Source organism: Jaculus jaculus, chromosome 17 (genome assembly GCF_020740685.1).
Source record: "Jaculus jaculus isolate mJacJac1 chromosome 17, mJacJac1.mat.Y.cur, whole genome shotgun sequence".
Lineage (NCBI taxonomy): Eukaryota > Metazoa > Chordata > Mammalia > Rodentia > Dipodidae > Jaculus > Jaculus jaculus.
Window position 1 is genome coordinate 59,962,797 of NC_059118.1, and position 71,768 is coordinate 60,034,564.

General features: G+C 46.9%; 1 protein-coding gene and 1 pseudogene across 1 annotated transcript; one reads left to right on the plus strand and one right to left on the minus strand.

The window, feature by feature from the left end:
• Positions 1-32,804: 32,804 nt before the first annotated feature.
• LOC123455536 (putative sperm motility kinase W) lies at positions 32,805-54,782 on the minus strand. The gene is made up of 6 exons (XM_045136370.1): positions 53,477-54,782; positions 51,689-51,851; positions 46,059-46,299; positions 42,511-42,610; positions 33,604-33,675; positions 32,805-32,947 (listed from the first exon to the last, which is right to left on the minus strand). Exons 1-6 carry the CDS (start codon positions 54,780-54,782, stop codon positions 32,805-32,807), a joined length of 2,025 nt encoding a protein of 674 aa, XP_044992305.1.
• Positions 54,783-65,215: 10,433 nt separating this feature from the next.
• On the plus strand, positions 65,216-65,773 carry LOC123455612 (annotated as a pseudogene).
• The last annotated feature ends 5,995 nt before the right edge of the window (positions 65,774-71,768 follow it).

A 71,768-nucleotide genomic window follows, 5' to 3' on the forward strand; every position in this document is an offset into this window, starting at 1 on the left:
AAGCTCTCAGACTACCTGGGTGTTGTGTGCACACGGATCAACCTAGCACTAGGGAGGCAGAGGCAAGAGAATTGGAGTTTAAGACCAGCCTGGACTACATAGTACAATTCAGTTTCAAAATAATTAAAAAGGAATCCAAGTGTGATAGCTCACAATTTCATCCCAACACCAGGGAGGCTGGGAAAAAAGGATCACTGTGAGTTAAAAGTTAGTGTGGGGCTACAGAGTGAGTTCCAGGTACTCATGGGCTAGAGTGAAACCATGCCTCCAATCCATATGTGTGTGTGTGTGTGTGTGTGTGTGTGTGTATGTATGTATGTATATATGTGAATAAATGTAATTTTTCAGAGTATATTAAGACAGACTCAAGAGAGTTAATACCCCAGGGAAAACCATGAATTTGTATTGTGATTTATAAACTGAGGGATTTTATTTTATCATGAAGGAGAAAGTTTGTATGGGTACATCATGTGTTAGTATCTGAGGTTCTCAAAGAGAATAATTTTTATAATAAACATGAAAACTCTTCTTATTTCCAAAAACAAACATTTCATTTATTATTTACTTGACAGAGAGAGAGAGGAAGTGGCAGATAGAACTGAAGCTGTGCCTCTAGTCACTTAAAACAAACTCCAGACAAATGTGCCTTCTTGTACATGTGGCTTATGTGAGTCCTGGGGAATTGAGCTGGGTTTCTTAGGCTTCACAGGCAAATGCCTTAACCACTAAGCCATTTCGCCACCCTATTTCTCTCTTTTTATGTGAGGACACTTAAAATGCTTTGGTAAATGTAACCAGTAGTCCTTTGTACTTATATTTCCATTTATTTTTATGCTGATTTTACTCCTAAGCCATAAGGTTTTGTTTTATCAGTTTTTGTTTTTTTCCAGAATATCTTTTTCTTCTTTGTAATATCCTCTTCTGGCTTTGGAACAATCTGCTCTTTTCAGCGAGGACCATGTCAATGTGGCAGGGAGAGCTCGTGTAGGGGCTCAAGGGACCATGAGCTCTTTAAGTTTGGTGGCGCATCTTGAGAGCCCGGTTCACCTCGATCTGCTCAGTGGCCAGTGAATGCACGTCTAAACCCTTCAGTTCAGCATTGCTCTCTGCATTTTAGCGCATGGGCAGCAGAAAGTCAGCACTTCTTGGGGCCACCCACCCTGTGTCCAGCCCCACTGTTTAGCCTGGGCACACCAACCAATTCCACCATTGTATCTGCAAAATGCACACACTGCTTCTTTTAAGTGACATCTTTCAGATAGTGGGTGGCTTTTTGGATATGCATACCCTTGATGGTCTGGGCAGTTTTACAGGTGTTCTTAACAGTGATTGTGAAGACTTGAACTCTGATTTGATGATTTTGTAGGGTTTTCTGGGTCAAGAGAGACGTGAACCATTTTCACTGGTAAGATCAGGCCACTGACAGAAAGAGCTCATTCTCTTTATTTATTTATTGGAGTGGGTCATGGTGGCACATGCCTTTAATCCTAGCACTCGAGAATCAGAGTTAGGAGGACTTCCATGAGTTCAAGGCCTCTCTGAGACTACATAGTTGTAGTAGATGGCTTCAGGTTTACTGAGATGAGCTTCCAGACCAGGCACAGTTATGGAGGTAGGGATGTTAATTGAAGCTTACACACACAGGGGAAGTTCCATAATGGCAGAATAAGGGGCCTGTCTTCACAGGTCCAAGCAGAGAGAAGCCACAAGCCAAAAAGCCACCCAGCACACTTCAGGAACTCCAGGTAGAACTAGGCACTTTGCATATCTTTATACTGGAATTTCACACTCACCACCACAACTTAAGATCCACCCATTGACACCTCCTCCAGCCAGTTGACTGCAGATCCAAACTACCAACTAATAAAACATTGAATGTATTGGGGGCATTCTATTTAAATAACCACATTCAGCCCCTGACCCCCCAATAGATTCATAACCATCATACATTGTAAATTGTATTCAGTCCTGTTTCAAAAGTCCCAGAGTCTTTACCAACTTAAAACAGTTCCAAAGTCCCAAGTCTCCTCTGAGATTTCATATTGTCTCTTGCTATGAGTCTTGTAAAATCAAACCAGTTAAATACTTTCAACATATAAAGTCCCAGAGTAAATATTTCCAACTGGTACATGGCATAGCAAGGAGATGTTAGGCAGGACAAGAGTGCCAAGATGGAGTCGAAATGAAGGAGGGAACAACAGTCATTTGATTGCTGTGACTTCAGATGTTGACATTGCCTAACCCCCACTCCCCTGCTTAACAATGCCCTCGTCCATATGTTTTATATTTTAAAAAATATATTGTTTATTTATTAGACAGAAAGAGGGAGAGAGAGGAGGAAAGGGAGAATGGATATGCTAGGGCCTCTAGCCACTGCAAACAAACTCCAGATACATGCACCACCTTGTGCATCTGGCTAGTGTGGGACTTGGGGAATTAATCCTGGGTCCTTTGGCTTTGCAGGCAAATGCCTTAACTGCTAAGCCTTACATCCAGCCCTCACCCATATTTTTAAATATTTTATTTTGGAGAATGGAATGTCAAAGGGGAAAGTGTGATGGGGGAGGGAGGGTACTAACATGGCATTGTTTTTATAATCATGGAAAATGTTAATAAAAATTTTTTAAAAGTTATGAAAAAAATATTTTATTTATTACTAGACAGGAAGAGGAAGAGCAAGAGAGAGAGAAAGAGGAGAATGGGTTGCCAGGGCCGACAGCCATTGCAAACAAACTCCAGATGCATGCCCCACCATGTGCATCTGGCTATCGTGGCTCTTGGCGAATTGAACCTGGGTCCTGTGCATTGCAGACAAACTCCTTAACCTCTAAGCCATGCCTCCAGCCCCAGCCAATAGTTTATGATGTTATCTCAGACACAATAAATTTCAGGTGTGCAGGATATGGCCATATTCTTTATTAAGGGACAAAATGTATCACAATCTTGAAAAGCAGGTCCCTTCTCCAGTCAACTCTCTTCCAAAAGAATTTTCATTTATATCAGCCTTTCCTTATGCTCCACGTTGTTTAAATGTAAAGCAGTTGGACCATCTTTCTAAACTGCTAATATGATGACAAAACAGTTTCAATAATCTAAAACCAGTATCAGTGCATGTAACATTAACTTGCTTGAGGTTTTACAATATAAAATCTTAGAACTCGCAGTCCAATATCTTTAGACAAGCATGTCACTTCATTACAACTTAAAGTTGATCAATCTCCCTGGGCCTGGGCAGCATAATGCAGGCAGCCCTTATGCCAACAGCCCAGTTCCAACACAATCTTCTGCAGTGATTTCTTCCCCTTAGAAAGTTCATAAGCCAAGTCTCCAAGTCCATAGGCCAATCCTCCAAATACAATTCTCACTGCACTTAGCTTTCTCAAACTCTCATCAGAATAGTCCAAAAAACTTGGCTTAATGCTCTAGAAGGCATCTTCCATTATCCCATTCTCATTCCTCCAAAACACAAGTTCCAAAAGAGCAAAGTCCACATGGTCGGGACCATCTCACCCCACTCTCAGTACTAACTTCAGCAGATAGCTTCAGGTTCACTGAGACGAGCTTCCAGACCAGGCACAGTTATGGAGGAAGGGAGATTTACTGAAGCTTACAGTTCTGAGGGAAGTTCCATAATGGCAGAAGTCTCTGGCCCTGCTTTCACAGATCCAAGCAGAGACAGAGAAGCCACAGGCCCAAAGCTGGCAGACAGATAGCACACTTCAGGATCTGCATGTGGAGCTAGGAACTTTGCATATCTTCACATAGGATTGTCAAACCCACCACCACAACCACCACATCTGCCCAGTGACAGCTGCTCCACCCAGGTGGCTACAGATGTAACTACAAGCTGATAAAACATTGATCATATTCTGGCCATCTATTCAAGATACTACAATAGTGAATTCTAGGTCAGCATGGGCTAGAATGAGACCCTACCTCAGTAAAATTACTTATTGCAGAGAAGGAGAGATGAAGAGGCAGACAGAAAGTGAGAGACAGGAAATGGGTGCATCAGGGTCTCTAGACATAGCAAATGAACTCTAGATACATGTGCCACCCTGTGCATGAGCCTTACAAAGGTATTGGGGAATCAAACCTGGGATATTAGGCTTCACAGGCAAGTGCCTTAAGTGATAAGTCATCTCTCCAGCCCATGAAAACTATTTACTGTCCTCTGTCCCTTCTCCCCTCTCTTCCTTTCTCTGAATCATTGTCTTATGTAGCCCAGACTGGCCTCAAACTTGATATGTAGCCAAGGCTAGACTTGAATGGATCTTCCCCTGTCAACTTTGTGGGTATTAGGGTTACCACTTGTACCACCAGCCTGGTCTCTGGCTTTACATGGGTGCTGGGGAATCAAGACCTGACTCTCAGGCTTTGAAAGCAAGCACATTAACTACTGAGACATCTCTGCTGCCCCACTTCTGGAAGATTCCCCTGTCTCTACTTCCCATGGTTACACAGGTAGCCTGGGATTATAGACACCACCAGAGCATGCGACTTGATGTGAGTGCTGTGGATCTTAACTCAGGTCCTACTCTTTTTTTAAAAAAAAATTATTTATTTATTTATTTGAGAGTGTCAGACACAGAGAGAAAGACAGATAGAGGGAGAGAGAGAGAGAATGGGTGCGCCAGGGCCTCCAGCCTCTGCAAACGAACTCCAGACGCGTGTGCCCCCTTGTGCATCTGGCTAACATGGGACCTGGGAAACCAAGCCTCAAACCAGGGTCCTTAGGCTTCACAGGCAAGTGCTTAACCGCTAAGCCATCTCTCCAGCCCATCAGGTCCTATTCTTATTTGACAACCACTATCCACTGAGTCCTCACCCTATCCCCCGATTTGATCTTTTAAAAGCAGTTATTGCATATTGACAACTATCCTTACATACAGGATATGATCTTTCATTAACTATGTCCGTAACTCTGTGGTTCAGACCTCCTTCCTGCCAGCTTTTCACTGACTGTGCTCACTGCGGGCACGTTCTGCACTTGGCCTCCCCCATGCTAGGGGCCTATGTTCCCTCTCAGTGCCTGTCAGCCCAGCTCTGTGGAGCCTCCCCTACCGTCTGCCCAGCCTGAAGAGGACTGCCGCCTCTGAGACAGCAGCGCAGGGACTTCCTGGCCTTGGAGAGGCAGATCCCGGGAAATGCTTTGCAACATTGTCTTCTGGGCAGTTCCACTGCTGTCATTACTATGGCTCTGTAACATAATTTCAATCAGGTATGAGGATACTTTCAAGTTTATTTTGGTTGTTCAGGGTTGTGTAGGCTATCTGAGAGTTTCTGGTGTTTCCAAATGAATTTAAGGATTGTTTTTTCTATTTCAGTGAAGCATGGTATTAGACATTTGGTGGGGATTACATTAAATCTGTAGATTACTATTGGTAAGATAGGCATTTTTACAATATTGATTTTTCCAATGCACAAACATAGGAAGTCTTTCTAATTCCTACATCTTCTTAATTTCTCTATTGAGTGTTATAAAGGGAGAAAGGAGGGACGTAATAGGATGGTATTGTGTAAATGGATGTAGAAGAACAGGTTAATGGGGGTTAAAAGGCCTATGTGAGGTCAGGGTAAGAGATTGAGTAAGGAAAGGTAGAGGGAGGGTGTGGTGATTTGACTCAGGTGTCCCCCATAAACTTAGGTGTTCTGAATGCTGGGTTCCCAGCTGAAGAAGATTTAGTAATTAATGCCTCCTGGAGGGAGTGAATTGTTGGGGGCTGGCTTATGGGTGTTATAGCCAGTTTTCCCTGCCAGTAATGTGCACACTCTCCTGTTGCTATTGTCCAGCTTATGTTGGTCAGGGGTGATGTCCACCTTCTGCTCATCCTGTCATTTTCCCTGCCATTGTGAAGTTTCCCCTCGAGCCTATAAACCAAAATAAACCTCTTTCCCCCAAGCCGCTCTTGGTCAGGTGATTTCTACCAGCAATGCAAACCTGACTTCAAGAGAGGGCTAATGAAATCTAAGAGGATATAAATAAGTCAATTGGAAACCTCCTTTTTTGACACTGGAACACATAGGAGCCTTAGATTATTACTAGAATATTTTCAGTGCCAGGGATGGGATAACATCCAGTGAGTTGCTGGCCAGGGAGGTCTCTGATGCCCCCCAAATATTACAGGCCATTGCCATTGCCAAGGCCCTTGATTTCCCACCAGAAATAAATAGTAAGACCCTATTCCTAAAGACTCCACATACCTGGGCTACAAGGTCACTGAGAAACCTTGCTGGAGCTGACAGAAAGCTGGAAAAAGTCATGCTGCATGCAGTTCAATGGGAGAGAGGGAAATTACCAGTGAAGATACCCAACAGTGGACCTTTCAAGCCTTATATTTGGCCAGCCAGGATAAATGAGCCAACCGGTGCATTAATGGCATGTCTGTTATGGGGGAAACCAAACACCCTCTAATTTGACTGGAGGCCCACTCCACGGGAGGGAATATATCCCTGATATTGAAAACCTGCAACTGGGGGAGTCATGAGCCCTAGGAATGTAATGTCTATTACTGTCTGGCTAAAGTTATATACTATGCCCACCAAACTGCCCAGTAAGCACTTCTCTTAACATTAATTCCAAGATATTAATTCTACACTCACTTTTAGCTAGAATACCTCAATCACATCATCCATGGCTCAGGGTCCATTGTAGAAGAGGTGGCGGATGGTATGTAAGAGCCAAAGGAAGGGTAAGACTCCTTATAACGTGCTCCTCCAGACATGAAATTGCCTGGATATCCATGACCTCACAGTGCCTGACACTACCTACACAAGACCATCATAAGAGGAAGAAAAGATCATGACATCAAAATAAGAGAGACCGATTGCGAGGGGGAGAGAGGATATGATGAAGAGTGGAGTTTCAAAGGGGAAAGTGGGGGAGCGAGGGAATTACCATGGGATATTGTTTACAATTATGGAAGTTGTCAACCTCAAATTTTTAAAAAAATTCATTATAAACATTCTTTCACCTCTTGTTTAGATTTATTCCAGGGTATTTTATTTATTTGTTTGCTTGTTTGTTTGTTTGTTTGTTTGTTTTTGAGTTAGGGTCTTACTCTAGCGCAGGCAGACCTGGAATTCACTATGTAGTCTCAGAGTGGCCTTGAACTCAAGGCAATCCTCCTATATCCCCTCCCAAATGCTGGCATTAAAGGTGTGTGCCACCATGCCTGGCTGCAAGGTATTTCATTTTTACATTTTCTTAAAGTTTATTTCAGAGAGAGAGAAAGAGAGTGAATTGGGGTGTCAGTGCCTCAGCCGCTGCAATCGAGCTCCAGATGCTGGTGCACCGAGTGGTCATGTGCGACCTTGCAATTGACTCACCTTTGTGTGTCTGGCTAATGTGGGATCTGAAGAGTAGAACACGGATTCTTAGGCTTCACAAGCAAGCGCCTTTAACCGCTAAGCCATCTCTTCACCCCTACTTTATTTTTGTAATATTTTATTTATTTAGTTATTAGAGAGAAAGTGACAGGGAGAGAGATACAGAGAAGGAATGGTCATACTAGGGCCTCTAGCTACTGCAAATGAACTCAAGACACAATTGCCACATTGTGCACATGGCTTTATCTTGATAATAGGGAATTGAACCTGGTTCCTTAGATTTTGTAGGCAAGGGCCTTGACTGATTAGACATCTCTTCAGCCATATTTTTAAAAACAATTTAAGATATTTTACTTATTTATTTGAAAGAGAAAATGAAGTGGGCAGAGAGAGAGAGAGAGAGAGAGAGAGAGAGAGAGAGAGAGAGAGAGAGAGGATGGACATTCCAGGGCCTCTACCCATTGCAAACAAACTCCAGACATGTGCCACCTTGTGCATCTGGCTTAGGTGGGTCCCAGGGAATTAAACCTGGGCCTTTGGCCTGGAGGCCAGTGCTTAAGTGCTAAGTCATATCCCCAGCCCCCTATTTTATTTTTGTAGGCAATAATGAATGGGATTGTTTTCCTGATTTCATCATTAGCACATTTGTCATTAGTATATAGTGCTATTGATATCTCTGTTAATTTTCTATCCTTCTAACTTGCTGAAAGCATTTCTTACCTCTCACCAATTTCAGGATGAGTCTTTAGGGTGTCTGATATATGGAAACATGCCTGCAAATAATGATAACTTGACTTCTTACTTTCCTATTTGTATCCCTTTTATTTGTGTCTCTTGTATTATTATTATATTTATTACCTGTTCAGTACTATATTAAATAACAGTGGGGATAGTGGGCACTCTTGTCTTGTTTCTGACTAGTAGAAATGCGTCAAGTTTCCCCCATTAAGTGTACTGTTGATCATAGGTTTGTTGCATATAGACTTTCTTAAGTTGCACTATGATCCTTCCAGTCCCAGTTTTTTCATGACTTTTGTCATGAGAGGATGCTAGAATCTACTTCATCTAACTGGACCCCACTTCTTAGTTTTATCACTTTCCAATAGCAATATCAGCTGGGTCAAGCCTTCCACACAGCAGCTTTTAGAAGATACTTAAGATCTAATCTGGACCTTTGTATTAAGAGCCATTTTATCCACATACTTACAGTTATGTATCATCCTAAGAAAATATTTCAGAGACTGAAAACAGTGGGAAATTCCTGCAATCAAAATACTATTGGAACATCAGTGGTAGAGATGACAGTATAAAAGCCCATGAAGTAGTCAAAAGAAAGAAAGAAACAAAGAAACAAAGAAAAAGAAATATCTAAGCCATAACATCTATTTACCCCTTCCTTGCATATCCCTATGAAGTCACTTGCCATTGGAATTGGGGACAGATGGATAATCCAAGCTGATCTTATCTCCATGTCCTTAACTTAATTACTTTTCCAAGAGTCTTTCTCTATAGAAGGTCACATTGTCACAATCACAGGTACTCTGAGGATTAGTATATGGAAAGATCTCTTAGGGCACCGTCATTCAGGCCATCCTGGTGGTAAATTTATACAATCTCTAAGGGGCCTGTATCGTTCAGGTAGACTCTACTCTCCCATATCCACACTACGTTTTTTTTTTTTTTTTTTTTTTTTTTGGTTTTTCGATGTAGGGTCTCACTCTAGCCCAGGCTGGCCTGGAATTCACTATGTAGTCTCAGGCTGGCCTCGAACTCACAGCAATCCTCCTACCTCTGCCTTCCGAGTGCTGGGATTAAAGGCGTGTGCCACCATGCCCAGCCACACTATGTTTTGACTCCCTTAAACAAGTAACCTCAGAGTTCAATTTAACACAAACTTTCCTGGCACTTGCTGGCACATGTTGGCTATGCAGTATAACTTCAGGTAGGTTATGGTGCAACTTAACCAATACTTACTGCCCAGGAAGGGAGGTGGGTGAATCTTAATGTGAAAGGAGGGAGGGGAATGTATCTTAATGTGAGGGGAGGGATGTGGGTGATTGTTCAGGTGAAGGAGGGAGGTGGTTGAATCTTAACATGATGGAAGGGAGGTGGGTGTATCTTAAGGAGAGAGGAGAAAGGTGAGTATATCATAAGGTGAGGGAGAGAGGTGGGTGAATCTTCAGGTTGGGGCACAGGATGTCTAGAAGAAAGAGTTGTTGCATTATCTTCGCGCAATAGCCAAGTGAGGATGTGGGCTGAGTCTGGGTGTGGACACAGAGCAGGCTCAGAAGCTACTCAGCAATCTAGAAATTCAAGGCTTGCATTAACTACACCGATGGCTACATCCGCATGTCAGAGTGTGAGGGACTGAACTTGATGCAGCCCATCTGTCTTGTTGGGGAGCATAATGTTATTTGGGTTCAGATAATGAAGTCTTAAGAGTGGTCCTCAGTTTTGTGTGATCTCTGTATGCAGAGGCAACGTCTCTGTGAACTACCCAGGAGATTCTCTAGCCTTCACTCCTGAATTTCAAATGCCTGGTTATTTCTTCCCCCTTCTGCTATTTCCTAGACCAAAGGAAGCGGCACTTACCGCCATTGGCCAGCTGCTCTCAGGGCAAAGGTTGTCAGGTGCTGCCAGCACGGCTAAGCCACACAAAAGTGCTCCTACCTGGTCTCTGAGTCGCATCCTGCATGGTTGGAGGGTTGCCACCAGATGTGATGATTCTTGTGCACTCTGGGCTGTGCTTCCAAGACATCTACAGAATAGGGAAGACAAGAGAGCAAAGAGGTGCATGGTCTAAGCCCGAAGCAAGTAATGGTCGGCTGAAATCAGAAGTAGGTCCAGGGACAGGACGCAGGACACCAGAGCCTTCCACTATGAGGTGCACATTTCTGATGATTTTATAAATGTCAAACTTTTAAATTCTGTGCAGCTCCATATGAACTTTTGGAGAGTTTAAACATTAAATTTGTTGAGTAGATACTTAAAATTCCCTGGCAATGATGTGTGTGATTGGGACCAGCTCAGATACTCATTACAAAAGGTCCCTCAGGGCCTGGAGAGATTGCTTAGTGGTTATGGTAGTTGCGTACAATGCCTTAGGACCCAGATTCAATTCCCCAGTACCTAAAAAATCCAGATGCACAAGGTGGCACATATGTCCAGAGTTCATTTGCAGTGGCTAGAGTCCCTTATGTTCTCATTCTCTCTCTCTCTCTCAAAAGTAAATAAAATACCTTTTACAAAAAAAAAAAAATAGTGTGCCAAGCATGGTGGCGCACACCTTTAATCCCAGCACACATTGAGGCAGAGGTCGGAGGATTGCCATGAGTCTCAAGGCCATCCTGAGACTACAGAGTGAATTACAGGTCATCCTGGCCTGGAGTGAAACCTTGCTTTGAAAAAAAAAGATGAATAAAATGTCCCCCTCATGTTTATGTGTTAGAACACTTGGGGACCAGATGACGTTGCTGTTTGGGAGGTTGTCGAACCTTTAGAAGGTGGATCCTGGCTGGAGGAAGTGGGTGATGGAGGTGGTGTCAGACTCCCTCCTCAGCTCCAGTGTCAACTTCCTGATCTCCAAGGGGATGTGACCACGAGGCCTCCGGGTGCGATCCGCCACCACAGTGGGAAGCTGCTCTCACACCATGCCTTCCCTGCTGCAGACTGCGCCCTCGAACCGTGCGTCCACATCAACCTCTCCTCTCTTGTGTTGCTTCCTGTCAGGGGTCTGGTTACAACATAAAAGTCACTGACAACCTAGTGAAAAAAAAAAAAAGACAAAACAGAAATAATGAAGACAACAAGGAAGAAATAGGGTAGGAAAGAAAGCAAAAAGCAAGAAAGATAAAATGAAGGTAAAATGAAGGGCTGGTGATGTCATTCAGTTGGAAGATTCCCTTGTTCCATGTGAGCCAGGTGCACAAGGTGGTGCATGTGTCTGCACTTCGTTGTCAGCAGTTAGAAGTCCTGGCACGCGCATTCTCTCTCTCTGTCTCTCTCTGTCCCTCTCTCTCAAATATATATATTTTTGGTTTTGGAGGTTTGGTATTACACTAGCTCAGGCTGACCTTGAATTCAGTTTGTAGTCTTAGGGTGGCCTTGAACTCATGGCAACAGTCCCAGTACTGGGACTAAAGACATGTGACATCACGCCTGGCTCAAATATTTTTCTCTCAGTGCTGCAACTCCAAATAATTTCATTGTAATTATATTCACAATTTTACTCTTTCGTATTTCAATTATTCTCATCTATACAACGTATTAATTATCCACTATACGTGAATGGTTCAATTCAATGCCTTTATCCTCACTCCAGGTCCCCTTTTAATATTTATCCCTACAAGCCATAAAAGCATTATTTCTAGTTGATATCTAAGGCACCAGGAGGACTGGATTGGGACTTTGGGGCGCAAGGTGGAATGACAATTTTTTCATGTTTCATTTGGAGAATATTAGTCCACTTCCCCACGGATGTAAACCCCACACTTTGTCAGATTCCCCTCGAGTCTCCTGCAGAGTCTCCAGACCCCAGGGCCGGGCCCGGACACCCAGTCCAGGGGACACAGCTCGCGCTGCGCTGCGCTGCTGCCCCCCAGAGGCAGCGGTCGGTGCTGCGGCCGCGAAGAGGTGGCGGCGCGTTCGCAGCACGGACTCGCCGGCAGGGGGCGCCGTGCACAGCCCGTGCTTAGCTGCCAGGAGCGCCAAGTGGGGCAGGACCAGGTTCCCGCTCCCGCGTCTCCGAGGGTCTGCGGCGCCCCGCTTCTTCTCCAGCCCTGGGCGGCCTCCCCGAGGGCACCGCTCCAGTTCTGTGGTCCTCCAGGAGCCATTCCTGCAACAGACATGACGCCTCTGGCTGTAGGAGCCGCTGCACCCCGCTCTCTCAGCAGCATCGTCTGCAGTGTGGCACGGGGGTGCCCGTTTGGTTGCGGGGGGGTGGGGGTGGCGCTGCTTGGCTCTGTGCGCATGCTCGGCCCCTGGCCATCCCTGGTACCACGTGCCCACTTCCAACCGCCTCCCTGCCAACCCCACTATTCTGCCCAAGCTTCTGAAAGCCTCTCAGGCATATCCTTGGGGTTGACTGGGCAACCAGTCTAACCTGGTGGCAAGCTCCAAGGCCATGAGGACTGTCTCAAAATGGTGACAATCTGCTTAGGTTGGGCGTGGTGGCGCACGCCTTTCATCCCAGCTCTCAGGAGGTACAGATGTGAGGACCACTGTGTGTTGGAGGCCAGCCTGCGACTACATTGTGAATCTCAGGTCAGCCTGGGCTAGATAGAGGAAGATCTTACCTTTAAAATGCTTGCTCTTATCTTGATAAATACATGTATTGCTTTTGCCAAATTGCCCTGAAAGCACTACATTTAATGTTCATACTCACAAAATTAATTCTACTGTCACTTCTGGTTAGAGGAGCTTCTTGTTTTCAGATAGCGATGACCACTGGGATGACCCAAAAGGCAACATAGTGCTGAGAAGAAGGGGCGGAGGAGTGTCCAGCACTGGAAGATCGCACACCCTCCAAGGCTCAGGGTCCATTGCGGAAGAGGTGGCAGAAAGAATGTAAGAGCCAGAGGAAGGGAACCGCTCCTTACACACAACTGTCCAGACAGAATTTGGCCTCGATATCTGAGACCTTGCAGTGCCTAGCAATATTCACTAAAGACCCTCATAATAGGACAAAAAGAGGGTGACATTAAATTAAAAGAGAGTAACAGAGAGAAGGAGGGGATATGAAGAAGAGAAGAATCATGAAGGGGAATGTAGGCGAGGGGAGAAGAGGGAAATACCACGGTTTGTTGTCTATAAGTGTAGAAGTTGTCAATAAAATAATATATGTATTTAAAAAAAACAAAAATCCCCACCAGATTATATGTGAGAAAAAAGAAAAAGAATTACACCTGTGCTGGAGAGATGGTACAATGGTTAAGGCACTTGCCTGCAAAGCCTAAGAACCCAAGTTTAACTCTCCTGTGTACACATAGCCCGATGCACAAGGGGCTCATGAGTTTGGAGTTCGTCTGCACTGGCTGGAGGCCCTGGTGCACCCATTCTCCCTCTGTGTCTCTTTCTCTCCTAAATAAATAACTGCCACCTAAGTTGTCTTTTGTCCTCCACAAGCACTTACTTACAAACACACACACACACACACACACACACACACACACACACACACACACACTGCAGTTTAGAACCTCTGAGAATGCTTTAATCTATGTCTCCTGTCAACATCCTGGGAAGACTTTTCACAGTTTAACACCTGCTCACACATCTAACTCATCTCCCAGTGGATCTCAAGCTCCTTGCAGGGAGAGGACACTTCTTACCCCTCGCCCTCGGCCACAGGAAGCCTAACAGGAGGCAGACACAAGTCCTCCATACTCGCCTGCTTGCAAGTCAGAATGACAGACCCACCTCGGTCAGCACTAGACGACTCTGTGAGAACAAGCGACCACATTGCTTTCTCGTCAGGACTGCCAGGATACACAAAGCCTGTTTTCCATCAGCAGAGCTGATGCATCCTCTCTGAGCAGCTCTCTAAGCTCTCACGGGTCCCTGACACTCAGAGAGGAAGAGACAGCCTATGGCAGTGACTTAAAAACATGTTGCAGCCAGGCTTCCCAGCGTGGACCACCTGCTTCCTGGAGGGTGGTGAATCACCTGGGCCTCTTAGCCCTGAGGCTGCCTAAGATAGGGTGAACTCCAGGAGTTATCAGCTCACATGAACCTCTGAGCTCTGAGTTGGCCAGGAGCAGCCTTCAGCTCAGGGTGTCACAGAACAGCAAGCAGAGTGACAGCTCCTGCTCATTCCCTCTCTGAACCTGTCCAGCTCGTCCTTCAGTGGCTCAGAAGCCAGCAGCCCTGGCGCTATCCACGGTTCTGGGTTTGGACTGCAAACCAGAAAAGTCCTAAACAGCCAAGTGCAGAGAAGGCCCCGGCCAGCAGGTGGGAAAAGGAGCACCCGAGGGCGCTGAGTTCAGGTCGTGCCGCTACCACCACCCTGGGCAGGCCACCATGCCTTCATTCTCATTTTAAGGAACTAATATGCCTGAACTATTTTTTTTTTTTTCCAGGCAGAGTCTCACTCTCGCTCAGGCTGACCTGGAATTCACTATGGAGTCTCAGTGTGGCCTAGAACTCACAGCTATCCTCCTACCTCTGCCTCTCGGGTGCCGGGATTAAAGGCATGCAGCACCACGCCTGGCTGTCCAAACATATTGCAGGGAGGACAGGGAAGTGCTCTGTAGTTACAGCAAGGACAGGTGACTCCAGTTGTCTACTGAGTGACCAGTAGTGGAAGAATTGGCCCTGGGTCCCAGAAGAAGGGCCAACTGAGAAGAAGAAAGGACAAGTCGCAGCAAGGGGAGCCTCACGAAGAGCTTCTTGGAATGAAAACAGCTGTTTCAAATGGATTTACTCCTTGTCACATTCTGAACCCAAACCCATGTGACAAGTCTCATGCAGACTCCACTAATGCCTCTTCTGTGAGGGACATATCTGAAAACCGCACCTCAAATGCTGGGCTTAGGGCTCACTTGTCATCCGGGGCCCGTGAGGGTCATAAATGTGCTGCACTGCCTCCAACACGTGACACAATGGCCTGCCCCCAACAGCACCCCTCCCTCCACCGCGCTCCCACCTCCCAAACTGCCACCAGCTGTGAACCAAGCATTCAACAGACATGAGGTTATAGAGGACACTTAACTCAATCCACCGCACATGCCCTGTGTTATCATCACATAAATTGTAGTAAATCTTAGTATCTCCTATATACTGTTTTCATCTTGCTTTTCTCCGTGTCTTCCTCTTGGTCTTCTGGATTTCATTATATTTAGAATCATCTTATTTTATTACTATAAAAGATAAGAATGAGCATCCAGGCTGTGTTGTATTGACATGTATTGAATTTATTGATTTTCATGATGCCAGTTTCCTTAGCTGCCTGATTGATTCTGGGTTCACCGCATCTTGTGGCACGGTGGTGATTAGCAATGTGCCAGGGGAGTGTGTGCTGCACGACCTGGACCGACCATCCCTGGGCGTAGACTTCTGTTTCCTCACTTGCACGTGAACACCATCGTTAGTGATGCACAACACAGGAAGCCTTCTGGGAGAACATGTTCCCTTCTCCACAGCACCCGCCTGCCCCTTAAAGGAGACCTTGTTGCAGATGGCAGCTTCATGGACTCCTGAGCTGGAGTAGGAAGAGGAGCAGAAGTAGACCCCGCCTCACTGCTCCCCATGACAGCTCTCAGGCCCTCACTTTCTCAAGCTTCTACATACTTTCCCCAGCTCTGCACCCCGTTAGAACTCACTCAGGTCCTCACTCCTTTTCCACGCACCATCCTCTCTGAAGCCAGCTCCATGGCCAGTGTGCTGAGATGCCGTGATAGGAACTAAGCACAGGGCAGGAACTGGTTGCTGCCCCAGGAGTGCAGGAGGGAAGTAAACCCTGCAGGGCCAGGACAATGGTCCTTGTTGGTCAGGGGGTTTGTAGCCCTTGGAGAAGATGCAGAGGAGGAGGAATCCACATCCTCCTGGGAAATGAAGTCAGCCTGCCCCACTCGCCTTGCCAAGAGTCTCTACAAACCATCCAAATTGAGGGCTGGGGTGCCCACGATGCAGAGCACACAGCTCAGTTGTCTGATGTCCTTCTCTACCAGGAAAGGGCAACTGGTCAAAAGAGCTCTGACATGGCCTGGCCACAACCCTGTGCACACAGAGTGGAAGCAGCTGAGGTCTCCCCCATGGGATGTTAGTTGACCCACCTTCCATCTCCACCACCTCAGGTCGAGGCCCAGAGGTTTCACATCCAGACATATGGACTTCCAAACAAAGTCCTTGGCTCTACTTCCTGAGCACCCACGGACAGATCCGCGAATGCAGAGCCTCCTGTCAGACACACAGCTCCTTTTCCATGTTCTTGTAAGAACGGAAAATAGGGCTGGAGAGATGGCTTAGTGGTTAAGCTGCTTGCCTGCAAAGCCAAAGGACCCAGGTTCGACTCCCCGTGACCAACATAAGCCAGATGCAGAAGGGGGTGCGCACGCCTCTGGAGTTCATTTGCAGTGGCTGGAGGCCCTGGCCTGCCCATTCTCTCTCCCTGTACCTGCCTATTTCTGTATCTCTCTCTCCCTCCCTCCCTCTCTTTCTCTTTCCCTCTAAAATAAATACACAAACAAAATATTTTTAAACAAAGAACGGAAAATATCCAAATCTCAGGCCGTTGGACACACAAACCACCTCCCACCTCCCAGAAAAGGTTGAGCCAGCGCATGCCAGCTGGACAGTGTACATGGTGAGCCTCAGATACCTCACCCAAGGCCAGAGGCTCCCCTCTTGGCACAACCCCTTTTCTGACCCTCCCTCACCCACCTCAAAACCATCATGGGAGGAACACCAGCCCCAGCCTGCTCAGCCTGCTCCACCCAGGAGAGACTTCCCAGACCCACCTGTGCTCACCTGCCCTGGGAGTCTCACTCCCCACAGGTAATGTGCTGCTCCTAATGGTGGGCACCTTACAAGACTTGAGCTCCATAATACATGGAGAAAGATGGCTCAAGGTCATGGCTGGGCCACTTGTCTGAACAGAAGCTACTTCAGTTCCCTGAGGCTCACGAGCCATGCTGGACACAGTGACAGAGGTACACTTTGTCATGAAGAGGGCTAGACGAGATACCTGATGGCTTGCTGTTGTCTGTAAGAGGTGACGTTCATCTGGAGAAAAGACCTGGGCCAGACCACAGTCGGCTATATAGAGCTGCCTGTGACACTGCTGGTCAGATTGGCAACCTTGGGCCTTGGGTGTACACAAAGCAGCCCTGGTCCCCGTGTGTCTCCCTGGGCAGGAGAAGGAGACAGCCCGGGCCCCTGTCTCCTCCTCCACACCACTAGCTGCTTTCCCAGAAGGCCCTGACCCACTGTAGGGACCCCGTCAAGAGCTAGCCTGCTGCAGCCCGCAAGAGAACAGACCCATGCATGACTTTGGCATGGCAGAAGTATGCCCCTGAGCAACATCTTCAGGGAGCTCCTGACATCTGCCAGGGCCCACAACCTCTGAACATGTCGTATTTTCTTTGCCAGGTCAGACAACATGAACTTGGAGGTCAGCACAGAACCGATGTCTTGTGGGAAGCAACGTTCAGCTTGACCACCTGAGGGGAGATCTGTCCCCAACTCACCTGGAAAGACCCCCTCTGGTGCCGCTAGGACCCACAGCCAGGACCTGACCAGGGACCAGGGGGGCGAAGGACGCAATGCAGGCTTTGAGTTCAGAGCAGGACCTGCTGCTTGCCAGACACAAGACGGCCCCTCAGACTCTCCACCAACACCCCAACAAGGTCGGAAGAGGGCCGCTGAGTGGCAGCAGCAGCCCAGCCACCTGAAGACCATGTTGAAGACACACCCAAACACTTCCCGTGTCCGCGAAGACTACCAAATCCCTGTGTCTTGTGGAAAGTGCAGGGATCACTTCTCCACCAGGACTGGGACAGGCTGACACACAGAACACTCGGAGCCCAGGCACGTCGGGGCCAGGCTGCACAGGGCAGAGAGCTGGGCCATGTGGACTCACAGGAGATCACTGAGCAGGGGACAAATAGCAAGCAAGTGGACCAAAGGAACAGTTTAGACTTGAAGGCAGAGGAAAAGATGGATGAGGGAAGTGTGGTTTTTAAGAATGGACAAAGGGATGCTTGCTTTATGTAGGATCAGGAAATGTAGGTAGGAAGCAGCTCTAACAGGACAGCATGAAAGGTCATCAGGCGGGCAGGCAGAACCAGAGGAACATGAGATGGGCTGGAATTCTGGGAAGCAGATATAGATGGATAGAAGGAAGGAAAACAAGTGACGGAGAGTGAGAAATTGATGACGCAGACTTCCTTCCAGCTTGCCCACCCTTTCCCAGCCCCGCTCACCACTGAATACCATCGACCTACTGTAGGGCCGTGGTCTCCCCTCGGGCCTGGTCGGAGACATCATCCTTCAGCAGAGTCGGTGCCAATTCTTCCGAAGAGAAATCTGGCCAGTCTGCAGGAGAAAGCTAACACAGGGCTTGCTAACTCTTCTTGGAATATGAAGGTTACTCTGACTAGCAATGGTCTCTCTCTGGTAAGAACTCCTCAGCTTGTCTGGGCCAAAACCATGAAAGATAAGACAGAGGAAGAGGGTAAGAGGCGTGTCCTAGCGACAGTCTAGATGGTTCCCACTACAGGAGGCTACAGGGCCTTCTCACTCCAGACAGCTCCATCCCTTTGGATCCAGCCCATGAGGTAGATAGATTGGCAGAGAAGGACTTTCCTTGAGCCTGTGTTGGGTGTGCGGGAAGGCAGGTCACTCCACTTTACTAAGAGTCTTAAATGTCAGAAGGGATACAATGGCTTCTTATCTAAACCCTCACCAGAAGAAGAGAAAAACATGCCTCCATTCTTATCTTGCTAGGAAAGTGAAGGGATTAACTCTTCACCAGCAAACTGACCCCAGACTCCTGACTTCAAGACTGGACTGATGAGTCTCAGTGCCCATCCAAGACAACAACCTGGCTCTCAGGGAGGGCATTGCCACTTCTGGAAACCCCCTCTTGCCTCCTTAGGCAAGAGCCCTGCATTTTCCCTATCTTCAGTACTCCTAAAATCTCTAAATCTTACTCTTAGCTCTGTGGGTTTCAATTCTTTGAATTCCTAAGACAAGAATATGGAGGTCGCTAAGTCATTAAAACTTTTGTCTGATCATGACAGTGCGGGAAATAAACTCCTGAATTACTGCCCACCAAAACGCCTTTGAAAGGCCCTAACGTTCTCAAAGAAACCCCAAGTTACCTCATTAATGCAGTAGGTAGTGTGTCAGTCCCAAAGACACCCCTAAATAACACTCCCAAATTCCCGTATTACCTCCACTCTGGAGGTGGTCAGTGCCAGCCAGATTTCCTTTGACTGTCAGTTCTCATGAAAACCCTGAGGCAGTTGCCATACCTGATCTCCTGTGCTGGACCAGGTGTGTAATCAAATTGCTGCCTCGATTGCAATTCGTCTTCATAGTTTCTGAACAATCCCTTCTACCCTGCACCCCATAGTTCCAGACCACAGAGCCTCATTTCTGAAGCAAAAAGACACAAAAGAGGGACTCATGGTGTCCTTCAAATAGAGAAGACTAACACTTGGCTGTGCTTTCCCTGCTGTGGCAGAGCTCCTGTCCAGGGTCCTCGCTCTGAAACTTTCCTCCCTTTCTCCACCTCCTTCCCCTCCAATCCCAGCCTCTAGGCTTGTCATCTTGTGATGTCTAATTCTCGCTCAACTGTCTCAGATTCCACATAAGGACGATGCTGGAGGCTGGTCCTTCTTGGGTGGAAGATATAGTAAATTTCTTTTCCCATAAATGAGTATAAATATTTGCCAATTGCAAGGATGTTTTTTAAGCATCGATAACATGAAATGCAGAAGTGTATCTTGATCACCCCCCCCCATCTACCTGGCTTCCCGTGGCTCCATTGTCCTCCCCGTTGACTGGAGCCACTTGATTGAGGGACACTGCCTGTTCCTTCTTTACACAGCATCAGAGCCTTCTGAAACATTTCCTAACTGTGGTGCTCAGTCTCCGACACCACTGGTAAATCTTTCAAGTAAACGCTCTGCCTGCAGCCTGGTGCGGTGGATCACAGGGGGATTCATTCTGGTGTTCTTGGGCATCTCTGGTGGTCTCCACTTCAAGTGAGTCTCTGGGACTCCTGTGGTTTATTTGAAGAGGAATAGTTGATCTTGGTGGTAATCTCTCTTTCTCTGGAAACAACAGGGGTCTTTTATCTGATCCAGTTGTTTGATGGGAGCCAGCACTACCAGGAGTGGTTGGAGACTGGTTTGTCATGCTGTCATCGTCTGTGTAATAGTCATAAGTTTAGATTTCTATGTCACAAAACCTACTGGATGTCACATACCCTGAGGGCACACTGGAAGAAACATGAAATGATTGGCCCACTGATGATAGGTTGCTCCCATGCACGCTTTTGTTGGATTCACCAGAACTACTTACTTCAGGAACATGTTGGGCTCTGGGGCACAGACGTCAGGGCAGCTGGCAATGGCAGGGAGGGCACATTTGGTGAATGGTCTTTCTAAACAGGTAGGGGAGGCAGGAGCACCTTCCTGGGTCATGGCCACACCGCTGCAGAATGAGAGATCAACTTGCTTGTCAACGTTGTCTCTCCAGGGACTTTCATGTTTTAAAATCAAACATGTGGCCATAACCCTATTATAGCTTTAGGTGTGTAAAGCCTCTTTGAGGTCATCAATGTTATAATCCAGCTTGCACATCAGTACTGATAACCTGCACTGAATGTTGACCTGATGTGTGTCTATGAATGGAGTTTGGGCAGGTTTTTTGCCAAACTTCAACCAAGGGTGGGTCTTGATGTCATCAATTGTGGGCCTCCACCTGGGGTTAATGCTCAATAGTCTTTAATGATATTGACTATGTTGCTTGACAGTGTTCAAGGGGGGCCAATAATTTTTCATTTACATGAAGCCAAGATCTTTTCATCAAGATCAGAGCAGGTTATACCTTCACATGGATGTTTCACACAGAGAGAATAATGTACTGTTCCCATACTCCACATATCCTGTTTCTTGGGATCATACCCTTACTGCCTACCATTTCTGGAGTGCAGTTAAGTTTTGTACCACAGAAACTCATTAGAATCTTGCCAGGAGTGGCTTGAATGGAAAGGCCAAAATCACACAGTTTTATGTTGTTGTTCCTGTCTAGCAAGATGTTCTCGGGCTTGATGTCGCGATTGGCAAATCCCTTGGCAAGGCAATGTTCCCCAGCCAACACTAGTTGAGAAAACAGTCTCTGGGCCTCCGCCTCTGGCAGTGTGCCTGCTGTTAGCACATGCTTCAATAGATATGTAAATTCCCTTGTATTAATTATGTTGTGCAGTCTGACAATGTTGGATGATCCATGGCTTTCAAAGCAAGCACTTCATTCTCAATGACAGCGCCATTGCCCCTTTTCAGTTTTCATCACCACACAAATATTTGTAGGCAGGTGACATGCAAGATTGACCTTAGCAAAACTGCTTTGGCGCAGTTTATATAAAATCTTGTAATCAGCGGTGATGTCCTCCTCTTCATCAGGAGACTTGGCCTTCTGGTCCTCCTTCATCCTCCCTCTTGAATTCTGAATGGCAGTTGCCCCCACATCTTCTCAGAGATCTGGGGTTGGAGAGATCTTTTAGCAGTTAAGGCACTTGCAATAAAGCCAAAGGAACCAGGTGTGATTCCCTTTTAGACATGTTAAAGCCAGGTGTGCATGTATCTGGATTTTTTTTTTCCAGTGGGTGAAAACCCTGGTGTGTTTCAGGAATTTTGTTTTATATTCTAAGGCTAAGGCACAGTGCCCAAGCCAGAAAAGGGCTCTGTAGGCTGGGGTTCGGAACCCGAAAAGAGGGTGTATATGGTCAAGAATTGTGCAAAGGTGCCACAGTTGAGAAACCCCAAAGGGGGTGTCAACAAGATTCGTCTCCATGTTTGAGACCCGTCAGACTTTTCTAGAAGCCTTTTCCTAAGCTTCCACTGTGAGCTGACAGGAAGTCCCCTAGCAGGGCATGAGCCTCTCTGGTCAGGAATCCATTAGGGAGCTGTTGAAGTTCTCTAGAGAGGTGCTAGCTGGGATGCCAGGGGCACACACTAAAGGTGAGCAGTACTGGGCATCCTTCAGCCTCATTGTGATGCTGGGTGAGACTTCCAGGGAGCCTTGTGGGACATCACTGAGACCTAGCAGGAGGCTGCTGAAGCACTGCTGAAGTTAGCCAGCAAGAATGGCATCTGTAAGCTACCAGAAACAGACAAGGCCTGTCATGGCCAGGAAGGACGCAGTGTGCTGAGAAAGCCTTATGTGGGCTGCAAGAGGAACAGAGTCTCCACAGTCCAGCTCCAGTATCACACACACAATATCTCCACAGTGCCGTCCAGCTCCAGTGTCACAGAGTCTCCACAGTCCAGCTCCAGAGCACACATTGTCTCCAGGGTTCAGCTCCAGTGTCCGACTATTATAAGGTTTTACTACAAACTGTCCAAACATCCTTTTAACACAGAATACAGTGAACTCTCATAACACCATCAAGCAATTTCACCATTGCCCATATGATGCTATACTTAATTATTGCCTCTATTTAAGAAGCATAAAACTAGGGGCTGTAGAGATGGCTTAGCAGTTAAGGCATTTGCCAACAAAGCCAAAGACCAGGTTCAATTCCCCAGGACACCATGTGCGCTAGATGCACAAGGTGGCACATGCATTTGGTGTTTGTTTGCAGTGGCTGGAAGCCCTGGTGTGCCCATTCTCTCTCTTTGCCACTCTCTCTCTCTTAAATAAATAAATAAATATTAATAAATAAAAATAAATAAAAAACAAAACAAACAATGCCAGGTGTGGTGGTGCATGCCTTTAATCCCAGTACTCAGGTGGCAGAGGTAGGAGGATTGCTGTGAATTTAAGGCTACCTTGAGACTATATATTGAAATTAAAAACATGGGCTGGAGAGATGGCTTAGCGGTTAAGCGCTTGCCTGTGAAGCCTAAGGACCCCGGTTCGAGGCTCGGTTCCCCAGGTCCCACGTTAGCCAGATGCACAAGGGTGCGCACGCGTCTGGAGTTCGTTTGCAGAGGCTGGAAGCCCTGGCGCGCCCATTCTCTCTCTCTCCCTCTATCTGTCTTTCTCTCTCTGTCTGTCGCTCTCAAATAAATAAATAAAGTTAAAAAAAAAAAAACAGCTTGAGGTAGAGAGAGAGAGACCCTACCTCAAAAAAAAAAAAAAAAAAAAGAAGCTAGCCAGTCATGGTGGTGCACATTTTTATTCCATGCACTTGGGAGGCAGAGGTATGCAGATTGGTGTGAGTTCTAGGATTCCCTGAGACTATATAGTGCATTCTAGGTCAGCCTGAGCTAGATTGAGATCCTACCTCAAAAGAAACAAACAAAAACACTGAAATACTTTAAAACAAATCCAGGACATTACATCATTCCACCCCTGAAACACTTCACTTTGCAGCTCAAACAAAGGAAAAAATAGAAAATCTCTCATTCATCATAATGCTATTATTACCTGAATAAAACCAGTAATATTCGGTTTTGTTGTTGTGAAGGACTCAGGAACCAGAGAGATGCCTAACAGGCTTCAAAGTCACCAGTAGGCCTAAGTTTCTGTTTCCTGGCAAGTTTAAGTAAGAGTTTAACAGTTACTGAAAAAAAAACCTGCTTATGCCATACATTCCTATGATCATAACATAAGTTGCTTAAAGTGTCGTTTAAGTTCCTCAAACCCACATAGTCAATCACAATAAAGGCTACGTAATCTACCTGGCATTCCCATAGCTCCTGCCCACAATTTCCAAGTCAATCGGGAGAGTGCAAGTTCAGTTACTGTTTAAAACAACCAGTTACGTACCCATCCTCTACTTCTATGTTCTAACGTTATGTCATGAAGTAATGTCTATGTTATAAAGACTCTGTTCTCCTGACACTCGGGGCTCTTGTACGGATCCACTGCACTGGTGAAGTCAAGAGTCTGAGCTTAAGCCTGAAATAAAGCTCCGTGCCTTTGCATACGTGTTTGGTTCTCCTTGGTGGTCACTGGGGGTGCCGAGAACTGGGCATAGCAGTTATTTTTTTTGTTTTTGTTTGTTTCAATGTAGGGTTTCAAGCCCAGGTTGACCTAGAATTCACTCAGTAGTCTCAGGCTGACCTCAAACTCACAGCACTCCTCCTCCTTTTGACTCTCAAGTACTGCATTAAAAGCACGCACCAAAGCTGGGCGTGGAGGCACATGCCTTGAATCCCGGCACTCGGGGGGCAGAGGTAGGAGGATCTCCATGAGTTCAAGCCACCCTGAAACTACAGAGTTACTTCCAGGTCAGCCTGGATCAGAGTGAGACCCTACCTCAAAAAAAAAGAGAAAAGAGAAGAAAAAGCACGCAGCAGCACACCTGGTTCTGGCTCTCACGTTCTTCCTGCCACCTCTTCTGCGATGCTCCGGGGCCGTGGCGCGGGTGTCAGCGATGTCTCATTTCGTGCTCAGCTTTCTACTGTCCCTTCTCCTCCGCACTTTGGAGAGTTCTGAGTCATCCCATCTGAAAAGGGAAGCTTCTATGACCAAAAGTGAGAATAGCATTAATTTAGGGCGTAAACATAACTAGAGGGCAGCTGGGTGGGCATAACATACCCACTTAACCAGACAACAGTACTAGGGATTGTGGCCTCCTAAACCATAAGCCAAGCCAGCCATAGGCTTTTCATTGGGTTTCAGTGCCAGGCAGGAATTGCCTCCCAAGGAGTGGGCTTCAAGTGCCATAGAGAGTAGTTAGTTTCCCCTGTAACAGAAATGCCACCATTGCACAAGTTGGTGTATTTGGCCTGGCTGGCCAGCCGTAATGCTCACAGGGTGCACTGCTGACTAACACTGTTGATGACCCTTTTCCCCCTGAGAGGCAGCATAGGTAGAATGCATGTTTGTATTCAAAGGGAAATTAGGGTTACTGGGAATTAGCTGTATATGTACAAAAGAGGCACTTGTGGAGCCCAAGATCATTGTTAATAAAAAGGACCATAGGGCTGGAGAGATGGCTTAGCGGTTAAGCGCTTGCCTGTGAAGCCTAAGGACCCCAGTTCGAGGCTCGGTTCCCCAGGTCCCACATTAGCCAGATGCACAAGGGGGTGCACGCGTCTGGAGTTCGTTTGCAGAGGCTGGAAGCCCTGGCGCGCCCATTCTCTCTCTCTCCCTCTATCTGTCTTTCTCTCTGTGTCTGTCGCTCTCAAATAAATAAATAAAAAATTTAAAAAAAAAAAAAGGACCATAGCTGTAAAGGTGGCTGAGCGGCTAAGAGCATTTCCTGTGCAAGCATGAGGGTCTGAGGAAGCCTGAGGGACCCCTTGAGCTTCATCTCCAGGACTTGAATTAACAGCTGGGCATGGCCACACACACCTGTAAGTCCAGGACCTAGAGGAGCAGAGATGGAAAATCGCTGGAGCTCATTAAAAGCAGCAAACTCAGGGATCAGTAAGACTGCACCCAGGAGCAGGTGGAGGAATGATGGGACCGGATGTGAGCATTCTGCTCCGGCCACTGCCGCCAAACGCACGCTCCACAGGCCGGCACAGGGGACACTGCACGGGGACGCACACACATGTACCACACACAACCAAGACAGAAAAAATAGTAAAATAAATGAGAGGGATGGGCATGGTGGCACACTAATCCCAGCACTCAGGAGCAGAGGTAGAAGGATCACTGTGAGTTTGAGGCCATCCTGGAACCACTGAGAGAGGTCCAGGCCAGCCTGGGCTAGAGTGAGACCCTACCTCAAAAAATAAAATAAAATACAAAATAAGTCCTGGTGTGTCCATTCTCTCTGTGTGTCTCTGTTCTCTCTTACCACTCTCTGCTTCCAAATAAATTTTTAAAAATATATTAAAAAGTTTTAGCCGGGCTTGGTGGCGCACGCCTTTAATCCCAGCACTCGGGAGGCAGAGGTAGGAGGGTCGCCGAGAGTTCGAGGCCACCCTGAGTCTATGTAGTGAATTCCAGGTCAGCCTGAGCCAGAGACCCTACCTTGAAAAACACCAAAAAAAAAAAAAAAAAAGTTTTAAAGCCTGGTATGATGGCACATGCCTTTCATCCTAGCATGAATGAGGCACAGGTAGGAGGATCAACATGAGTTAAGGCCACCCTGAGACCACATACTGAATTCCAGGTCAGCCTGGACTACAGTGATACTCTACCTCGAAAAACCACACACACACATACACAATTATATATGTGTTCATGCTTTAGATTTATTTGAGAGAAAGAAAAAGAGACAGAGAGAGAGAGAGAGAGAGAGAGAGAGAGAGAGAGAGAGAGAGAGAGGGAATGTGTGCACCAAGACCTTCAGCTACTCCACACAAACTCCAGACGTGTGTGCCCCTGTGTGCATGTGTGACATTGCATGCTTTCATCACTGGGAATCTGTCCATGTGGGACATGTGGATTTGAACATGAGTTCCTAGGCTTCACAGGTAAGTGCCTTAAATGCTAAGCCATCTCTCCAGCCCAAATAAATATATTTTAAAAAATAAAATAAGAGGACTTAAGATAGAGTGATTTGTATCCATGAAACAACATTAACTATTAGAAGTAATTGAGTTCTTAGTATGCACCAGGCACTGTGCTAAGTGCTTTTGGTGGATCTTAGTCATCCCCTCACAGTTCCATGATACCAGCCCTGTCATGACTTTCCCTTAACAAAGGCAGTTGTTGACACATAGCTAACATGTTGTAAAATGAACATTAAAAAGTTTTTAATATAAAACACAATATTTTTATTTATTTATTTGAGAGAAAGAGAGATAGGGGCAGAGAGAGAGGGGGGAGGAGAATGGGTGCACCAGGGCCTCCAGCCATTGCAAACAATCTCCAGACGCATGCTCCACCTTGTGCATCTGGCTTATATGGGTCCTGGGGAATCAAACCAAGGTCGTTTGGCTTTGAAGGCAAGCACCTTAACCACTAAGCCATCTCTCCTGTCCTAAATATTTTATTTATGAGGGAGAGAGAGGGGGGGGGTCGAGGGAGAGAGAGAGAGGGAGAGAATGGGCACGACATGGCCTCCAGCCACTGCAAACCAACTCGAAACATATGCACCATCTTGTGCATCTGGCTTTACATGAGTCCTGGGGAATTCAACCTGGGTCCTTAGGCTTCACAGGCAAGCACCTTAACCACTAAGCAATCTCTCCAGCCACAAATTAACATTTAAACAGACTATTTGACATGCAGCAATTTCTTCTGGCCCCATCTCATGATCAGGTGGTAAAATTTCCCATTTCAAAGATAGTCTGACATTTCTAGAATAGGGATGTTATGCTGAAGGAAACATTCACAACCCCTCACCTGCCCATCACCCAGTGCAATCTATATTTAGTCTAACTGCTTCCTCCTTTTCCCTGCAGCTTGCCTAGCTAACTACCTCACCTCTGTAACATGCCTGTTTCACTCCCTGCAATTTCTCCTTTTTTCTCTTATGATTTCCTCATCATACATGTAAGGGTGATACAGTTACTTTTCTCAACGCTCATAAACTCATGGCTTGGTAAAATTCCTGTTAACAAAAGATAGAGTACCCAAGAGAAAAAAAATAGCATGTTTCTAATAAAGAAAAAATAAGGGCTGGAGAGATGGCTCAGCAGTTAAGGTACTTGCCTGGAAAGCCAACGGACACAGGTTCTACTCTCCAGTACCCACATAAAGCCGGATAAAGAAGGTGGCACATGCATCTGGAGTTTGTTTGCAGTGGCTAGAGGTCCTGGTGCATCCATTCTCTGTCTGGCTGTCTCTCTCTCTCCTCTCTCACTCAAATAAATAAGTAAAATATTTTAAAAAACACACAATTTTAGCATACATGCAGTGCCCACCCCAAGCAAGTAACTGTCAAGAAAGTAACTCACTCAAAGCAGTGACTTGGAATTCTTTTGTAAATAGTATTTTATTTTTAAATATTTTTATTTATTTTAGAGCGAGAAAGAAAAAAAGAGAGAGACCTGGAATTCACTCAGTATTCCCAGGGTGGCCTTGAACTCAATGCCATCCTCCTCCCTCAGTCTCCTAACTGCTGGGAGTCACGGTGTGCACCACCAAGCCCGGCTCAGAGATTTGGTTTATTTAGGTGACTTCCTTACCATGACAACCCCACACAGTAACTCCTCAATCAAATCGGCAGCCCATTTCCTTTTTGTCTTTTGGTGAGTCAATGAGTTTATCAGGGTTACTTGGAGAGCAGGCTGAGGAGCTGCTTCCAGGAGCACTAGATGCCTCAAACACAGCCCCACCAGGAGAAGTCCCATCCCATCCTCGGTCACGACCTCCCACAGCTGCTTCCGCTCAAAGGCAGCTGGGTCAGCAGAGAGCCACTGCGCCCCTTGCAGGCAGCTCCATCGCAGTCTCTTTAGCACACCACTTCACTGGCACAAAACATATTTTTGACATTTTTTTTGATATTTTCATTTTTAAAAATAAATTTACTTATTAACTTATCTATTTATGTGTGTGTGTGTGTGTGTGTGAAAGAGAGAGGCAGATAAAAGAGAGAATGGGCATGCTAGGTCCTCCAGCCACTGTAAACACACTGCAGATGCATGCACCCCCTTCTGCATCTGGCTTTACGTGGGTCCTGGGGAATCAAACATAAGTCGTTTGGCTGTGCCAGAAAGTACTTTAGCTGCTAAGCCATCTCTACAGCCTAATGTTTAATTTTTTATTTTTACTTATTTAAGAGAGAGTAAGAGGTAGGTAGGTCGATAATACACAGGACCCCACACATGCTAAGTACATGCTCTAACAGTGAGTTACATCCATAGCCAGAAAATTAGGATGAAAATTCTCTTGTCTTCAATCCTTTCTCTTGGACATAGCCCACTGAATAGTCTGTTGTTGTTTTCAACGTCCTAGGCTGACCAAGTAGTTGTGGGACATCTGCTAGGTAAAGAGGACTGGCCACCCGCTGATTTACCTACAACCCAAGCAATCATTTCTTCCTCTTATGTGACTTTCTAAATAACTGGACAGAAAAGCCAGGCATAGTGGCACACATCTACATTCCCAGCGCTGGGGAGGCAGAGGTAGGAGGATCTCTGTGAGTTCAAGGCCACCCTGAGACTACATAGTGAATTTCACGTCAGCCTGCGCTAGAGCGAGACCCTTCCTCAACACAGCAGCCACAGCAAGTTGTTCATTAGTATCTCTTAGTAGGCTAAGTTAATCATTTTAGAATTAACCAAAAAGTTTGTGAAATCATCCAAATGCAAACTGAAGTGTCAGAACAGCTGGGCAAGGTGACATACATCTTTAGTTCCAGTGCTTAGGAGGCTGAGGTAGGAGGACTGCTGTAAATTAGAGACCAGCCTTGGCCACAGAGTAAGTTCCAAGTTGGTCTGGGCTAGAGTGAGACCTTACCTGGAAAAATCAAAGGAAACCAAACAACAGCTTTCAGTAATCCCCAGGAAACAGAGATGCCGCTGTCATGAAGCACATAGAAATACTCTGAAGGACGAAAGATGGGGAAGAACGAGTTTCCGCATTTGTGACTAATATTTAAGTCCTTTGTTTAATATAAAGAAGGCACTTAAATCAATGAGAGGCCAGGACACACTACACAGTTGCTACCAAGAGACACACTTGTACCCTTTGGCCTGGGAAAGGACTCCCCAGGGGAGGAAGGAGAGGGTGAGGATGGTAAGTAGGAAGCCCAGTCAGCTTATCAAGAGAGCAGAACATTGTGTTTAAGGAGTTGGAGAGGGCGTATTTGCACCCATCACAGCCTTGTCCCTTTAGCACTGCAGTCCCAAGGGAAGCGCCCGCCCCTGGCCTCCTTGGATAGGCCTGCAGTGTCCCCTGCAGTCCACTGGCGCTGTATAGCAGGAGCCAGAGCACAGGAGCACCTCGATGGCACCAAGCACTTTCAAGGCATTCAAAGCAGCTGGAATTGGCACAAGGAGATTCTAGTTGCCTGGTTAACTGAAAATACTTTTTGCTCAAGGCAGCCAGAGAATCTAACTGCCTCTTATGGGAATCATAGTGGCCCATGATGTGATGTCTTTGATTATCTATAGAACATGAATATCAGGAAGAATGTTTACAGCATGAACTTAAAGGGTCTGGACATGTAGCTCAGTTGGTAGAGTGCTTGCCTAACATACATGACACCCCGGGGTTCAATCCCCAGTAGTGCTTACTTCAGGCATGGTGGCATATACCTGTCATCCCAGCCCTTGGGAGGTGGAGGCAAGAGGATCAGGAGTTCAAGGCCAGCCTGGGCTACATGAAACCCTGAATTCTCCACATGTGTGTGCATTGGGGGTGCACACACACATATACACACCACATATATTCTACACACACAGGCCCAAAAAATGCCATTCAAATAAAAAAGAGAGTCCTAATTTCCCAGCACAAGATGGTGAGATGCTGTCTCTAAAACAAATGAACCAGGTTCTGGTGTCATGTGCCTTTAATCACAGCACTGTCGAGGCAGAGGTAGGAGGATTGCCAGGAGTTCCAGGTCACCTTGAGATTACATAGTGTATTCCAGGTCAGCCTGGGCTAAAGGAAAATCATACCTTCAAAAAAAAGTTATAGTGTCATATTTTCCTTTGCATTTTCACACAAGATTGATGTAAATTAAGTAGATTGGTTATTTCTTTAAAAATGTGTAAAACAGGGCTGGAGAGATGGCTTAGCGGTTATGCGCTTGCCTGTGAAGCCTAAGGACCCCGGTTCGAGGCTTGGTTCCCCAGGTCCTACGTTAGCCAGATGCACAAGGGGGCGCACGCGTCTGGAGTTCGTTTGCAGAGGCTGGAGGCCTTTGCGTGCCCATTCTTTCTCTCTCCCTCTATCTGTCTTTCTCTCTGTGTCTGTCGCTCTCAAACAAATAAATAAAAAATTTAAAAAATGTGTAAAACAAAAGAAAAAACAACTCATGGATTTGTGGTCATTTCTCTAACAAAGAATTGTGTTGGTAAATTCAAATGTTTGCCCTGCTGATTTGCTTCTGTAATTTTATTTCACTGCCAAATTGTAGACAAGTCTAACTGAGACTTCCAGCTGACCGATTCAACCTCAGTCTGCAGAGCTCTGTCCTGTTCCACTGATGCTGGGGCGTTTCTGGCAGTGTCTGGAGATACTTTGGGGTTCACACTGGGGAGCAAGAGGCCTACTGGGTGTCAGATACCGAAGTGTCTGGACCCAGAGTTGGTGTGGGCTGAGGACGGGAAGCCCCCTGCCCCAAAGTGGGGAGATTCCTTTGCACTGGCCACAGCCCACCAGGCTCCCCAGGGGTGGTGGGCTTCCCACAGGAGCTTTCCTCAGTGGGGTTGGGGGAGTTGGAGCAAAGACCTTATCAGTGGAAGGATTAGCAGTGCTGGGCACCTTCAGTGCGTCACTTCTTTGCCTGCAGTCAGATCACCTCTCCCTGGAAGCTAATGGCTTTGGTTGTCAAGTCCACAGAGCCGCCCCAGGGGTCCCCCAGAATCCCTTCAGAGCAAAGCCATAAAGCAGGCTGTGCAGCTTTAGGACGAAAACCTATATTTGACAAACAGTCAAAAGATGCACCAAAGCTTTAGAACTACTCATATAAAGTTCTAATGCTTCTGTCCTTAAAAGAAACAAAAACAACAACAAAAGTTGACAGGCTGTTAGGCTGAAGCACACTTCGCCCACGCTTGGGATCTTTCTGCTCAAGTGACCAGTCTTCCGCTGTCCGGCACGGTTCTCCCAGATTTCCTGCAAAACACCCGAGGGTCAGTGGTCAGTGGACATTGAACATCGAGTCCTCACAGACGTTTTCTGACAAGATACAAGTGAGGAACTTTGCGTCTGTGCCTGATTTCTCCCCACGAGCGAGTAAGGAGAGAAATGTCAGAGAAAGTCAGGGAAACAGAGCAGCTGAAGCTGCCGTCACCGGATCTCAAGCCCCGTCTGTGAAACCTGCTTTCCGCTGTGTCTAGCGTGGGTCTGACGTCGGTCCTGTGAGCTCCTCTGGCACTGCCAGTCACAGAGGTGCCCATAATGACCAACAACGTGCGCCAGCGTCCCAGCCTGTCCGAGTCCCGGAAGTTCATATTTGTAGACAGAATCCTGGGCTGGGGACACGGCTCAGAGGGGGAGCATTTACGCAGCATGTGCAAGGACCTGGGTCTAATTTCCAGTCCCCCCCCACACAAATAAATAAATAAGCTGAATTTAAGGCCCAGCATGGTGGCCCACACCAGGTCAGCCTGAGCTAGAGTGAGACCCTACCTGGAGGAAAAAAAAAGACAGGAAAAAAGAAACTGGGTGTGCTGGTGCATTCCTTTAATAGCAGCACTCAGGAGGCAGAGGTAGTAGGATTGCCATGAGTTCAAGCCCATCTTGAAATTATATAGTGAATTAGTGAATTCCAGGTCCCCCTGGGCTAGAGGAAGACACTACTGATAAACCCAAAACAAACAAAAACCCTAAATTAAAGAAATATATATACAGTTTCTTTGTTGTTGTTGTTGTTTTCTTTGAGGTAGGTCTTGCTCTGGCCCAGATTGACCCAGAATTCATGATGTACTGTCAGGGTAGACTCGAACTCACAGTGATCCTCCCGAGTGCAGGGATTAAAGGTGAGTTCCACCCCGCCCAGCTCCATTACATCTCTTTTTTATTTTACTTCTTTCAGGGAGAGAGGGGGAGAATGGGCACCCCAGGCCTGTAGCCAGCGTCAGTGCACTCAGACGCATGCGCCTCCTTGTGCATCTGATATCCATGGGTACTCGGAAAGGAACCTGGGTATTTTGGCTTTGCTAGCAAGCACCTTAACCACTAAGCCATCTCTCCAGCCCCGTTACATTTGTTGAGGAATGTTTTTCTTCAAAGACAAAACAAGATTCAGTTAATGTGAACGTGGGGAGGCTTGGTGGGCACCTGCTTCACATGGGGTTCTCTTCCGGAACGCTCGAGTACACCGTGTCCAGAGGCTGCCAGTGACAGCTCGACAGAGAGTCGTACACTTGTTCACTTCGTGCCATAAACTCCCTGTTTAACTCCTCGATGTCCAAAGGGAGATTTGGATCTACAGAAGCCAATGAGGGACACAGAAAAATAGATTTACACAGCACATACTGGTATGTATTGAAGACAATAAAGATTTTTTTAAAAATTTAAGATTACAAATTTTAAAGCCAGGCGTGGTGGCGCACACCTTTAGTCCCAGCACTCAGGAGGCAGAGGTAGGAGGATTGCTGTGAGTTTGAGGCCACTTTGAGACTATAGAATGAATTCCAGGGCAGCCTAAACTAGATTGAGACCTTACCTCTAAAAACCAAAAAACCAACACAAAAGTCGAACTTGGGCATGTGGGTATACACCTTTAATCCCAGCACTTGGGAGGATCACTGTGTGTTCAAAGCCACCCAGAGACTACATGGTGAATTCCAGGTCAGTTTGGGCTAGAGCAAGACCCTGCCTCAAAAACTTGCTACCCATATATTAATGCTGCTCTCATTTTAGGTTAGAGAAGCTTCTCTTTTCAGATGGAAGTGATCTCTGGGATGACTCAAAGGCACCAGAGAAGTGACAGAGGAGTGTTTAGCATGGAAACATCTCTCCACACCCGCCAAGGCTCAGGGTCCATTGTGGAAGAGGTGGTGGAAAGAATGTAGGAAGCAAGAAGGGCAGGACTCCTTACAATGCACGCCTCCAGACACAAGACGGCCTGATAACCCTGACCTCGTACCTCCTGCTGCTGCTGCAGAAGACCCTCATAGGAGGAAAAGATGCGGACATCAAAACAAGAGATAACTGGGGGAGAGGTTGCAATATTATGGGTAGCTGTAAATTCAAGGCCAGCCTGAACTACAGAGTGAGTTCTAGGTCAGCCTTGGCTGCAGTGAGGCCCTACCTCAACAAATAAAATAAATTCTTGCCCATTATTATGAGAGCATTAGGAGCTGAGGTGTTGGGTGGAATCAATATTAGAGAAGATCACAGAGGTGGGATCCTGTCCTGATGGGACTAGGCTCTTACAGAAGAAGGCCTCAGAGAACCGGGAGCGGTGGGGCACGCCTTTAATCCCTGCACTTGAGAGGCTGTGGTAGGAGGATTGCCGTGAGTTCGAGGCCACCCTGAGACTCCAGGTCAGCCTAGGCTACAGTGAGACCCTACATTGAAAAAAAGAAAAGAAAAAGGCATTAGAGACAGTACTGGGAGAATGTTCAGCAGCTAAAGGTGCTTGCTTGTAATGCTGACAGCCTGGGTTTGATTCCCCTGTACCAATGTAAAGCCAGATGCACAGTGTGGCAAATGCATAAGGAGTCTGCAGTGGCTGGATGCCCTAGCACACCCCCACGCTGCACCTCTCTGTTTGCAAATAAACAGAAATGCATTTTAAAGCACAGTGTGGTGGCAGAGGCCTCTGATACCAGCACTGGGGAGGCAGAAGTAGGAGGATCACTGTGAGTTCGAGGCCACCCTGAGACTGCATAGTGAATTTCAGGTGAGCCTGGGCTAGGACAAGACTCTACCTCAAAAAAAAAAATGTTCTTGAAAAACAAAAAAGACTGCAGAGAGTTTGTACTCTTCAACACGAATGCCAAAGAAGTCATGAGAGGACATTGAGAGGAATGCCACCTCCGTGCCAGATAAAGAGCCCGCACCAGTCTGTGGACTCACACAAGGGAAGGTGTTCTGCCACCAGGGGATGGAGGTGTCAGATTGAAGTCCTGGCCAACCTGCTTGCTGGTGAGGGCGGAGGCCACAAAGGCAGAGCTGGCCCTGCTGCTGTCAGGAATTCGCTGTGGCAGCCACTGCCCTGACCCATCCTCACCATGTGCTCACCTCTTAAAAAGGCGACACTGGGATCAGGTTTCCCCTGTGGGACTTTTAGGAAAGTCACACCCCATAGCCAATAGCAGTTGGGATTGATGGAGGCAACATCTTGACAATGACATAGCAGTCTCCTGCCACCTGGGAATGTCCCTGTTTCCTGCCCCCTGGAAAAGCCCATAGTGATGGCTCCACTGACATCAATCCCACAGAAAGAGTCTGTCAAGCAGGACAAACTACTGAGAAGAGTTTGGGCCACTCAGGTTGGAATTTGCCAGTACGGTCTCTCAGTCTCTGGCAGCTTGGCCGAATGAGGCACCTAGAGACAGGGTCTAGTTTTTATTTATTGATTTTTGTTACTGTTCTTTTGGTTTTTTGGTGGCTCTCCCTCTAGCCTAGGCTGACCTGGAATTCACTATGTAGTCCTAGTGCAGCGTTGAACTCAAGGCGATCCTCCTACCTGTGCCTCCCGAGTGCTGGGATTAAAGACGTGCGCCACCACGCCCGGCCAGGCACACTTTGTTCTGAACCGCTTTCTTACCTTACCTTCTCGTGTGTCTTCATCATGGTCTTCACTTGGAGCTGTGGTTTCCTCAAAGAAAGCCAGAAGCTTAAAGGAACAACATTTAAATTTTGAATTAATATTTGCTTCCTTGGGAGGAAAACCTAGCTCTATACAATATCTAAAACACAAAACTCTTGCTGAAATAAATGTTTTGGAATTTCAACTGGAAGGCTCCTTAATTTTTTTTTTCTTTTTGGCTTTTGAGGTAGGGTCTCACACTAGCCCAGGTTGACCTGGAATTCACTGTGTTGTCTCAGGGTGGCCTTGAGCTCATGGTGATCCTCTGACCTCTGCCTCGTGAGTGCTGTGATTAAAGGTGTGCGCCACCACACCTGACCACACTTCCCCTTCCCCCCCCCCTCTTGTTTTTGAGGTAGGGTTTCACTCTAGTCCAGGCTGACCTGGAATTCACATTCACTGTGGTCTCAGGGTGGCCTCAAGCTCATTGTGTTCCTCCTACCTCTGCTGGGATTAGAGGCGAGCACCACCAGCCTAGCCTGACCAGACTTCTTACCCCTGCATCAAATCGCTTACTCTCCACCTAAACAGCAGCTTTCCTTCCAGAAGCCGATCTGCAAGGTCTCCATGGCCTGTTCTCACTGTCCCACACCCAGGGCTCAGCTGAAGAGCAGGATGTTGGGTACGGAGGACGTACAGAGAGTGGAGAAACACAAAACTCACTTGTGCTCTGACTTAACGAGGAAGTAAACTCCTGACACACTCCTGATGTCCATCTTGGTCAACCCTGATCTGTTGGCTCCACTAGAACTGCACACACCTCATGTGCACCCTGAGTTTGTCTGCTGGGCAACGTCCTTACGCATGCACAGCTGTTCCAGGGAACCCCCGAACCAGGAAGGCTTTGCACCTAGCACCAGAGCGTAGTTAAGCCTCCTTGCTAGTCAGAACAAGACTCACTGTCTCTCATTCAAGCATGTCCTGGTTTGGAAAATAAAAGGAATCAGTAACCAGCGCAATCATACTATTGCACTGTGTCCATTTTTTTCTGTTTAAAATGGTAAAGAGCTGGGCGTGGTGGCTCATGCCTATAATCCCAGCACTCAGGTGGCAGAGGTAGAAGGATTGCCGAGAGTTCGAGACAACCCTGAGACTATAGTGAATTCCAGGTCAGCCTGAACTAGAGTGAGACCCTACCTTGAAAAAGGAAAGTGAATGTATACATTGTCCCTGTAATGATGTGATTTGAGTACAGAATAGGATAAATTTACGCTATGTACCAATACCAACTGTTTGAAGAGAGGGAAGGTCAGCAGCATGAGGAGAGACAGAGGAGGAATGGGCCGGCGGGGCCTCCAGCTGCTCCAGATGCGTCTTTGTGAATTCGCAGGGGCTGCCGGCCCTGGCATGACCGTTGAAAACATACAGGAAAATAAAATGTGCCAATCCCAAAAGTTTTTCAAAAGCCTCAGTACCTAAAAGTAGGTATTGGGAAAACCCCAAGCTGAGCTAAAGTGTAGAGACATGACTTCTAACAAGACATTTTATATGATGGTCGCACATAAAAGAGTTAAAACATGAAAAAAGCTTAAGCACAAAAAGAAATCTAGCTAGTTTGTAAGTTTCTGAAACCACAGGTCTAGATATAAATTCAGCCTTCACATTACAGCAAAGTCCATCACACAACGCTGGGCACTGTGCACATTCGCAAACCGCCTGGGAGAGGCCATTCATAACGTTTAACTGCAATACCCGTTCCCTACTGCCTGCCACCACCAAAGGAAAGCCACAAAGCCATGGTACTCAGACACAAGAAACTGTATCATCAGTTGTGGAAACAGGGTCTTCCTATGTAGCCAGGCTATCATCCACTCCTGACACTTCTGCCTCAGCCTCCCAAGTGCTGGGACTGCAGATGTGTGTCCCCACGTGAAGGTGGCTGGGAATCATTTGATTGAAGGGTTTGGTTTTGGTATGGGGCTGCGTGACGTTAAGCATCATCTCTACCCCACCTGTTCCTCTTTAACCTCTGCGCAGATGCAAGAAGCAGAACAGAAAGGAAGCTCAGTGATCCTGTTAGCGAGCGCAGGACGAAGAAGGGAGGACTCCAGTCTACCCGATGGCGCTGTCTTCAGAGGGGAGAGAATAGAGGCGGCTTTCTCTTCTCTCAATATACTTCAAATATATATAAGTATATTTATAACACATACATATTTATATATACTTATCTAGCCACTGCAATCTCCAGATGTATGTGCCATCTTGTGCATCTAGTTTTATATGGGAACTGGGGAATTAAACTGGGTCCTTAAGCTTTGCAAGCAAGCGCCTAACCGCTGAGCCATCTTTGCAAGCTTACTGCTCATGTCATTTGTGTGGTTTAGAAATAGCACTTTATCCAGGCATGGTGGCACATGCCTTTAATCCCAGCGCTCAGGAAGCAGAGGTAGCAGGATGTCCGTGAGTTTGAGGCCAGCCTGATTAGTGAATTCCAGCTCAACCTGGGTTAGAGCAAGACCTTACCTCAAAGAACCAAGGAAAACTGTCTTTATAAAGAGTTAAAGAGTGTTCAAGTTCCAAACAAACCCCAAAGTTCTTTTTTTTTTTTTTTTTTTTCATCCCATGCAGGGACTCAGTACAGCCCAGGATGATCTGGAACTCACTATGTAGCTCTAGGCTGGCCTTGACTCCCCATGATCCTCCTACCTCTGCCTCCTGAGTGCTAGGGTTAAAGGCATGCACCTACTTGCCCAGTCCCCAAAATTCTGTTGTTCCTGGCCTATTTTAAGTGTTATTAAACTCTATTTTTCTTTTTCTTTTTTTTCTTTTTAGGTTATTTTGAGGTAGGGTTTCACTCTGATCCAGGCTGACCTGGAATTCACTATGGAGTCTCAGGGTGGCCTCGAACTCAGGGCGATCCTCCTACCTCTGTCTCCTGAGTATTGGGATTAAAGGCGTGCGCCACCACGCCTGGCAAACTCTATTTTTCAATAATGAAAATTTAATAGCAAAAGTAAGGCCAGGCCATGATTTCCCGAGTCTACTATTTTGCTTTTGGGAGTGGAGAGTCAGGGAGAGCTGAAGACATTTGCCTGTCTCGAAGGAAAGGACAGGAATATGCCTGCATTGCCGAGCACAGGACTGACTCCTCCCAGGAGGGTTACCTCTGGCGTGACCCAGGGTCCAGGCGGGGGCTCAGGGGTCTCAGGGGTCTCGTGCGCAAGGAGGCGGGGTCCAGTCCCGTCTGCTGTGTAGACACAGCCGCAGCAAGGAAGCGAGAAAGAACCATGCGGTTGCTCATACCAGCTGTCGTAGTGGTGACCTGGGGGGCTGGCCTGGACCTCCAGATTCTCTCTAGTGACAGAGAAGAGGACAGCAGTGGCAATCACCAGCCAGGACACAATCCCCTCCACCCCCCCTCACACTTTCCAAGAAGTTTCAAGTAAGGCTAATTCTACTTCGGTGGTTTAAAAACACCCAGGTTCAATGCCGTACCCTGGAGGTAGCCAGAGGCTTTGTATTAGAACATTGATGGGTTCTCATTATTATTATTGTTATTTTGGTTTCTCGAGGTGGCGACTCCCCCTAACCAGGTTGACCTGGAATTCACTATGTAGTCTCAGGCTGGCTCAAACTCACAGACATCACCTACCTCTGCCTCCCAAGTGCTAGGATTAAAGGTTTGCACCACCATGCCCACCTGGCCTTTCTTTCTTCTTTTTTCTTTTGTTTTTTTGACGTAAGGTTTCATTCTAGTCCAGGCTGACCTAGAATTCATTGTGTATTCTTAGAGTGGCTTCGAACGCACGGTGATCATCCTACCTCTACCTCTTGAATGCTGGGAGTAAAGGGGTGTGCCGACATGACGGCTTAAATCCTTTTATTTGTTGAGACAGAGAGAGAGAGAGAGAGAGAGAGAGAGAGAGAGAGAGAGAGAGAGAGAGAGATTGGGAGAGAGAGAGAGAATGGAATGCCAGGGCCTGTAGCCACTGCAAACGAACTCAGATGTTTGTGCCCCCTTGTGCACCTGGCTTATGGGGGATCTGTAGAATCAAACTTGGGTACTAAGGTTTCACAGGAAAGCTCCTTAACTGCTGAGCCATCTCTCCAGCCCTGGCCTTTTATTTTTAAAGTAGAAAAAAAAATTAAAATAAAACCTCACTCACCTTTGCCAGTAATGATAAATGTTACCTTGTTGAATGATCTCAAAGCCTCCAAAATTCTCACATCTGGCCATTTCTGCAGAAACTTTACAAAAGACTGAACCTGCAGTTTCTATCCCCGGGATAATAATTCTCACTGACTGGCCAATCCTTCCTTCTCACAACTATCCACAGAAGGAGGTCATTGTATTTAATGGCAATTCTTGCTGGGAAAATAACTGCTTGTCTTTCCCGACAATGGGGAGAAGGTGTAGGGAAACCAGTATTGCACTGGAGTCACCTGGGAAACCCTTTCTGGGTTCCAGCCACCAGCATCTCCCCAAATATCCGAAGTGAGGAGATCTCAGTATTGTGTGTGTGTGTGTGAGTGTGTGTGTGAATGTGTGTGTGAGTGTGTGTGTGAGTGTGTGAGTGTGAGTGTGTGAGTGTGTGTGAGTGTGTGTGAGTGTGAGTGTGTGTGAGTGTGTGAGTGTGTGTGAGTGTGTGAGTGTGTGTGAGTGTGTGAGTGTGTGTGTGAGTGTGTGTGTGTGTGTGTGTGTGTGAGTGTGTGTACTCTGCTGAAGCCAGGCCTCTCACTCTCCCTCCTGCTGCTATGAGAGGGGAAAATGAAATTTTAGTAACTACGACCTCAAGACCAATATCTCAATCTGATGTTTCCTCCCCAGAGATCGGCTAAGAGTGACCATTGGAACCAACACCTCCCGGCTTTCGCTTCGATCCGCTGCTACTGAAGGAATCCCAGCTAGCTGCACAGCCGAAGGGAGATGACGTCACACTGCGCCACTGCAGACACAAGGGAATGGTTTCCGGAACTGCTTTGGTCTTTTTACTCATTCATGTGTTTATTTCGGGTTTTGAGGTGGGGTCTCGCTCTAGCACAGGCTGACCTGGAATTCAGTGTGCAGTCTCAGGGTGGCCTTGAACTCACAGATATTCCCTACCTCAGCCTCCTCAGGACTGGGGTTAAAGGTGTGTGCCAAAAGACCCCTTTTTTTGTTTGCTTTGTTTTGTTTTCTTATTTTGGTTTATTTTAGGCTGGATCTCACTGTGTCATCAGGCTGGCCTAACTCACAATACTCGGCCTCAGCCTCCCAGTGCTGAGTTCCCTGGGCGTGTTGTTTAATGCCCACTCTGATGCAGCTGGTATGGGGCAGAACCTCAGATCCTCCATTTCTTACTTCCTCCCCACTCCCAAGCCGCAAGCCCCACAGAGTCTGTGTTTCAAAGGGAACGATGGAAACCCGGGCTGTGCTGGTTCGTAACTATTCCCTGTTCAGATACGAATGCATTCTGCATTTACTGTAAACATGGCAAATCAAATCGTGATGAGAGCCGGGCATGCTGGGCGCACACCTTTAATCCCAGCATTTGGGAGACAGAGGTAGGAGGATAACTGTGAGTCCAAAGTCACCCTGGAACTACACAGTGAGTTCTAGATCATCCTGGGCTAGTGTGAGACCCTGTTTTGACAAAAGAACTATAAATAAAATAAACATAATGAATTCTGGTGGTTCGACTATTTAACAATTACTTCCTGAACTCCTTCAGCATACAAAGCAGGTTGCCTCCCTCATCCAGGGAGATTTTATTAATAGCAGCTGCGGTATCAACTGCCAGGTGTATCGGTCTCTCCTTTTTTTGTTGTTTTTAAAAGTAATTTGCAAGTAGAGAGAGAGAATAGGCACATCAGTACTTCTAGCTACTGCAAACAAACTCCAGCCACATGTGCCACTTTGTGCATCTAGCTCTATGTGGGTATTGAGAAACTGAACCCGAGTCTTTAGACTTTGCAGGGAAGTGTCTTAAGCCGCTGAGCCATCTCTCCAGCCCCTGGTTTCCTTTCTTTCTCAGTAACAGACCCTGATTACTGGAGATAGCAACGGGCTCAACAAAGAGACGATATTTCCAGTTTTTGCCGTAGCTGGATGTGTCCTGCTGGGCTGATAAGATGTAAACAGAATTCTCAGGCGGGCTTGAGGAGAGGTGCATGGACAAAGGGACTTGGTTGGACGGGAGGAGGCTCGTCATCCTCCTCCCTCGCCCTAGGCCTGGACAGGGAAACGCTGGGGCACCTGGAGCCAGGATAACTCCCGCTGTCCTGGGAGTCGTGACGTGGAGGGAGGCGGCACAGCACTGGCAGCTGACTGACCCATTACTGGACCCAAGTTTCGTTTTCTAACATTTATTTATTTGCAAACACAGGAGATAGAGAGAGAAGGGGTGTACCAGGGCCTCTGCAGTGCAAACAAACTGCAGATGCATGCACCACTTTGTGCATTGGGCTTTACCTGGGAACTGGGGCGTTGAACCCTGGCCATCAGACACTGAAACTGAGTGCCTTAACCATTGAGCAATCTCCCCAGCCAATGCTTGGTCAAACTTAAGTCAGGTCTGCGAATCTTCTTCTGAACCCATCTTGGTTGTTTGTTATTCAGTTTTTTCTTTATTTTTTTAAAATGATTTATTTATTTGCAAGCAAAGGATACAGAGACAGAGGAAGCACTATGGGAGCACCAGGGCCCTGTGGTGTCCATACTTCTGACTCAGTTTTGACAAGAGAGCCTCCCTAAGTCAGTTTAGTCAAATCGTCTCATCCTGAGATGTGCTCATTCGCAGTAATAGATCAGCTCTGTTCCAACCAAATCACCCAGGAGGCGTTGGATCGCCGTAGCCTGCCTTCAGCAAGAATGCTGGGAGAAGCAGGACGTGCTGACACACGCCTTTAATCCCAGCATGGGAGTCAGAGGCAGGAGGACACCATGAGTTCCAGGACTCCGTGAGACTTCATAGTGAATTCCAGGTCAGCCTGAGCTAGTGAAACCTCTACCTTGAAAAACCAAACAAACCAACCAAACAAACAAAACAATAAATAAACAAATAAAAGAATGCTGTCAGGGGCTAGAGACATGGCTTAGTAGTGAAGCTAAAGGCCCCAGGTTCAATTCCCCAGTACCCAAGTGAGCCAGATGCACAGGGTGGCATGTACGTCAGGAGTTCATTTGCAGTGGTTGCAGGTCCTGGGCTTCCTATTCCCTGACTTCCCTTTTTTTCTCTCAATCTCTCTCTCAAATAAATAAAATGTTTAAAAAGAGTGCTGTTGGGTTGCTTCCATCAGTAGTTCCTGACCTCTGATGCTGCCTCCCCCTCCCCGCTCTGCTGCGTGGTGAGTCTCCCCGTTGTCCAGGCTGGTGGCGCAGTTGTGTCCCATCTCCCACTGCGAGACCACCTGCGTGGTCCTCCATAAAGTCCTCATTACCACGCTTCCGCAAATCCCAGAGAATTTCTTTTCTTTCTTCTTCTTTTTTTTTTTCCTTTTTGTTTTCTGAGATAGGGTCTCACTCTAGTTTAGGCTGACCTAGAATTAGTCTCAGGGTGGCCTTGAGCTCATGGTGATCCTCCTACCTCTGCCTCCTGAGTACTTGGATTAAAGACTTGCACCATCATGCCCTGAGTGTCTTTTCCCTTTAAAATAATCATTTTTAAAATTTATATACTAGAACTAGAAGAATGGATTAATGGGGGTGAAAAGGCCCAAAGTGTGGTAGCTTGGGAGATTGAGTAAAGGAAAGGTGGAGGCAAGGCTAATCAAAATCTGAGAGGATATAAATAAATCAAATGGAATCCTTCAGTTTTGGATAATGGAGCAATCAGGAGCAGTAGATCATTGCTAGATAATTTTCAGTGGCAGGGCTGGGATGCCTTCCAGTGAGTTGTTGGCCAGGGCGGTCCCTGATACCCCAAAAATATTATAGGCCATTGCCGAGGCCCTTGGTTTCCCACCAGGAATAGATGGTAAGACACTTTTGCTGAAGACTCCACATACATGGGCTGCAAGGGCAGGGAGAAATCCTGCGGGAACTGAGCTGATAACCTCCTCCATTTAGACCAGCTGATAGAAAGCTGGAAGAAGCCACTCTACATGCAGTTCAATGGGAGAAGATACACCACCAGTGAAGATACTCAACAGTGGACACTGCAAGCCTTATAATTGGCCAGCCAAGCCAAATGAGCCAACAGGTGCAATAATGGCATGTCTGTCATGGTGGAATCCAACTGCCCTCCAATTGGACTGGAGGCCCGCTCCAAGGGAGGAAATACATCCCTGATACTGAAAACTTAAAACAGGGGTAGCCATGATCCCTAGGGTTGTAACATCTGCTAATGTGTGGATAAGTGCATATGCTATGCTTACCAAACTGCCTGGTAAGCACTTCTCTTAATATTCATAACCTTATATTTATGCTATTTTAACTTTGGATAGACAATCTTCTCTGTTCAGATGGCAGTGACCTTGGGACAACTCAGAAGGTATCATGGTGATGGAAAGAAGTGACTGGAGTAATGAGTAACATCTCGATCACAACTTCCAAATTTCTGGGTCTAATGCGGAAGAAGTGGGAGAAAGAATATAAGAGCCAAAGGAAGGGTAGGACTCCTCACAACGTGCTCCCTCCAGACAAAAATTGTCCTCGATATCCATGACCTCATAGTGCCTGACACTACCTACACAAGACCATGATAAGAGGAGGGAAGGATCATGGCATCCAAATAGAGGAGAGACTTACTGAGATGGGGAGTGGATGTGATGGAGAATGGAATTTCAAAGAGAAAAAGTGGGGGGAGGGAGGGCATTACCATGGGATATTTTTTATATTCATGGAAAATGTTTAGTAAAATTGAGAAAAAAATTATTTACTAGAAAGAAAGAGATTAGGTATAGCAGGGCATTCAAACAGTGCAAACAAACTTCAGGCACACAAGCCACGTTGTGCATCTGGCTTATGGGGGTCCTGGGTGATTGAGCCTGGGGCCTTTGGCTTTGCAGGCAAATTTCATAACCACTAAGCCATCTCTGTGGAATATAATAGGTAGTCTCAGGTTGGCCTCGAACTCACAGTGATTCTCCTACACCTGGCTCCCCAGTGGTGGAATTAAAGGTGAGCTCTGCCACGCCCGGCTCCTTCTTTGCTTTTTACAACATATTTATCTATTTATTTATTTGAAAGACAAAGACAGTGAGAGAATGAATGACAGCTGGGCATGGTGGTGTGTGCCTGTAATCCCAGCACTTGTGAGGCTGAAGTAGGATTGCTGTGAGTTACAGGCTAGCCTTGAAAAAAAGAAAGCCAGCGAGTGAGAGCAGAAGAAAGTTTAGGAATGAGTGCACCAGCAAATGAACTCCAATTGTAGGTGTCACTTTGTGCATATGGCTTTACATGTATACTGGGGAATGAAACCTGACTGACTGAGCCATTTGCTCAATGCCCTCTTATGACATTTTTTGTTGTTTTTTTAAAGTAGGGTTTTGCTCTAGCCCAGGCTGACCTGGCATTCACTATGTAGTTTCAGGCAGGTCTCAGACTCATAGTGCACCTGGTACCTCTGCCTCCCGAGTGCTTGGATTAAAGGCATGTGCCACTGTGTCCAGGTTACTGTTATGAGTTATAATTTGAGGAACGTCCAACAGACTGGCCTTTTAAAAAATCTTTATTTATTTATTTATTTAAATATTTTGATTTTTTTTTATTTATTTGAGAGCGACAGACACAGAGAGAAAGACAGATAGAGGGAGAGAGAGAGAATGGACGCACCAGGACTTCCAGCCTCTGCAAACGAACTCCAGACGCGTGCGACCCCTTCTGCATCTGGCTAACGTGGGACCTGGGGAACCGAGCCTCGAACCGGGGTCCTTAGGCTTCACAGACAAGCGCTTAACTGCTAAGCCATCTCTCCAGCCCAATATATATTTTGATTCTTTGAGGTAGGGTCTCACTCTAGCCCAGGCTGACCTGGAATTCACTATGGAGTCTCAGGGTGGCCTAGAACTCACAGCAATCCTCCCACCTCTGCCTCCCGAGTGCTGGGATTAAAGGCATGCGCCACCACGCCCGGGTTGGCCTTTTTTTTTAAATGAGAGAATTGGCATGACAGGGCCTCCAGTTACTGTAATCGCAACTCCTGACACCTTGTGTGCACGTGTGAACTTTTCTATACAACAGCTTGTGTATCTGTCACAAACCGTCACTTCCCACTCCCGGCTTCTGGAAGGAATACTTTCATTCATGAATTTTATGAGACATAAGATCAAACATCTTATGATAGAAAAATAAAAATTAACATACCTCGGACTGGAGAGATGGTTTGGTGGTTAAAGCACTGGCCAGCAAAGCCACAAGACCCTGGTTTGATTTCCCAGGGCCCATGTAAACCTGATGCACAAGGTGGTGCATGCATCTGGAGTTCATTTGCAGAAGCTGAAGGCCCTGGCGTGCCATTACCTCTTCCTCTCGGCACCTTTCTCATTCTCAAATAATAACAATAAATAAAAATGTAAAATATTAACCTAACTCCAAAGAAAAACTCCGACTTGTTTCCAGCAGAGAGCTCCATGTTTGCCTCCCTGTCACATCTTACCCGTGTCAAATTCAGAATGGGTCCTGGAAAGTGTAAAAGACCACGTGTGTTATGTTATACTAGACTCCTTGTGTATTTATTAGAGTATTTATTGGAGGATTAAACGGAAGCTATGTCATCTAATGTAAGTGAACACGTCCGCTCTGCGCTGCGGTGCTGCCCCCCAGAGGCAGCGGTCGGCGCTGCAGCAGCAAAGAGGGGGCGGCGCGTTCGCAGCAAGGACTCGCCGGCAGATGGCGCCGTGCACAGCCCGTGCTTACCTGCAGGAGAGCCAACTTTTGGGCAGGACCAGATTCCCAGCTCCTGCGTCTCCTGGGGGCTGCGGCGGCCCCGCTTCTTCTCCAGCCATGGGCGGCCTCCCCGAGGTCACTGCTCAGGTCCTGTCGTCCTCCAGGTGCCATTCCGGCCACAGCCATGACAACTCCGGCTGCAGAGCCCGAGAGCAGGAGCCGCTGCGCCCCGCTCCCTCCGTAGCATCCTCTGCAGTGTGGCAGATGGACCCTGGGCAGGATGCAGGGGTTGATGGGGGAGCTGGAGGCTGTGCCATGCGCGGCCCAAGGTCACCCCTGGTTCCCTGTGCCTTCCTCCAACTGCTTCCGCGACACGCCCACTGCTCTGTCCATGGTCCTGAAAGCCTCTCAGTCATATCCGTGGGGCTGAATGGGCGACCAGAGTAACCTGGTGGCAAGCTCTAAGGCCATGAGGGACTGTCTCAGAATGGTGACACTCTGCTTAGAATGGGCGTGGTGTCGCACGCCTTTCATCGCAGCTCTCAGAGGCACAGGCAGGAGGACCACTGTGTGTTGGAGGCCAGCCTGCGACTACATTGTGAATTGTGAATTCCAGGTCAGCCTGGGATAGCGTAAGACCTTAAGTTAAAAAAAATTTTACCTATACTTTCTTTTTTTTTTTTTTTTGGTTTTTTGAGGTAGGGTCTCACTCTAGCCCAGGCTGACCTGGAATTCACTGTAGAGTCTCAGGGTGGCCTCGAACTCATGGCGATCCTCCTACCTCTACCTCCCATGTGCTGGTATTAAAGGCGTGTGCCACCACGCCCGGCTTACCTATACTTTCAAAAGACCCTCATAATAGGAGCAAAAGACGATGACATCCAAATTAAGAGGTACTAACTGAGGGAGGGGATATGATGGAGAGTGGAGTTGTGAAGGTGAAAATGAAGGAGAAGCAGGAAATATCCTGGTTTATTGTCTGTAAGCATAGAAGTTGTTAATAAAATAAATAAACGCACCTGGGCTGGAGAGTGCCCAGTGGTTAAATGGCTTGTCTGCACAGCCAAAGACCCAAATTCAGTTCCCCAGTTCCCACATTTAGCCAGATGGTTAAGGTGTCACATATGTCTGGAATTCGTTTGCAATGGCTGGAGGCCCTGGATTGCCCATTCTTTGTTTCTTTCTCTTAGTGCTCTCAAACAATAAAAGTTGCATAATATTAAAACTTCACCCTAACATGTGTTTGTCCTCCACAAGCACCAGCATGTGTACACACACACACGCGCGTAGACACAAGCACACGCACACAATGCGCATCCCGGCTTAGAACCCCTGAGAATGCTTTAATCCCCGGCTCCTGCCGTCATCCCAGGCTGACTTGTCACAGCTCCGCTCACACGTCTAACTCGTCTCCTGGCTGACTTCACGCACCTTGAAGGGGGAGACATTTCTTTTTTTGTCTAACATTTTAATTTTTATTTATTTACTTACTTGATATAGAAAGAGGGACAAGTGAGAGAATAGGCATGCCTGGGCATCCAGCCACTTCAAAGGAACTGCATGTGTGTGCGCCACTTTGTGGATCTGGTGAGTGTGGGTCATGGGGAATCGAACCTGGGTCCTTAGGCTTTGCAGGCTAATGCCTCAACCGCTAAGCCATCCCTCCAGCCTTGGACATTTCTTACAATTTTCCCCCAGCCACAGGAAGACTACCAGGTGGGGAAACAAGGACTCCATACTGGCCTGTTGAGACCTCAGGATGATGGACTGACCTCGATCATCAGTAGGCACCCCTGTGAAAACAAATATCCCAACCTCTTTCTCGTCAGGACTGTCAGGATGCGCAAAGCCTGTGTTCCACTGGCAGCGCTGATGCATCCTCTCTGAACAGCTCTCTAAGGTCTCACGGGTCCCTGACTCTCAGAGAGGAAGAGACAGCCTCTGACAGTGACTTAAAAACATGTTGCAGCCAGGCTTCCCAGCTTGGACCACCTGCTTCCTGGAGGGTGGTAAGTCACCTGGGCCTCTCAGCCCTGAGGCTGTGTAAGTTAGGGTGAACTCCAGGAGTCAACAGCACACATGAGCCTCTGAGCTCTGAGTAGGCCAGAGGCAGCCTCCAGCTCAGGGTGTCACAGTACAGCAAGCAGAGTGACAGCCCCTGCTCAGTCCCTCTCTGAACCTGTCCAGCATCTCCCTCTGCTGCTGCATTAAGAGCCAGTCCTGGATGGGCTGGTCCTTCAGTGGCTCAGAAGCCAGCAGCCCCGGCGCTGTCCACGGTTCTGGGTTTGGAAGGCAAACCAGAAAAGTCCTAAACAGCCAAGTGCAGAGAAGGCCCCGGGCAGCAGGTGGGAAAAGGAGCAGCTGAGTGTAGTGAGCCTCATCCCGCCGCTTACCACGACTCTACACAGGACACCGTGCCTTCATTCCCATTGTAAAGAATATGCCTGCAGCGTCTGCACGGAGGACAGGGAAGGACTCCATAGTTACAGCAAGAATGGTGACTCCAGTTCTCTGCTGAGTGACCAGTAGTGGCAGAATCGGCCCTGGGTCCCAGAAGAAGGGCCAACTGAGAAGATGGAAGGACAAGTCGCAGCAAGGGGAGCCTCATGAAGGGCTCCTTGGACAGAAAGCTCTCAGAAAGCAGCTGTTGTAAATGGATTTACTCCTCGTCAGATTCTGAACCCAAACCCATGTGACAAGTCTCATGCAGACTCTCCTAATGCCTCTTCTGTGAAGGACATATCTGCAAACCTCACTGTAAATGCTGGCCTTAGGGTTAATTTGTCATCCGGAGCTCATGAGGGCCAGACGTGTGTACTGCGTCCAACGTGTGATGCAATCAGCCTGCCCCCAAAAACACACCTCCCTCCATCAAGATTCCTCCTCCCAAATTGCCACCAGCTGTGAACCAAGCACTCAAAAGACATGAGTTTGTAGAGAACACCTAACTCAAACCACCACACATACATTATCATGGTCATTATATAAATTGTAATAAATCTTAGGATCTCTTACAGAATCTTTTCATCTTCTTTTCCTCCACTTCTTCATCTTGGTCCTTAGCATTTCATTATATTTAGAATCATCTTATTATATTACTATGAAAGATAAAAATGAGCATGCTGTTTGGGTAGTATTGAGATTTATTGAATTTTATGCTGCCAGTTGCCTTATGTGCATGGCTGCTCTCGCTTCACCTTGTCTTGTGTTACGGAAGAGATTTGCAATGTGACAAGGGGGTGTGATGCAGACCGGGCCCTACCATCCTTGGGCCTCGACTTCTTGTCCCTTTCACGAGAACACCCACTCATGGGTGTGGCACAACACGGGCAGCCTTCTGGGAAAACACGGCCATGATTGACGTCACAAGTGGGTGACACAGGCCTCTCCCCTCCGACCCTAACATGAACACAGCTTTCTCTCTGCTCCTCCTGAGGTGGAGCTACCGCAGCCATGTCCTTGAGAAGAGTCAGTCTGTGGGGGTCATCTCTGAGTAGGTGGCACCACTGTTAGGTGGACTGGGCCATGCTGCAAACCTGTGCCCAAGTCCACAGGTGTGGGACTCCTTGTCCCTGAGCGCAACGCCATCATGGGTGGCTGTGAAATGTGATTGAGTCAGTTTACTTGGCCAAGCAGAGAGAGAGGAAGGAGCCCCAAGTAATGGCCAAGGGGATCGTGAGTCCCCCTCCTCCTGCTTCCTGCGTGGGCAGAACTGAGCTGGCAGACTTCCTTGGTGGCAGGCCTGGCAAGCTTCCTGGATGCACCACAGCACTGCATTCTCCATGAACCAAGTCATGCCTGTCTCCATCAATACAGCCAACCTGTATGCACTGGGACCTAGCGCACTTTCCCATGGAATTCATTTAAAGTTCAGTTCCCACTGGAACTGTGGGATTCTCCATCTCTCGCCGCCCTCCACACAGAGGCGTCTGCTCTCTCTTGCTTTCTTCCCGCCTCCCTCTGCAATCAAATCAGGCAGAGGCGGGGCAGGTGCCACGTCCTCCTGGGCAGAAAGGACCAGGGCCAGCATCTCCCCCATCTGGGCCGAGGGTCTGGGTTCCCCAGTGGCTCCTCCAGAGGCCAGTCCGTGAGGAAGAACTGGCTGTGAGGAGGCACTGGGTGCATGAGGGTGCAGCCGACCCTGGGTGCTGAGGAACTGGCAACTCGGGAAGCTTGTCCAGCAGGGCAGCTGTGAGCTATGCCCGGGCAGCAGGACCTGGGGGGCAAATAAAGGAGGTGGAAGGACCCCAGTCACCGCCTGCCCAGCCTCCTTCCCCGCCTCGGCCAACCCTGCCTGGGTGACCTCACATCTGTCACACCGTCCTGAGGTGACGACATGGCAGGGAATGGAAGAGCCGAGCTCTGCCTTGTGCACAGCGGGGCGGGTGATAGACCAGAGAAAGAGACAAACACCCCAGTTTCCGGCAACAAGGAGGCTGTGGGGAGGCGAGGCAGCTTGTCGGGAGCCAGTGCTGGGGACACGGGCCCCAGGCAAGGCCTCTGCTGGGAGGAAGGAATGTGGGCAGGAAGGACGACAGCAGACAAGGGGAATGACAATCGAAATCAAGGTGAGAGGGTGACACTGGCCAAACCTCAGACCACCTCACCCAAGCCCAGAAGCTCCTCTCTTGGCACAAACCCCTTTTATTACCGTCCCTCAGGCACCTCAAAACGATCATGGTGAGGAACCCCAGCCCAGCCTGCTCAGCCTGCTCCCCCCAGGAGCGACTTCCCTGACCCACCTGTGCTCACCTGCCCTGGGGGTCTCACTCCCCACAGGTCCACATGCTGCTCCTACTGGGGGGCACCCTACAGGACTTGGGAGCTCCGGACTACCTGGGGAAAGACGGGTCAAGGTCATGGCCGGGCCACTTATTTGAACAGAAGCTACTTCAGTTCCCTGAGGCTCACGAGCCAAGACTGGACAGTGGGCCGGAGGCGTCACTTCCTAGAGGAGATACCTGATGGCCTGCTGGTGTCGATAAGAGGTGACGTTCAACTGGAGAAAGGACCTGGGCCAGACCACAGTCAGCTACATGGAGCTGCCTGCCACACTGCTGGGCAGATTGGCAAGCTTCGGGCTTCGGTGGACACAAAGCAGCCTAGTCCCCGTGCGTCTCCCCAGAAAGGAGAAGGAGACAGCCCAGTCCCCTGTATCCCCCTCCACAGCACTAGCTGCTTCCCCGGGAGACCCTGACCCGCTCTGTGGAGCCTCGTCAAGGGCTAGCCTGCTGCGCCCGCACGAGGTCAGCCCATGCATGCCGGCGGCACGGCAGAAGGCATGCCCTGAGCAGCATGTGCAGGGAGCTCCTGACTTCTGCCAGGGCAACAACCTCTGATCACTGAACATGGCATATTTTCTTTGCCAGGTCAGACAACATGAACTTGAGGTCAGCACAGAGCCCTTGCCTTGTAGGCAACAATATTAGGCTTGACCACCTGAGGGGAGATCTGCCCCCGACTCTCCTGGCAAGTCCTCCTTGGTGTCCCTAAGACCCACAGCCAGGCCCTGACCAGGGACCAGGAGGCGAAGGACACAATGCAGGGTTTGAGTTCAGAGCAGGATTCTGCTACTTGTCCAAGTGACAAGTGACGGAGGGTGAGAAACTGATGACTCAGACTTCCTTCCAGCTTACCCGCCCTTTCCCAGCTCCACTCACCACTGAATACCATCGACCTCCTGCAGGGCCTCGGTCTCTCCTCGGGCCTGGTCGGAGACGTCATCCTTTAGCAGAGTCAGGGCCACCTTCGTGAGATGAGAAATCTGCCCAGTCTGCAGGAGAAAGCTGACACAGGGCCAGTCAGCCTCGGCTTGTAGGAACACTGAGAGATAGACAGAGGGGGGGGGGGCGGAGGGAGGGAAAGGGAAGAAGGGACTGGTCTGCCTGTCACTGGGGAAAGGCCTAGACCCTCAGAGCCACGTGCTCCCCTTCAGTCCTGCGGCTGCAGCTACAGGGCAGCTGACAGACCAAAGGCTTCAGTGAGTGGCAGACGCAGATGTCGTGAGGGACTGTAGCTCAGGCCACAGGGAGAGGAAGGCCTCTCCCCTGAAGCACAATAGGAGGAAAAGGTTTTCCCTGACAGGTGGCTAGAGACTTGCAACTGATACATGATGCCACCTTCGCTGTCCTGGTATGAATAGAACTTGCGTACCAACTAGTCCTTCTTAAGATCAGAAACAGCTCCCTGATTCTTCCTTCTTGTTGTTGTTGTTGTTGTTGTTGTTATTATTATTATTATTATTATTATTATTTTGGTTCTTTCAAGTCAGTTCCTCATTCCATCTCAGGCTGACATGGAATTCACTATGTAGACTCAGGGAGGCCTTGATCTCATGGAGATCCTCCTACCTCTGATTCCCAAGTGCTAGTTTAAAGGCATGTGCCACCTCGCCCAGCCTTTTACCTCATCTTTGATTCCCATATCACCTACATTCTGAGGAGGAGGCGTCAGGTGGTCAGTACCAGCCAGATTTGCTCTGAGTGATATTTCCCATAAACAGCCATACCTGATCTCCTGTGCTGGACCAGGCTATCTGGGCCAGGTGTGTGGTCATTTGCTGCCTGGACTTCAGTTCTTGTTGGTACTTTACGAGGAATCCAGGCTGACCCTCACTCCATGGTCCCAGACCACAGAGCTCATCCCTGAAGCAAAAAGACAAAAAGGAAGGACTCATCGTGACCTTCAAATCTAGAGGACAGATCCTGGGCTGTCCCAGAGCTGCCGTCCACAGTCCTCCCTCTGAAACTTTCCTCCCTTTCTCCACCTCCTTCCCTCCATCCCCAGCCTCTAGGCTTGTCATCTTGTGATGTCTAATTCTCACTCAAATGTCTCAGATGCCACATACGATGATGCTAGAGGCTGATCCTTCTTGAGTGAATGATACAGTAAGTTTCATATGCCATAAACAAATATGAATATTTGCCAGTTGCAAAGGATATTTTTTAAAGCATCAATAACATACAATGTAGAAGTGTGTCATGATCGCCCACCTACCTGGCTTTCTGTGGCTCCATTCTCCTCCCCATAGACTGGAGCCACTTGATTTCGGGAAACTGCTCGTTCTTCCTTTATACAGAAGCAGAGACTTCTGAAGCATCTCCTGATTCTGCTCCTCAGTCTCCTATAGCCGTGGTAAATGTTTTGAATAAACACTCTGCCGGCAGCTTGGGGTGGTGGATCATGGCAGGATGCACTCTTGTGTTCTTCGGCATCTCTGGTGCTCTCCCCCTCAAGTGAGCCTCTGGGACTCATGTGTGATTTATTGGGAGACAAAGAGCTGCTCTTGGATATAATCTCCATTTCTTTGGACACCACAGAGGCCTTTTGATGTGACCCAGGTGTCTGATGGGAGCCAGTGCTACCAGGATTGGTTGGAGACTGGCTTCTTGGGCTGAAATCCTCTGTGTAATTATCATCAGTTTCAATTGGTATGTCACCTAGCCTACTGGAGGTCTCATACTCTGAGGGCACACTGGAGGAGACAGGAGCTGATGTGTCCACTGGTAGTGCATTGCTTCCAGACAAGCTGCTGCTGGGCTCGGCAGAACCGCTCACCTCGGGCACAGCACAGTCAGGCTGTGGGGCACAGATGTCAGGGCAGCTGTGCTTCTGCCTGTCACCAGTGGCTTTCTGGCCGTGTGGCTTGGCAGATATGGCGAGTGTAGGGCGGGCACCTTCGCTGACCGGTCTTCCCAGCAGGGTCCTAACCACACCACTAGAGAACCTCCATGCACTTTGCCCTTCAGCATGTTCTCCCCAGGGACTTTCGTACTTCAAGATCAAGTACGCGGCCATCACGCTGTCGTAGGTCTTGTCGTGTAGCGCCTGCGTGAGCGCGTCGGCACTGTAGCCCAGGATGCTCATCAGGAGAGAAATGCGGTGGTGAGCGCTGTCCACGAGTGTGTCTTTGCAGGGGGGCTGGGCAGGTTTTCCACCAAACGTCAACCAAGGGTGGGTCTTGATGGCATCAATTGCGGGCCTCAACCTGGGGTTAACCGTCAACAGGGTGTGGATGATGTTAACTATGTCACTTGACAGTCCTGAAGGGAGGCCAAGGTCTTTTTGTTTACACGTAACCAAGATATGTTCTTTTAGGTTAGAGCGTGTTACCCCTTTAAACGGGAGGTATCCGGAGACTGAGAAATAGAGTACTATCCCCAGACTCCAGATATCCTGCATCTTGGGATCATAACCCTGACCGTCTAGCATTTCTGGGGCACAGTAAAGGGTTGTTCCACAGAATCGCTTAAGAATCTTGCCAGGAGTGGTTTGAATCGAGAGGCCAAAGTCACAGAGTTTGATATTGTTTTTCTTATCCAGCAAGATGTTGTTGGGCTTGATGTCGCGATGGGCAAATCCCTTGGCATGGCAATGTGCCACAGCCAACACTAGTTGAGAAAACAGTCTCTGGGCCTCCGCCTCTGCCAGTGTGCCCGCTATGAGCACATGATTCAGTAGGGTTCCTCCTGGAGCGTTCTCTATGACCATATACGTAAACTGCTGTGTGTTAATTACGCTGTACAGTCGGACAATGTTGGGATGATCCATGGCTTTCAAGGCAAATAGTTCATTTTCAATTACAGAGCCTTTGTCCTTTTTCACCTTTTTGACAGCCACACAAATATTTGTACGCAGGTGACATGCAAGATTGACCTCAGCAAAACCGCCTTGACCCAGTTTACGTAAAATCTGGTAATCAGAAGTGATGGCCTCCTCTTCATCAGGGGACTTGGCCTTCTGGTCCCCCTCCATCCTGCCTCGTGAATACTGAATAGAAGTTGTCCACACACCACCTCAGGTCTGGGAGGCAAGTGTTTAGTGATGAATACTAACAATAAAAACCCAGAGATCTGGGACTGGAGAGATGGTTTAGTAGTTAAGTTGCTTGCCTGAGAAGCCAAAGGACCCAGGTTCAATTCTCTCCTGGTCCCACATAAGCCAGATGCACAAGGTGGTGCATGTGTCTGGAGTTCATTTGCAGTGATTACAGGCCCTGGCATGCCCATTTTCTCTCTCCCTCTCTCTGTCTCAAATTAAAAAAATAAAATCCCCAGAGACCTGGAGCTGGAGACATGACTTAGTGATTGAAGCATTGGCAAGGCAAGCCAAAGGACCCAGGTTTGATTCTCTATTACACACATAAAAGCCAGATGCACAAGGTGGCACATGTATCTGCACATTGTTTGCAGTGCTTGGAGACACTGCAGCAGCAACTTCTTTCTCTATTTTTCTTTTTTGTTTTTTGGCTGTAGGATCTCACTCTAGCTCAGGCTGAACTGGAATTCACTATGGAATCTCAGGGTGGCCTTGAACTCACAGTGATACTCCAAACTCTGCCTCCCAAGTTCAGAGCTTAAAGTCATGTGCAACCATGTCTGCCTTACACCTTGTCTTTCTATCTGGTTCTCTCTCCCTCCCTCTCTCTGTCTGTAGAAATAAATAAATAAAATATTTTAAAATTCACTGATCTGTCAAAGAACCTGATGCATTTCAAGATCTCTCTCTCTCTCTCTCTCACACACACACACACACAGACACACACAAAAGAAGAGAGCAAACAACTCCAAAGAGAATAAGAACCAGAGGTGAAATCAACAACATGGAAACAAAGCATAAAAGGATCCAAGAAACAGTGTTTGTGATTTGAAAGGATAAGTAAATCTCTTACCAAACTCTTACCAAAGTAACCAAGAGAAAAGATGCAAATTAATAAAAGCAGAAATAAGGATAAGTGAGATGGCTTAGCATTGAAGGCATTTGCCCACAAAGCCAAAGGTCCCAGGTTTGAGTCCCCTGGATGACATAGCTCAGATGTACAAGGTGGTGCATGTGTATGGAGTTTGTTTGCAGTGGCTTGAGGCCCTTGCATGTCCATTCTCTATGTCCCTCTCTCTCTTTCTGACTCTCTCTGTCAAATATATAAATATTTTAAAAAGTAACATCAGAAATGATAGAAAGTGATATTAATATGGACACCACTGAGTTCTAGAGAATCAGCAGGAAATGTTTGGAGAATTAATTCTGCAGTGACTTAAAAACACCTGCAAGAGCTGGGCAATGTGGTGCTCACCTTTTATCCTAGCACTCGGGAGGCAGAGGCAGAATGATCGCCGTGAGTTTGAGGTGATCCTGAGACTACACAAGGAATTCCAGGTCAGCCTGGATTAGAGTGAGACCCTACTCTGAAAAACAACAAAACAAACAAACAACTACAACAGTCAAAAAACCAAAACATCTGCAAGAAAGCAATGTTTAGACACATTATGACCTATGTAAATTTAATCAAGATCATGTAAAACAGCTAAACCAAGCTATAGCAAGAAACAATGTTGGAAAAGCATTGGAAAAAATTTGGCAATAAATAAAAACCCAAGACCAGTCACTTGTAGATTCCACATTAACAGAAAATTACTTAAGAGAGAAAGAGAGAGTGAGGGCATGTGACGGCCTCTGGACACTTAATCCACATGTTTGCCTTTGTATATCTGGCTTTACATGGGTACTAAAATTGTACCCAAGTCATCAGTCTTTGCAAGCAACTGTCTTTAACTGCTGGGCCATCTTACTAGCCCAACATGGCACGTTTAAAGGAGAAAGAACAGGTGTGCCAACATAACTGGTGCAAATTTCCTCATTTTTAGGAAAATTAAATGGAATGGAAGTTGAATGTGTTATGTGTGATATTATCAGTCCTACAAATATCTCCTGTTTTCTCTCATGCAGAATTGGGGGAAGGTGCTCTGTATAAAGAGGTGTGCTTTTGGGCTATCGAAAGGGAAAGGAGAAGGGAGGAGATGTAATGGAGCAGATGAATATGAACAAAATACAGTATAGGCATCTATGGAATTATCATTATAAGATCCCTTATTCTATAAAGTTAATGTATACTAATAAAAGTTTATAAACTAGAAAAGGGGGCTGGCGGATGGCTTAGCAGACAAGGAGCTTGCCTGCAAAGGCTAAGGACCCTTGTTCGATTTCCCAATACCCACATACCCAGATAGATAAGGTGGCGCATGTGTCTGGAGTATGTTTGCAGTGATTAGAGGCCATGTTTTCACCTTTTCTATTTTTCTCTCTCTCTCTGCCTTCTTCACTCAAATACATAAAAAATTAGATTAAAAATTGTTAAACCTAGAAAAAACACACCAAAATAAAATATGACAAATGAAAGATTCAAAGCAAACATAGATGGTAACAAAAAGTGGGGCTGGAGAGATTCCTCTCAAGTGAAGGTGCTTGCCTGCAAAGCCAAAGGACCCGTGTTTGACTCTCCAGATCCCTTGAAACACCAATGTGTGTCAAGTAAAAGGACACATGCCCACTAGGTGGTGCAAGCATGTGGAGTTTGCCTGCAGTGGCTGAGGCCCTGGTATGCCAATTTTCTCTCTCTCTCTGTCTCACTCCCTCTCTACAAATAAAAAGTAAGGAATGATGAAAAGAAAAAAGTAACCAAAAATCAAATTAAAAAGCCAGATTCAAGGAATGAATAATTAATGAAGAAAATAAAACAGAAACACCCAAAATCCAAAAACAAAACCCACAACCCAGCAATCAAACTCACAAGTTTCAATTCCAAATATTCACCAAGTGGAAGTCTCTCCAAAATCCGAGTCCGTGTGACTTCCAACTTTCTCTGCAACATAAGGAAAAAGAATCAGCCACAGGCAGTGGTTCATGTGATCACGTGACTGTGAGGCCTCACAGTGGGACCTGGTGAGGTGAGAGCCATCCACAGGCAGTCAGCGCTGAGCTCCGCCCCTGGTTTCTCTCTCACCCCAAGGACCTTGCTCACTTCAGAGACAGAATCCCTAAGAGGAGGGAACCTAAGGGAGGAAGGACCGATGTTGGTTCATGCTTTGTGGGAGCAGAAAATGCATGGGGAGGAAGCAGCTGGCAAATGGGGTCAGGGGGCTTTGAGGGGAGGTGAGACTGCACCAGCACCCCGCACCCCTCTGCAAGCGCACGGTCCTGCTTGAGCTCACCTCCCTAGTGCTCCACAAGTTCCCCGGACCGCCTGGGAATCAAATATTCAAACACATGAGCCTGTGTTCAGAAACATTGAACAGCCAAACCATAGCAGACGCTGTCCACCTGAATATAAAGAATAAAGCCACAGTGCCCATGACCCTGAGAGGCTCTGGGGCTTGATGCTCCGGGGGCCATGGCGGTGGACGTGTTCTAGCCAGACAGTGAATTACAGGTGCCGCCAGGGCCTCTCATGTGGACTCTAAATCCCTGTAGTAACGTAGCCTTTCAGGGCCCACCATATCTATACTCAAGGGTCTCAATTTCCAATTCTTTGAACTCAGATGGGTTGGTGTGAGTGAACGGTGTGTCCTCACTGACATTGTGATGCTGAATCAAAATTCTCTCCCCCCTCCACCGAGGACACCCTAGGGCAGTGATCACAGCCATGGGAGTGACAGGAAGAGAAAGTCCGATAACTTCTCTCTGAGACACATCTGATTGCTCTTCAGAAGCCCAGGATCTCAAAAGAGAGTGGACTGACATGAACAGGGTCAAACAGCTTTTAGCCTGAAGGGCTTCAGTCCTGAGCAGGACAACTCCCCAGGGAAAGCTGTCTGTCCTGGAGGCCGCAGAGAAGAGTGCAGAGCCCACTTCAACATGCAGGTCAGGAAAGGGTCTTTTCCTTTGACCACTGTTCACTGAACCCCGCAACAGAGCCTCGTGTGTTCTGCAGTAACTCTGCCTGTCTAACACGGGACACTGGCTTTCTCATCTGAATTCATCTCAGGGGAGGGCAGAGCAAGAAGCCGGAACACGCTCCTCCCAATAGGCAGGAGGAGCAGACAAGACAGAGGAAAGGGAAAGGAACACTTGAGCAACTGGAGCTCCAGCAAACCGGAGAGCTCAGAGTGAAGGGAGGACCTTTCTCAAAGAAAGAAGGGGGAGAAAGTGTCACAGAGCAGGTGAACATGATCAAAGGTCACTGAACTGAGTGTGGAGACAAAATGAATTTTCTTGTTTCTTTTTGGTTTTTCAATGTAGGATCTCACTCCAGCCCACTATTCTCTATGTAGTCTAGCTAATCTCACACTCACAACAGTCCTCCTATCTCTGCCTCTCAGTGCTGGGATTTAAGGTGTACACCAACATGCCAGACATGATAGAACATTTAAATACAAAAAAAAATAAAAAAAATATTGCAAAGAGAAATGAAAAGAAGTATAAAGAAATGGAGATAATAAAATGAAAAAAAAATAAAACCACAAACAATGTATAAATAAACAGACCTGAAAGGCAAAGTTGTATGCACTGGTTCACAACGTTAATCCCAGCCCTCAGGAGACTGAGGCAGGTTGCTGTGAGTTCAAGGCCAGCCTGGGGTACAGAGTGAGTTGCACATCAGCCTGGGCTTAACTAATATCCTGCCTACAAAACAAACCCATCAAATAAAATAAAAAACCAAAAACCAGGAAACCAAAACCCAAACCAGAAAAATAGGCAACAGGCTCATGATGTCAAAATTCCAGCCTGGTGAGTAGGCTCACCCGTGGGCAGGGCAAGGGCCACCTGACTTTGGATCTCCAGCACTCACATAAGCAGCCTGGCATGCCACACAGCTCTACAACCCTAGTCCTGTGGGGAGTGGACAGGAGATCATGGGGAAATCCCAAGCTGTGGAATCAATGAGACTATGTGTAAATGAAATAAATGAATGAACAATTTAGGGGTACACCCAATGTTCTACTCTGGGCTCTGCAATACACCTCATCACATACACACGCACACACACACACACACACTCATCACCAGTGTCTCACTCCAATGGATCAACAGGGAGAAAGAAGTCTCTCACACTCGAAGTCTGAGTCCTTGTGCTCTCCTCCAACCAACCACTAAAGGACAAAAGTCAGCCTCAGCCAGGGGCTCATATAGGCACAGGCCTTGGATTCCTCACAATGGCACTGAGGTCATAGCCAGAAATGGTCCAATCACAACCAGGCACATCCCAGTGTCTAGTCTCACATTTTGACTCTAAAAATTAGGTGAGTTACTTTTCTCAACCATGTGAGCAACTGTCTGCCTCAAGCATGCAATGATAACAGCCCTTAGGAAGAAATTCAAATCCCATCAGTAGCCATGAGGCCTGTGAGGTCTGGCCTGTCCACATCTCCAGGGGCTCAAATTTCAGTGTCCTGGTGACTTTAGTCTCAGCCACAGCCTTGCCAGACAACCCCTCACACAGCGAAGTACACAAACCAGCTCCCAGGAAACTGCCATCCCCTCTGTGGGGACGTGTCCCTGGCTGCTAGTTGCCCCACTTCCCTTTAGGCTTTGACCTTTAGAGATGGGAGATGAGAAGGGGGACTGCCGGCCAGGGGTGAAATCTGACCATCAGGCTGTGGGTGAGAGAAGGCTTGTGTTTATCACGCCTGCATGGAGAGCTTTTAGTTTTAACTGTTATTTTATAAAATGTTAACCCCCAGATCCCTTCATCTCCCCTCTACATGCCTGTAGATGAATATGAACAAAATACAGTATAGGCCTCTATGGAATTATCATTATAAAATTCCTTACTCTATACAGTTAATGTATACTAATAAAAGTTTTAAAAGTAGGAAAGGGGGCTGGAGGATGGCTGAACAGACAAGGAGCTTGCCTGCCAAGGCTAAAGATCCACATTCAATTTCCCAATACCCACGTACCCAGATATATAAGGTGGCACATGTGTCTGAAGTATGTTTGCAGTGATTCGAGGCCATGTTTCCACCTTCTCTATTTTTCTCTCTCTCTCTGCCTTCCTCACTCAAATACATAAAAAATTAAATTAAAAATATTAAAACCTAGAAAAATACACCAAAATAAAATATGACAAAGGAAAGTTTCAAAACTAACATAGATGGTAACAAAAAGTGGGGCTGGAGAGATTCCTCTGAAGTGAAGGTGCTTGCCTGCGAAGCCAAAGGAGCCACGTTTGACTCTCCAGATCCCATGAGACACAGGCGCATAAGGTGAGTCAAGCACAAGGGCACACATGCCCACTAGGTGGCGTAAGCATGTGGATCTTGACTGCAGTGGCTGAGGCCCTGATATGCCAATTCTCTCTCTCTCTCAATCTCTCTGTCTCACTCCCTCTCTACAAATAATAAATAAGGAATGAGAAAAAAAAAGAAAAAATAAGAAAGTAACCAAAAATCAAAGTAAAAATTCAGTAAAGGGGAATGAATAAATATTAACAAAATAAAACAAAAACACCCAAAATACAATAACAAAACCCACAACCCAGCAATCAAACTCACAAGATTCAATTCCAAATATTCACCAAGTGGAAGTCTCTCCAAAATCCGAGTCCTTATGCCTTCCAACTTTCTCTGCAACATAAGGAAAAAAGTCAGCACCAGACCGTGGTTCATATCGTCATGTGACGTTCACGCCTCAAAGTGGGACCTGGTGAGGTGAGAGCAGTCCACAGGCAGTCAGAGCTGACCACCACCCCTGGCTTCTCTCTTACCCAAGGACTCTGCTCACCTCTGTGGCAGAATGCCTAAGAGGAGGGAACCTAAGGGAGGAAGGACCGATGTTGGTTCATGCTTTGAGGGAACAGAAAATGCATGAGCAGCGAAGCAGCCTGACTCTCAGTGCTGGGATTTAAATTGTGCACCACCATGCCCGGCTTGATGAATTTTAATTTGTATAATAAATGTACACTAAGAAAAGTATTTAAATAAAGAGCATTTAAATTCCAAAAAATTTAAAAGTGACAAAGAAAATTGAAACGAAGAATAAAGAAATGGGAGATAATAACAGGAAACAAATAAAACCCCAATCTATAAATAAATAGCCATGAAAAGCAAAGTTGTATGCACTGGTTCACAACCTTAATCCCAGGCCTTGGGAGACTGAGGCAGGTTGCTGTGAGTTCAAGGCCAGCATGTGTACAGAGTGAGTTACACATCAGCCTGGGCTTAACTAACACCCTGCCTAAAAAAGAAACCCACCAAATAAAACCAGGAAACCAAAACGGAAATCAGAAAACTGGACAACAAACTCATGATGTCAAAAATCTTGGCTGGTGAGTAGGCTCACCTGTGGGCAGGGGAAGGGCCACCTGACTTTGCATCTCCAGCACTCACATAAGCAGCCGGGCATGCCACACAGCCCTACAACCCTAGTCCTGTGAGGAGTGGACAGGAGATCATGGGGAAAACCCAAGCTGTGGAATCAATGACAGTCTATGTGTCAAGGAAATAAATGAATGAACAAGTTAGGGGGACACCTGATGTTCTACTCTGGGCTCTGCACAATACACCACACAACCCCCCACCCCACCGCCAGATCACCAATGTCTCACTCCAATGGATCACCAGGGAGAAAGAAGTCTCTCACCTCTCGAAGTCTGAGTCCTTGTGCTCTCCTCCAACCAACCACTAAAGGACAAAAGTCAGCCTCAGCCAGGGGCTCATATAGGCACAGGCCTTGGATTCCTCACAATGGCACTGAGGTCATAGCCAGAAATGGTCCAATCACAACCAGGCACATCCCAGTGTCTAGTCTCACATTTTGACTCTAAGAACTAGGTTAGTTACTTTTCTCAACCATGTGGGCAACTGTCTGCTTCAAGCACATAATGATAAAAGCCCTTAGGAAGAAAAAATCTAATCCCATCAGTAGCCATGAGGCCTGTGCAGTCTGGCCTGTCCACATCTCCAGGTGCTCAAATTTCAGTGTCCTGGTGCCTTCAGTCTCAGCCACAGCCTTGCAGACTACCCCTCACACAGCGAGGTACACAAACCAGCTCCCAGAAAACTGCCACCCCCTCTGTGGGGACATGTCCCTGGCTGCTCGTTTTCCCACTTCCCTTTATTCTCGACCCTTAGTGATGGGAGGAGTGGAAGGCGACTGCAGGCCAGGGGAGACATCTGACCATGAGTCTATGGTGAGAGAAGGCTTGTGTTTTTCATGGCTACACGGAGAGCTTCTAGTTTTAACTGTTCCTTTATAAAAGGTTAACCTCCACATCCCTTCATCCCACCTCTGCACTCCTGCTCTTCTCCCCATCAGGCCTCCTCCAGGGGTTCTTGGTGGTCACTGTGGGGTCACGATGGTGTCTACGTGGGGTCCTGAGCCGCAGGGTATTTCTACTCCCTTTGGCCTCTTATAATCCATCCACCCCTCTTCTGCAATGTTCCCTGAGCCATAGTGGGCCTTTTAGCAGTCTGATTTAATGTTGAGTTTTCTGTGGCTTGTGGGTTTCTGCTTTGATGGTTTTGTTTTCTTCTTCTTTATTAAGAATTATTGACAACTTCCCTTATTATAGACAACAAGCCATGATAGTTCACCGCCCCCCTCCACTTTCCCCTTCACAACTCCATTCTCCACCATATCCCTCCCCCTCTCAATCAGTCTTGCTTTTATTTTGATGTCATCATCTTCTCCTCCTATTATGATGGTCTTGTGGAGGTAGTTCCGGACAGTGCGAGGTCATGGATATCCAGGATATCTTGTGTCTGGAACATTGTAAGGAGTCCTGTCCTTCTTTGGCTCTTACATTCTTTCTACCACCTCTTCTGCGATGGACGCTGAGCCTTAGAAGCTGTGATAAAGAGTTTTCAGTGCTGAACACTCCTCTGTCCCTTCTTTTCAACACTATGGTGCCTTTTGAGTCAGCCTAGAAGTCACCACCATCTGAAAAGAGAAGCTTCTCTATCCAAAAGGGGGAATAGCATTAGCATATGGGTATGAACATTAAAAGAAGTGCTTACCAGGTAGTTTGGTGAGCATAATATATGCATTTAGCCAGATACCAGCAGGTGTTACACCTCTAGGGCTCATGACTTCCACAGTCATAGGTTTTTAGTATCAGGCATGTATTCCCTCCCATGGAGTAGGCCTCCAGTTCAACAAGTGAGTATATGGTTTCCTCAACAACAGACATGCCACTATTGCACCCATTGGCTCATTTGGCCTGACTGGTGAAACTTAAGGCTTGCAGTGTCCACTGTCATTTATCTCCACTGATGAGTTCTCTCTCTCCCATGGAGCTACATGCAGTGTAGATTTTTCCAACTTTCTGTCAGCTGGTTATAGGGAGGAGCTGTTCAGCTCAGTGCCAGCAAGATTTCTCAGGGACTTTGCAGCTCAAGCACATGGAGTCTGCAACAATATTTGATGGTTTGTGATGGGCCATGTTGTCTGTTTCCATCTTCCTGGTGCTGGTTGTCGAGCCAGACACACGAGCCACATTTGTTTCCTCTGCAGGGTCTCCAGGGCCCCGAGTGGTGTGTTAGATGTGGGATGTCTTGTGGTGGGCAGTCAGCTATCTTTCCTTATTCTGTTGGTGGATCTTTTATCTCCTCAGAATTCTCTGCCATCTGTAATATAGACCAGATTTCCTGCACAAGCGTGAGAGCAGCTAGTGTTAAGGGGGACATGCAAGGTTATTTCAGAGCCTTGTTGGTGTTGTGTTCACTCTTGTTATCAGGGAGCCGTGGTAGCGTTACTCTCAAGTTTCTTTACTCTGGAGCTGGCCTCGAACTCACATTGCTTCTCCTGCATCTGCCTCCAGAGTGCTGGAATTGAAGGCTGTGCCACCATGCCCAGCCACTTATAATTCTCAACTGAATGAATGCATTCTATCAGTAATGATTTGAGTACAGAAAAGAATAAAACTTCCAGTACGTACCAATAACAATTGTTTGAAGAGAGGGAAGGGTTAGTAGCATGAGGGAAGAGAGAATGAGTGGGCATGCGAGGGCCTCTAAGCGCTGCAGGCACGTTCAAGGTGCATCTTTGGGCATTGACAATGAGTGCAGGGCCTGCCATTGCAATTTTAAAAAAAAGAAAAAGTAAATGTACCAAGACCTCAGGCTAGAGTTTCTTTTCAAAGCCCTAATACCCAGAAGTTGCTAGTAAGAAAACCCCAAGCAAAAAGAAGGGACGTGAGTTCTAACATGACATTTTATATCTAGGGCCCACATAAAAGCCTTAAAAACATGAGAAATCATGAGAAATGTTTAGGCACAGAAAGAAATGTTGGTAGTTGTAAGTTTTGGAGACAACAGTCTAGACATAAATTCAACCTTCATGTTAAATCAAAGTCCATCACACAAAGATGGTCACTCTGCAATTTAAAAAGAAAAATTTTTTAAAAAAGAGGTTCTGGAGTTGCTTTCCTCAGCGGTGAGCGGATATGTGCGGTTTTTGTGACAGGTTCTGCCATGGAGTACCACGGCCAGGGCCAGAAGGTGCAGAAGGTGATGGTGCAGCCCATCAACTTGATCTTCAGATACTTGCAAAATATATTTAAAAGCTGAATATCTGAGCTCAAGGCATGCATAGAATTGTCTTGCAAGCACTCAATTATTAATTTCACAGTATTAGCTGTGGACGTTATCGTGGCATTTGAGTCTTACTACTTTTGTTGGTGTTGATAATAGAACACTGGAGATTACACCGAAACATTGCAATATAAAAGCCAGTCACTTTAAGCCAGGTCAGAAGATGTGTTTGGTAGATTTGGAGAGTTTGAAGAAAAACCACTAAAAAGGAAGGAGATCTCGGATTCAGGTGTGGCTCTATGAGCAAGGGAATATGCAGATAGAGGGTTGTATTATTGGTTTTGATGAGTACATGAACCTCGTGTTAGATGATGCAGAAGAAATTCATTCTAAAACAAAGTCATGAAACAACTGGGTCGGATCATGTCGAAAGGAGATAATATTACCTTGCTACAAGGTGTTTCCAACTAGAAATGAGAAGTGAGAAGATGAGAACACAAGATTGTTTGGGGGTGTCTTCTATTGATAGTGTAATTCTGAAACATTTGTTCATAGTGTTTAGATGGCCCTTATGTTGTTACTGTGTAACAATAAATGTGAGGTTGTTTTATTAAAAATTTAAAAAAAATGCCTGGGTCAAGAAGTATTCTAGACTTCACAGTGGTTTTCTTTTTTGTTTTGTTTTGTTTTTTGTTTTCCAAGGTAGAGTTTCACTCTAGCTCAGGCTGACCTGGAATTCACTGTGTAGTCTCAGGGTGGCCTGGAACTCTTGGCTATCCTCCCACCTCTGCCTCTCGAGTGCTGGGATTAAAGGCATGTGCCTCCACGCCTGGCTAGACTTCACAGTGATTGATTGATTGATTGAGTGATTGATTGATTTTTCAAGGTAGGTTCTTTCTCTAGACCAGGCTACCTGGAACTCACAGCAATCCTCCTACCTCGGTCGGGGATTAAAGACATGCACCACCATGCCTAAACCAATAGCTTTAGTCTGTTTAGTTTGTTTTGTTAATTTTGTAATATTTGCATATACATGAGGAGATATTTGGGGATGGGACACAAGACTGCACATGAAATTCATTTACTTCATACACACGGAGCCTGCAGAAAAATTTGTACTACTTAAGTGTATCTTTGTTTATAATATAGATAGATAGATAGATATGGATATACTTTTTATACTATATATTTGTTTTTAAAAATATTTTTATTTATTTGCAAGCAGAGACAGATAGGGGAAAGATAGAAAGAATGGGCACTGCAGAGCCTCCATCTGCCGTAAATGATATTTATTTGCATGAATTTGGATTCATGTGGGCACTGGGAAACTGAACCTGGGTGATTAGGCTTTGCAGACAAGTTCCTTAACTGCTAAGCCATCTCTCTAGCCCATATTTTTGTTTTTTTAATTTTTATTTATTTGCAAGGAGAGAGAGAGAAAATGAGTGCTCTGGGCCTCCAGCTACTGCGAATGAACTCCAGACACATGGACTACCTTGTTCATCTGGCTTTACATGGGGACTGGGGAATTGAAACCAGGCCATAAGGCTTTGCAGGAAAGTGCCTTAACTGCTGAATCTCTCAACAGCCCTGTCTTTTTTTTAAAAAAAATTATTTATGTATTTGCAAGCAGGGAGATACGGAAGAGAGAGAGACTGAGAGAATGGGCACACCAGGGCCTCTAGCCACTGCAAATGAACTCCAGACCCATGTGCCCCTTGTCCATATCTGGCTTACATGAGTCCTGGGAATTGAACTTGAGTCCTGAGGCTTCACAGGCAAATTCCTTAACTACCAAGCCATATCTCCAGACCCTCTTTTTGGTTTTAGAGGCAGAGTTTCACTGTAGCCCAAGCAGATCTGGAATTCTCTCTAGAGCCAGGCTGGCCTTGAATGCAAGGTGATTCTTGAAGGCAAGGTGATACCTCAGCCTCCCGAATGCTGGGATGACAGGCGTGAGGCACCACAGCTGGCTCTCTGAGTCTAGTTTTTAAATTTTTATTTATTTATTCATTTATTTTCAGAGGGAGACCAAGCTATAGAAAGAGAGAGAATGGGCACACCAGGGCCTCCAGCTGCTGCAAATCACTCTAGACACCTGCACCATTTTGGGCATCTGTATTTACATGGGTACTGGGGAACTGAACGAAATCCATGTCATTAGGTTTGCAGACAAGCTCCTTAACCACTAAGCAATCTCTCACGCCCCTATTTGTTCATTTGTAAAGATTGATTTTAGAAAGAATTTTAATTTTTTATTAAACTTCAACATTATTATTTATTCAAATAAATTTATCAAGTACCAACTACACGTAAATTAACTGCAAATAACTTCTTTTTTGGATTTTATTTATTTATTTATTAATTTATTTATTAGACACAGAGAGAGTGGGAGTGAAAGAGAGAGAGAGAATGGTCATGCCAGGGTCTCTAGCCACTTCAAATGTACTCCAGATGCATGCACCACCATGTGCATCTGGCTTATGTGGGACCTGGAGAATCAAACTGGGGTCCTTAGGTTTTGCACGCATGCACCTTAAGAGCTAAGCCATCTCTCCAGCTCTCATTTATGTATTTTTTGAATCAGGTTCTCACTCTATCCCAGGCCAAACTGGAACCCACCCTGTAATCCAGGCTGGCCTTGAACTTGCAGTGATCCTCCTACCTCAGCCTCTCAAATGCTGGAATTATAGATGTGAGCTACCATATCCCTCTTCATGGTTGAAGTTTTTAAAATATTTTCCAAGCCTTTAAATATTTTTTAAAAATTCTTTTTGTTTATTAACTTATTTGAGAGTGACAGAGAGAGGAAGAGGCAGACAGAGAATGGGTGCCCAGGGCCTCCAACCACTGGAGATGAACTCCAGATGCATGGGCCCCTTTCTGCATCTGGCTTTCGTGGGTCCTGAAGAACTGAACCTGGGTCCTTTGGTTTTGCAGGCAAACACTTTAACGGCTAAGCCATCTGAGCAGCCCTTTAGACTTCCTTTTAAGACAGGCTGTTGCCGGGTAGCCCAGTCTGGCCTTGAGCTCCTCCTCTCAAGTCGCCGGGACAGCAGGCACGGCCCGTCGTGCCCAGCGCGGCGCTGTGAGCCTCCCGTGCAAAGTGCGCGTCCACCAGTGACCACCACATCCCAGACTCTGAGGTCGTTTTGTGTTTTTGTAAATTTCCTCCCTGTCTTTTATTTGTCTTAGATGACATGTTTTTTATGTATTTATTTTTTTAAAAACATGGTAGCAGAATTTTTTAAAACACTCTAGTTTTTTTTTTTTTTTTTTTTTTTTTATTTACTTGACAGGGAGAGAAAGCAAGAGAGTGAATGGACATGCCAGGGCCTCCAAAACTGCAAAAGAACTCCAGATGCATCAGGCTAACATGGGTCCTGGGGAATTGAACCTAGGTCCTTTGCCTTTGTAAGCAAATGCCTTAATTTATTTTATTTTTTTATGTGGTTACTGGGGATTAAACTCCGCTCCTCATGATTTCAAGGCAAGCACTTTTCCAGCTGAGCTATCTCTCCAGCAATTAGATGGTATGTATGTATGTGTGTGTGTGTGTGTGTATACATATACATATATACATACATATACATACATATATACATATATGTGTATATATATATATGTATGTACACACACAAACATGTGTATGTATGTATGTATATATTTGTGTTTTTTTTGAGGTAGGGTCTCACTCCCACCCAGGCTGACCTGGAATTCTCTATGTAGTCTCAGTGTGGTCTCAAACTCACAGCAATCCTCCAACCTCTGCCTCTCCATTGCTGGGATTAAAGACATGTGCCATCATGCCTGGCTTAGATGGCATATTTTTTAAAAGCTGGGGTCTTGAGGGAATGTTCTATAACTAGGGTTTACTTACTTGTTTCTTTATAGTTAGAATTAATTTTCACAAGACTGTTATATAGGTGATAATTTTACATTGTGTTTCATTGTACTGATATGGGAAGTTCCTAAAATCAATTCATTTCACTGTGGGCACACAACGAATCCTTTACAAGGAAGCTTTATTCCTTTAAAGCAATCAAAACTGTTAGGATTGGAGCGATGGCTCAGTGACTAAGGCACTACCTTACCAAGCCTGAAGGGCCGGGTTCAATTCCCAGAACTTTTGTAAAGCCAGATGAACAAAGTGATGAGTGCATCTGGAGTTCATTTATAGCGTCAGGAGACCGGTGTGTCCATTCTCTCTCATGGCTTGTGAATATAAATAAATAAAAAGATTTAAAAAGTCAGAAAGAATTTTAAATGCTCAGGCTTGGCCAACACCTTTACGATTTTACAATCTTTTATTTACTTACATGTCTGCACATGCATGTGTGCATTTGCATGTATGGGTGCACCAGGCACTCACAGCCACGCAACAAGCACCAGATGTTTGTGTCACTTTTTGTGTCCAGTTTTTATGAGTGACTTGAGAGGTGAACGCTGCAGGCAGGCTCTGCAAAGAGCTCCTCTAACAGCTGCGTCACCTTCCCTCCCCTCAGCGTCGTTCCACCATCGGAGCTGCTGCCCTGCCATGTAGTCAAACACGATCACACACGGTTCCCACAGCTCTGGAGTTGACGAAAGCCCTTTAAGAACATCTGTGACTGTCAAGTATTCTGAAAATAAGCTGTAAATGAGTGTGTCTGTTTACTATTTAGATGCATTCTCTAAGGTTCTCATTCTCTCATGTGTGTGCTGAGGAATTTTCCAGAGGCTTCAGGACATGTGATCATGTCATTGTTCCTGCAATAAATGTGACCTGTGCTTTTTTATCATTTCATTTTTTGTTGTTTAATACAAGGTCTTTACCAGGCTAGCTGTGAAAACATGTGCCTTCAGCCTCAGAAACCAAGTGCTAGTATTATAGGTATGCAAGCATCCCTGCATATCTTAAAATATCTTGAGAGGTAAGGAGAAAAGAGAAAGGTCGAGAGAGAGAGAGAGAAAGAGAGAGAGAGAGAGAGAGAGCACACCAGGGCCTCTTGCCACTGAACACACATTCCAGATGCACGCGCCACTGTGTGCATTTGGCTCCCTGAGTACTGGCGTATCGGATCTGGGCCAACAGGCTTTGCAAGCCAGCGCCTTTAACTGATGAGCCACCTCTCCAGCTTCCTTTCTTGTATTTATAAGCTCAGTGTTAATGCCTAATACAGTAAATATACATAGATTATGATAGATATAAGCCAAAGATTTGGGGGAAACAGTAATTTTTAAGGCTGAAGTGTTCTGAGAAGAAGAATGTACGACCATCTGAGCTTAAGGTTCACAGCTCTGTGGACTCCTCCTCTTCATGGGCCTTCATGGGACCATGACTGAGGTAAAATCAAATGATTCTGGAAGACTTCTTAGGGTTCCTGAAGAATGGGCACACCAGGCCCTCTAACTACTGCAAATGAACTCCAGATGCATGTGCCACCTTGTGCATTTGGTTTATGTAGGTCCTGGGGAATCAAAGCTGAATCCTTAGTCTTTGCAGGCAAGTGCCTTAACCACTGAGCCATCTCTCCAGCCCTCCACCTTCAGTTTTGGTACAAGGTCTGTCTCTGAGCCTAAAGCTCACACTCGCAGCTATGAGCCAGTGAGCTGTAAGTGGGGAATCACCTCTCTCCTCCCCAGGCCGGACTCTGGGCAGGCTCTGTGCACGGCATGTAGGTGAGTGCTGGGAAGCGCACGTGCGTCCTCATGCTCACACAGCAAGCACTGGACCCCCGAGCTTTCTCCCTGACCACGCTACATCCAAGATTTTTTAGAATTTTAATTAATTTTTACTTTTTATTTTTTTGTTTATTTATTTTTTATTTAATTTTTATTAACATTTTCCATGATTATAAAAAATATCCCATGGTAATTAATTTTTACTTTACAAGAGGCTAGTCTGTGAAGAAGAACTGGCTGTGAGGAGGCCCTGGGTGCACGAGGGTGCAGCCGACCCTGGGTGCTGAGGAACTGGCAACTCGGGAAGCTTGTCCAGCAGGGCAGCTGTGAGCTATGCCCGGGCAGCAGGACCTGGGGGGCAAATAAAGGAGGTGGAAGGACCCCAGTCACCACCTGCCCCAGCCTCCTTCCCCGCCTCGGCCAACCCTGCCTGGGTGACCTCACATCTGTCACACCGTCCTGAGGTGACGACATGGCAGGGAATGGAAGAGCCGAGCTCTGCCTTGTGCACAGCGGGGCGGGTGATAGACCAGAGAAAGAGATGAACACCCTGGTTTCCGGCAACAAGGAGGCTGTGGGGAGGCGAGGCAGCTTGTCGGGAGCCAGTGCTGGGGACACGGGCCCAGGGAAGGCCGCTGCTGGGAGGAAGGAATGTGGGCAGGAAGGACGACAGCAGACAAGGGGAATGACAATCGAAATCAAGGTGAGAGGGTGACACTGGCCCAGCTGGCAGCACCTGTGGAAGGATGGGTCCAGGAGGGAGACCCACAGGAGGCCCTGGCCAAAGTCGGGCGGCATCTGCTCTGCTTGAACCAAGTCTCCTGCGAGG

Excerpts from the sequence above, each read along its gene's own strand:
- LOC123455536 (XM_045136370.1), bottom strand. The coding sequence starts at position 54,782 with ATGGAGGGGGACCAGAAGGCCAAGTCCCCTGATGAAGAGGAGGCCATC. Across the intron at positions 51,852-53,476 it reads CTCAGAGTATGAGACCTCCA|TGTTCCTACAAGCCGAGGCT; the intron begins GTAGGCTAGGTG and ends TCTATCTCTCAG. Across the intron at positions 33,676-42,510 it reads AGGGGGAGGCAGCATCAGAG|TTATCTCTTGTTTTGATGTC; the intron begins GTCAGGAACTAC and ends CCTCTCCCCCAG.